Raw genomic sequence first — 72,089 nt, 5'->3', positions numbered from 1 at the left:
TTTCTCTCAACATATGATACTTAATAGAAATGTGCTTAGTCTTCAAATGCAACACTAGATTCTTAGACATATTTACTGTGCTTGTGTTGTCACAATGTATAACAATAGGTTCACTAATTTCTATCATTATATCCTTCAGCATCTGCTTCATCCAAATAATTTGATTGCAACTATTTGTTGTTGCAACATACTTTTCTTTTGCTATACTTTGAGATGTAAAATCTTGCTTCCTGCTTAACGAAGAAACCAATCTTCCTCCAAGAAAGAACGCTCCTCCAATGGTGCTCTTTTTATCATTCATACTGCATGCCCAATCTACACCAGTATAAGCACTTAGAGTAAAATCATTAGATCTATCATACCATAATCCAAATTCTGAATTTCCTTTTAGATATCTAAATATCCTTTTTTACTGTTGCATAGTGTGCTTCTCTACAATCATCTTGGAATCTTGCAACAATTCAAGTTGCATCTTCTATATCCAGCCTTATGTGAGTCAGATATTGCAAACCTCCAATCATAGATCCTTACTTCTACTCAATAGTAGGTGTCTCATCCTTTGTAGATAACTTGTGTCTAGTTACCATAGGTGTTCAAATAGGTTTACATGTTTCCAAACCAAATCTTTTCAATAAGTCTTTTAAGTACTTAGTCTAAGAAATAAATATTCCTTCTTTATTATGTACTATCTATAATCCTAGGAAATATTTCATTTCTCGTATAATACTCATTTCAATTATTTCTTCATTTCTTCTACAAACTTCTTTCTTTCTTCATCATTACCTCCAAATATAATGTCATCAACAAATATTACCAAAATCATCAAACCATTATTAGTTTCTTTCCAATATAGATTGCTATCTGCTATACCTTTTCTATATCCAAGCTTTGTCAAGTGTTTCTCTAACCTTGCATACTAGGTTATGGGTGTTTGCTTCAATCCATACAATGATTTCCTCAATCTGCATACTATGTCCTTGTCATCTATCAAAGGATATCCTTCAGGCTGCTCAATATATACCTCTTCTTCAAGTTGTCCATTTAGAAATGTTGACTTCACATCCATCTAATATACTTTGAATTTCTTATGTGCTGCATAGACTAAAAATAGTCTTACTACTTCTATTATAGCCACTAGAGCATAAGTCTCCTCATAGTATATTCCATCTTGCTATAAGTAACCTTTACATACCAATCTTTCTTTATTTCTTACAACTTATCCTTGTTCATTCATCATGTTCTTGAATACCCATTTGGTTCCTATCACATTCTTGTTTGTTGATCTAGGGACCAATTCCCATGTTCCATTCTTTTCTATTTGATCCAATCCCTCTTTCATATCTTGTTTCCAATAGTCATCTTTACATGCTTCATCTGCATTTTTAGTTCAACTTGAGATATCAAACATAGTTCTTCATTCAATTTGCTTCTTGTCATCACACCTTTGTCTTTGCTTCCAATGATCTGTTCAAATGGGTGATTCTTTATCATGTTCTTTCCTAAAGTAGGAGTTACTATTTCAACTCTTAGTTCTACTGAAGGTTCTAAGCTTTTTCCCTAACTTGGCTCTTGTTCATTCTGCAAATCATTTTTAGTCTCAAGAAATGTCTCATCATTCCTTGGCTTACTAACAACATCATCATCTAAATTGTAATCAACTATTTTCTCTTTTATTCTAAACTTCACATCAATTCTTATATTTGTACTTTCCATGATAGTCTTAGTTCTCTAATTATAACATCTATAAGCCTTGCTTTTCAATGAATAACCAACAAACATATCTTCATCACTTCTACCATTGAACTTGCCAATATCATCATCTCTCTTTATGTAACAATTACTTCCAAATATTCTAAAATACTTAACTATAGGTGAGTGACAAAACCATAGTTCGTAAGGTGTCTTTTTTGTGTCCTTCTTGACTTGTAATCTATTCATAGTGTAGATTATTGTATTCATAGCTTCTCTCCAAAATATCTTGGGTACATCATTCTCTAATGGCATAGCTCTTGCAGCTTCTATAGCAAACTTATTCCTTCTCTTTGCAATGTCATTTTGTTCAAGGGTTCTCAAAACTAATAGTTGTCTTTTAATTCCATTTTCTTCACATAACATGTTAAACTACTTTGAAGTAAATTCTCCTCCTCTATCTAATCTTAAACATTTAATCTTAATTCAGATTCATTCTCAAATCTATTCTTGAATATCTTGAACTTGTCAAATGCTGCATATTTGTCTTTAAGGCATGTAACCCACATCATTCTAGAAAAATTATCGACTAGAATCATAAAATACCTTTCACCATATAATCCTCTAGTCTGTTGGCTCTTGATTTAATAGTTTTGGAAATAACCAAGAAACAAAACCAATACATCTAAGGTTAGCTAATTCCTATGATGGATGCACTTGACTAAAGTCTTGGGCCAACTATAAGGATAAATCCTTCTTCTTCTTGAGGCTCTGTTAGACCTAGGCCTGTGGACCTCAGACTCTTTATATGGTACTAGTGTAAAGGCATACAACTGAATCTAGAAAATAGATAAAATCTATTAATCTTCTATGTTCATGAAAGCATTCATGGATGAAATAGCTGATAATAGAGCACATGAAACTAATAAACCAAGTGAGGGAAAACTCTTTTAGTTCTTAAACATAAAAGGAAAGATATTCGATTAAGATTTATATCTCAACATTATCTAGGTATGCAACAATAGAGAACATGTATCCTTCAAGTTGACCAGTCCCTTATCCATTTGGGCATCAACTAAACCTTAGCATGTAGATGGATACCTAAAGTATACTCATATATTTAGGCATATGATCTATCTATTTGACTTGCAAATAAACATCAGTCTTCACTAAAACTCTCATGCTTATAATGAAATCCTTCTGGTGTAACCTGCAATCCTATTAGCATAAACAAGCATTTACTTGGATCTTTGTTCCAACATTAAATATGTTTTGATATACAACCTTAATCGATTGCAAATGAGTCCAAGCTCTTCATTCTCAAACACAGAACATTACAGATAACAGAAGAAGGAGATGAGAATCAGAATGAAACTAAGAAAGGTGAAACTCTTGTATTAATTTCCTTGAAAACAATACATTATTTGCATATCAAAACTCACCAAATACACAACGAATGACTATGTAATGTGAAATGCCTCAAAAGGAATACAATATGTTGTTCATAACAGGAGAACACTGAGAAAATTGGTATCACAACTGTGAGAAAACTTAGGAAATTGGAACCAAACTGGTCTCACAAACCTCCTAAAATCTCCAAAGAATGGAACCCTTACAATAAGCAGAAAAGGAAGATATATAGGAGAGAAGATCTTTTAGGATCTAGAAGGTGAATTTGACATGTGTCCCCTTTGAAATAATCTTCAATCTGAAGTTGCTAAAACTAAACTTCCTCATCTACTTGCAATCGAAATCATAAATGAAACACAAAAAGATCTGATATCTCTCTCTAAAGAAATTAGCAAAATATCTCACAGAGAAATATTGGGAATTCTTCATAAATAGTACTGAAGCTAAAAATTGATGCATGCATGTCACTTCTATCTTTGCCGGGCAATTCAATTATACTATTGCCAAAAACATAAATACCTCCAACTACATTTAAAAATAGTCAAATCATCCTTCAATTTGCTGGAGAAGTCAAATTTGATGAAATTATAGCTATGTCCGATTGCAATTTCATCAGCAACATTAAATTTGCACAATTCACTGTGAAGCCCCTGAAATCAAAAAACCTCTTGTATCTACTACTAGCTGAGACCTGCACAAAATCTGACTACAAAAATGGAAAATTTTCTGTTTTCCAATTTTGACAGTATATTACACTACTTATTTTTAATAAAAATCATGCCCTTGAGACCAAATTGAAAAATAGGCTCCCATGCCATGAACAGAACAATTAAAAAGTTCATATAGTATAAACTATATAAAACTTTAAGATAATTCAAATCTTTCAATTTTATAATCTAAGCATTCAAATTAGTTTGGGATTCTGATTTTAAAATCATTTTTACTTTTCCCCTTTTCTCTATACATACACATGTCGCTCTTTGATTTGCTGAAAGGGGTCCCCTTTATATTTCATTTGAAATGTATGATATTTTGGATATATTATAGGTCCACGATATTATGATGAAATCATAACATTGCAGACCATTCACTTAGAATTCCTGATCATATGCAAATCCATACATTTGAAATCATCCCTCATTTTAATATATGATTTAATATTTTAATCATTTTAAACCCCTTGTCGTAGCATCTCTTTATTCAAATTTGACCTTGTTAATCTTAGCATTTTGTGACATTGCCACACCACAAATTGACCCCTTTGATCATACGACAAGGGTAAGACTTGTAGCATTGAAGAGGCTTGGAATTTCTTTCCTAATCATACCACTGGTCACAATATCGAAAGACATCAAAAATTTTCCCCCGATCATATGATACAGTCATAGGATTGAGGACCTTTTTATTTCCATTTACGATAACTCGACACCATCGTAACATAAGATGACCACAAACTACACCCCCTAACTACACAAAAATGTTGTAAGTTCGGGGCTCCACAAAACCCACCTCTCGATCATGCAAGTGGGTGGTCAAACCACATTGACCCTGCAACAAGCTATGGGCAAGCATTTCCACACATTGAGTGGCTTCCACAAGCCTTACGTGTCTTTGAAAAAACTATGCATTTGAGTTGCCAAGCTTATAAGAATAGCAAATTACCTCCACATACTCAATGTGGGATAAAGGATAAAAAGAGAAGCCCTTCCTCTGCGTCAAGCCATATTTTGCGTGCCTCCCCATGGGTGCCCTGCCCTGCCAACTCCATTTTTCTCCATCTCAAAAATGTGGAGACTCCTACAAATGCGTGAACCCTCTGCCAAGCACATGGAGGATCTTGTTCTACTCCCACATTGCCGAGAGCCTCCATTCCTTAACGTGCTTCCTTATTTCAAAGCATGAGGCTGCTTTTGTGACCTCTACCTTATATGCCATGAATGCTCTTCTCCCTCTACATGGATGACTCCTACCTGGTGATGCCTATGTTCTCTACCTTTCTCTTGTACCACTTTCCTCACTTAGAATTGAAACTCTCCTCTTCCACTTATGTAGAATTCCCTTGCCATTGCTATAATTTTGTCATTTTGTTTAGCATCCAGCCAAGCTCAAACTGTCATGAGCATGGGCCTTACTTGTGTGCAGTGAGATGGGAAATTTTTTATTATATGAACTTTAATATGCAAGTTACCATGCCTTGCCTTCACACACACACACACACACACACACACACACACATTTTATTATAAACTTTTAAGAATTTTAAAGTTGTGTGAAGAGGGCAACTTTAGGGCAAAACAAAATAAGGAATTCATTATGCTTCGACTTGGAAGAAAACCCAAGATCATCATTCTCCACATTCTAGAATGAACATTTATTCTTGATCATCCAAACTTGATTCTAAAACATGTATTCATAAGGTTTGTACTTTCATGCTTCCTAGTGTTGGATATTAAAATGTTTCCTTTTCACATAGTCAGCTTCACTATTGCTCATAATACACCTGATCCTCAATCAGTTTGATGGAATCAGTCGGACACCAAAGTGGGTCTGGCTAAAAAAAAAAATTGTTTTTGAAAAAATGATATGGCAAAGCGATCCATTGACCCTCCCAGATTGATTGAAAACAAACTCGATCACAAATTGATCATTAAAAAACTCCTTTGCTCTTTGCAAATTGTGATCTTCTGATGATAGGGCCTATCGACTGGCCTTAAAAATTGATTCAAACATCTGATCAAGCCCTAAAACTCTACACTTCTGTTCTCTTTGACACATTCAATAGGCTTGCCAAATCTCATTGCATGAAAACATCAGGGTCAAAAGATATCGACCTCTGAACATGCCTACTTAAAATCACCTATAAATGAACATGTCAAAACGCTGGAAGTTGCATTTGGTTTTAGCTTTGAAAACTAGGTAGATGGGCACTTGAGGTTCTGAAAACTAGAGCAACAGTACATTTTCATGAGGAGAATATGGTTCTTCAATTTGGGCTCATGAAGAATAACAGGATGCATTTGGAAAATGTCTGAAGTTGGCTACTTGGATTTGCAGGACTAGAAACATTAGTAAAATAGTATTTTTTGCAAATGAAATGACCTTGGAAAACTGTGCAGACAAATTTTTCAAGACTTGAAAACTAGCACGCTTGTACTATTTTCAGTATAAAACATAGGGGAATAAACCATTTGATCCCAAAAATCATGGATTCAAAGATATAACATCCTAAACAAGGCTCCCGATCAATCTGCACCTCTGATTACCAGTGAAACTTTAAAATTTGCAAATGGAATCACATTTGAAAACTAATCAAACAGATTCATCATAAGCTCAAATTTGGAGCTCAAATTTGAAGCGTAGAAAGTATCTAACCCCTTGAATATGATGCAAAAGGAATTTTCTTAATTGGTTCAACTGGTCAAAAGTTATAGTCTATCAAACAGGGCTACCCGAAATTATGAACAATATGCAAATTTGCAACAAGGGTAACTGACCAACTTTGAGGGGTTTGAAACCTAATCAAACAGATCCAAAATGACTTGAAACTTGGAACATAGGTTCTTTGATATCAATACTAAACATTCTTAAAGTGGTGGGTCATGAATCTTAACCAGCTAAGAGATATTCAAATGCAAACATGCCCTCCGATCACTATTTTACACAAGTAGAAAATGCAGGACTGGCACTAACTCAAAATGGGACTTCGCAGACTAGCTTGGAATGTCAATTTATCAATATGAAACACATGGATAGGCTGAAGGAAGGGTGTTAGAAACATAAAACACCACTTTGACATTAATTCAGTAGTTGGGTACATACGCATGAAAACCCTTCATAGGGGCTCAAAATTTGAAAAAGGAACTCAAAATATGAAGACAGTTTTCAAATTTTGAGCACCATCATAGTCTTTGTAGGACCATTGAGATCTGTGTGTACAATCTCCAACCTTTTTGTAGTGGTAAGCTTCTTTCTGGGAAAAGAAGTTCTATTATGTTTTGCCAAAACACACTCCTTGCAAATGTAGTAGGCATAGGGTTTACAATCTTCAGAAAATCTCTAACAAAAAACATTCTAATTTTCCTCACAATACTATCAAAGTTCATATGATAGAATCTCTTATGCCATAACCAACTGTTATCTACCTTTGCAATCAAACATGTCATTTTACTAGGATTCAACTGAAATACATTACCTCTAGATCTAGTTCTTGTTCCAATTACCTTTCCATCTTTATCTTTGATCATGCATGTCTTTTTCAGGAATTGCAACTAATAACCTTTGTTTTCTAATTGTCCAACACTCAAAATATTGTTCTTTAAACCATCAACAAAATATGCATCCTCAGTATTAGATTTACCATCAAGAGTTATAGACCCAATACCTTTTACTTGACATGTTGCATTGTTTCCAACTCTGATGATTCCTCCATCTATTAGAGCCAGGTTTCAACATTGGGAACTCTGGGTATTATGTGCACCATCACTTGAGCAATTAGTAAACTTGCAACTTATTTAAATGAAAAACTTATATTGACATCAAACTTCAAACCGAACTGTTGAACAAAAAACTTTGAAACAATACAAATTCTGAACATGGAACTAGAAAACTTATAAGACTTTCTAGATTATTGCTTTATGTCAATATGTTATGACCCTATGGTTATGATGGATTCTTAGATGTCATTTTTGTGTTTGGGTGTTGTAGGAGAGCTGACTTCTGGGTCTAGATCCATTGCTAGGGGTTGTAGCTCAGGACATGGTAGAAGTCGTGGGAGAGTTAGTCATCATATTCCTTCCTTGGTCCATTCAGGGGACCCTATTTAGGAAGAGGCTAGAGAGGATGATAGTGTTAAGCATCATGCTAAGATAGAAGGACCGGTCACTAGAGACTTGGTCAAGGAGATCCTAGCACGACTACCCTTGCAGGATAGAGCTCATCATTTAGAGCATGCAGATAGAGATAGGTCCATGAGTCCTAGAGGGAGGAGCCTAGAGAGCATAAGGTGGTCTAGCCAGTCCATCCAGATGAAGGACCTATTACGGGTCAAGATCAAACCTTTTAATGGAGAAGGTTCTGGATATGATGCTGAGAATTGGTTGATTGCTCTAGATAGATGTTTTTCCATGCAAGACTTTGACTCCAACGCCAAAGCAAGATATGCCATCACCCACTTAGAGCTCTTCGCAGCGAATTGGTGGAATATAGAGGAGAAGAAACTTGGGATAAATATGCAGACTGTCATATGGGAGTTGTTCCACAAACACTTCCGTGAGCGATTTCTGTCAGAGTAGTGGCAACTTCAGAGGATAGATAAGTTTCATGATTTGAGACAGGGTACCAAGACTGTGGTGGAGTATGAGCGTAAGTTCTTTGAGCTTATGTCTTATGCAGGAGTTAGCGATAGTTCACCATTGATGGTCCAACATTTCATTAGAGGACTTAATGCTAACATCATTGGGGGTGTTAAGGTTTTCCAACCTAAAACCCTTAAGGATGCTATATTGCGAGCTACTTTGGTTGAGATGAGTGTGACTTTGGGTCAAGGTGGCCTACCAGGTGTTCAGGCTAGAGGGTCACTTTATTCAGGAGTAGTGAGGAATAACCGGCCTCAAGGAGCTGGAAGTTCTAAAAATTCTCATAACTTCTCTAAGGGTAATCAGGAGAAGCTGGAAAGAAAGTTCTTCCATGGTAACAGTGGTGGTTCACAGTCAGGGAACTATCACAACTGGAAGCGTAGTATGTACAATAGGTTGGATCAAGTTCCTCGGGCTCTCAGTGAGGATGCTAGTGTTGGTAGTTTTGATCAATCGCGTGCACCTGGAGCTCAGGGAGGCTTTAGTGGAGATTGCTATTTTTGTGGACAATATGGTCATAGGGTGACCAATTGCCCCGATCATGGACCTTAGTTTTGAGTTTTCTGAGTTTAATTCATGTCTCTTAGTAATGGGCTTCCAAGAGTAATCCTAATTCTAGGGGGGGTGGATGTAGTGCCTGCCCCTAGTTCGCATTTCTGTTATCATTGTCAAATTCCTTAGGCTGATTTTATGCATTGATTAGTTTTAGAGATACTGGATTTGCAATATTATGATATTATTTCATGTCTTGAATTACAAATATGTCGGTTATTATTGCTTAGTTGATTTCATTCATGTGTTGTTAATGATGTCTTAATGATTCCTAATTAGCAAATGTGGTTTCTTTCATAAAAATGTTAACATGATGTCTTTAATGATGATTATGTTGTATTCATAGAGATGCATTATTATATGTACGCATTGATGTTAGACTTGTGATTTTTACGATACTTACCCCATACTTGCATGTGTATGGTGCGCATGTTTATTTTATCTTTCTGTTTGACGTGTTTGATGTGGTTAAGGGAGGGAGTCATAGTCACCTGCTAGTCGGGATCTACACGATGAACCACTGTCTACCATTGCCTATTTAGTTTAGATATATTATATACATGTACATGCTCGTCTTTTATGCAGGATGCAGGTTTCGGGCATCGACTTCCCTGAATTGCCAGGATGAGCATGCGCTGTTACAAATACTCAAATGGTGAGAATGGGAAGATAATGATCAGGTCTAGTCCTAGCCATAGCCTAAAATACTTGTCCTGCAAGGAGGACTCGTATCAGACTGTCTACCCTTTTTAAAACCCATGAGTATTTTGTGCGTATGTTGTTTTCTGAGTCTTTGATGAATTTTCTATTAATTAAGTCTAATTAAAAGATTAAATTAATGATTTGATTTAATGGAAAATTATTATGAATTTTCGAATATTTAATTATATTTAATTAATTAAGAAATTAATTAAATAAAAAGAATGGAATTCAAAGATAAAAGTTATAAGAGTAAATTTAGAACGTGATAATATTTATTTAATTTAATAATAATATATTTAGAGTTCATTTTTAAATAAGTGCTAAATATTATTGTTATTTAAGTTAATAAATATTTATCAAATTAAACATTCAGAAATAAATTAAGAAGTGAAAAGATTTTTAATATATGAAAAAGATTTAAATTCGCATGAATGAGTTTAAAATATAGAAATTAATTTAAAAGATAAAAACACGTGAACTTGAATAAAGATATTTTAATAATGTGCACATGAGATTTAAAAAAGTTAATAAATTAAATAAAGTGAAGTCAAGTGGAAAATCAAATAAAGTAATTTAATAATTCACTTAATGTGTATGAAAGGAATAATAAAATAATATTTTAACTAGAAAGCAAATTAAGTGTGCGTTAAAGAATTAATTAAATAAAATAATTATAATTTTAGAAGTGGTGGTGACAAAAACCCTAAAAGGTAATTAGTTCTATATTAGGGGTTTTCGAGTCATTATTGCACACACAGGTTTATGGAGAGCAACTCAGAGGGTTTGGAAAGAAAAGAATTTTATGTGGCTTGAAAGATTTTGCTTGCAGTAGGAATTTGCATCTAGTTGTCAGAGGTTAGCATCAGATCCAGGTAGGATCTCGTGGCTTGACTGTATAGTGGGTTTCACTCTTCAAGTTTCTGTTTGCTCCGTGTCTTTTACATGTGTTGTTTTTCTAGTATGCAATATTGTTCTTGTTTGAAAAATATCTATATATGGACCTAGTTGGATACTACACTAAGTTTACTTTAGAGGATTGTATCTTAATATGAATAACATTGAATAAGAAATCAATCAAATATGAGAATCTATTAGATATTGAAACAAACAATGAATGAGTTTAAAATATAGAAATTAATTTAAAAGATAAAAACATGTGAACTTGAATAAAGATATTTTAATAATGTGCACATGAGATTTAAAAAAGTTAATAAATTAAATAAAGCGAAGTCAAGTGGAAAATTAAATAAAGTAATTTAATATTTCACTTAACGTGCATGAAAGAAATAATAAAATGATATTTTAATTAGAAAGAAAATTAAGTGTGCTTTAAAGAATTAATTAAATAAAATAATTATAATTTTAGAAGTGGGGGTGACAAAAACCCTAAAAGGTAATTAGTTCTATATTAGGGGTTTTCGGGTCATTATTGCACACACAGGTTTATGCAGAGCAACTCGAAGGGTTTGGAAAGAAAAGAATTTTATGTGGCTTGAAAGATTTTGCTTGCGGTAGGAATTTGCATCTAGTTGCCAGAGCTTAGCATCAGATCAAAGTAGGATCTCGTGGCTTGACTGTATAGTGGGTTTCACTCTTCAAGTTTCTGTTTGCTCCGTGTCTTTTACATGTGTTGTTTTTCTAGTATGCAATATTGTTCTTGTTTGAAAAATATCTATATATGGACCTAGTTGGATACTACACTGAGTTTACTTTAGAGGATTGTATCTTAATATGAATAACATTGAATAAGAAATCAATCAAATATGAGAATCTATTAGATATTGAAATCAAGTTTAAGATTTTAAAGATAAATGTTCTTTTTTTTTTCAATAGATTTAAAGAACAAAAATTAGTTCAGGAAAAAGGGTTTGAAATAAAAGAAAATTTTTAAATTATAAATTTAAATGGTCGAACCTATTTTTTTCTATCAAATTAATATTGAAAATGTTATTAAAAGAAAATTATATATACTTTAAAAAAAAAAAAAATATTTCTATGTTAATATGTTTGAATTAATTTTATTAAATTATAATAAAATTTAAATTTAAATGTATTTACGTATTTTTAAAAAAAATGATGTTAAACTTTAGTAAACTTTAACATATTCAAATTTAAAATAATAATAGTAATATATTTAAAATATATTGAAGAATTTTTTTTTTTGTAAAAGTAAATGAATTATTAATTTTATAATTCATAAAATTTATATTAAAAGAGAGAGAGATAAATTTAATATATATATTACTTGACAAGGACATTTTATAAAGTTTTTAATAAAACAAAAAAGTTAAAAAATTAAAATTAAAATTAAAAAGTAATAATAAACTAACACTTACCTTTTTCCACTTACCTACCCCTGGCAGCATTCCCCATGCATCTGCAGGAATCAGAGTGTACTACGATGCACTTGGGGCGGCGTTATTATAATTTCCGCACGGTTTGGCTTTTAAAAGCTTGCAGCAACCTTTTTAAGGTTGACTGCAGGGCTATATAAAGCCAACAACTTTATTATATAAAATGCTCCTTTTTTTATAATTTTGTTTTTTTTAATTATTATAATTTTATTATTATCAAATTTCAATTAAATTAAATTATTAAATTTATATTATATTAATTTTAATTTATTAAAGGATTTTTAAATCGTTAAAATCATATTAAACAAAATTATAAATTATTAAATTTAAATTGTTAAGTTTAGATTATGTTAAATTTAAATTATTATTTGTTAATAATTTTATTGATAAATCTTATTAACATTTAATAATTTAATAATTAATTAACGATATTAATATAATTGCTATTTTATTTGAGATTGTTAAATAAATTATTTAAGAATATGTGAATTAATTTTTATTATTAATTAATGACATTGATTTTTTATAAAATCACAATTATTTTACTCAAAGATCAATAGGTATTGCTAATATAATTTTAGTAAATAGTTATACTAAATTGTTACTGGAAATTGATTTAAATCGATTAGGGGTAATTCTATACTTTATTCAAATAAATGATTGGGTTAAGTTATAAGGGCGATACTGAGAATCTTCTATACTTAAAACGTACATCAAAATGTAAACTGAAACTTTACCTTTGACTCTATTGTGTATTTTCAAATCAAATGCAAACTATGAAACTGTACTATTTGCTTGTACCATTTATGCTTTTGGATTTTGGGGTTGTTTAGATCTCGACCAGTCTAGGACGTACACTAGAGGTTTTATGGAGTTTCTTGATACTATTTTGTGGCTGGATGTAATGATGTGTTTTGTGAATCTTTTATGATGTTTATTTGTTCTGGATGTTGTAATGGGCTTATGTTTTAAGCTGGAAGTTACATTTATGAGATATGCTTTGTGGCACAATAATGTTTACTTGGGTTGGGAGAACCATCTTATTTTCAGTTTGCCTATTAAGGAACCGAGTTTGATCTTTATGGGTGTTGTGGTATGGGACACAACTGTGGATTTATGTGTTTAGGAGAGGTTGTCTAGGTACATGACTTTGGGAGAGGCTTGCATAGGGATCCAGGACCCAAAGTGGTCAATGCCAGGGTAACCTAATGCAAGTTATGTAATAACGTGATAATCTAGTAATTAAAACTTTCGAGGGAAAACACACTAGAAAAGATAAGTTAGAGATATTTGACCCAACCATGCCTTGAGTGCTTGTATAGACTAAGGATGGAATGGGATGAGTACCTCATCTTCTTGAGAGGGCTTTTTGGTTTCCACATGTGTGATGTTGATGGTCCGAGGTTCAGAGTAACCAGTCCAGGGTAACTCAATGCTTGAGGGTCCAGGGTCTATTAAGAGATTAGTCCAGGGTAACTCAAGCAGCCATGTGATGACACTCCCTAGTATGTAGCCTAAGTCTCCTCTGTAGATTTTTTTACCTCTGGTGGTGTACTTATTGATTGTGTCTATTGTGGTTATTACTTTCATTGGTGATTATTGGTGATTCATGGATGATGTACTCTTGATATGTGGTTTTTGACTTGAGGTGATTATCTTTTGTTGACTTTACCTTAGGATCTTGGCATTTAGTTTATACTTGGTTCGTGTATGATGTTTGGTCATGTGGAGTTGGTATTGGATTGAGTGTTCTTACTTTTGGATTATTTTATCTTCTTGAGTAGCATGTGTTACCTTTGAGGTAGTTGGCTAGTAGGTATTCCATGCCTAGGAATGTTTTATGTTTGATTGCCATATGTGGATCGTTCATTATCTTCCCTGCACGGTGGGAGTGGAAGCCTGACTAGGTAACCACGTGGTCAGGAGGTAGTGTCTTCTTACCATTTGGGTTCCCCTTCACATTGCTAGTTGTTGGATGTTCGTTCCAGAAGATGCACCTTTATCATTCTTATTTCTTATCTCAGAGACTTCTTTTCAAATGATGTATATATGTTATCATGTATTATGATGTATTGTATCTATTCTCACATACCTTGTGACATGTGCAGTGGATGTTATTAATTGGATATACTTTCATTGTATTATTTATACTTATGCATTTGCTTATGCGATTATGTATCTGTTATTCCTTTATGATCTTGAGACATTGTACTTGGAACTTAAACTAATTAATTTAAAATTATTAAATGTGACTCAACATAAAGGAATCCTTGAGGAATTGAAACTGTATTTGTAATTGCAAATGTGTATTTGATGTGTATGTTCTTATTGCTTCCGCATTAATGTTATCTTGATGTTGTTTAAACTTTGAAAAAAAAAAAATAGTTCAGTAAACATTGTAACATATTAGGTTTATTTCTCTTGGGTTCCTGAGCGGGGCGTTACACCATCCTGACTTTTGAAGTCAAAAAACTTGTTCATGTCACCAATCATATGATGTGAACAACCACTATCAATTATCCAATTATATTTCTTCTCAACCTATGATACCAAAGCTACTTTCTCTAGAGTTTCTTCTTTAATTGTCACAAATCCAATTTCATCATCATTAGCACTTAGTGCTTGTTCATCAAAATCATAATCTTTATTTACATACAAACAATCTTCATCTTTTCTAGGCTTATGATTTCCCTTATACTTTTTCTCCCTTTTAGGACACTTAAATGCATAATAACCATATTCATCACAAGTCCAACATGTAAAGATTTTCTTACTTCCTTTTTCTCTTCTTACTAGTGTACACTTGAAAGTGTCCCACTCTAAACCATTCTATCCAAACGATTCCATGAGTTGGAATGCTTGGATGCTGGCTTAGAGCTCCCTATCCATGGAGTGCAAGAGAGTGTATTTCATGTTCAAAGGCTCTCAGATGAGCCTTAGAGATACTCTTCTTGCTAGTAAACCATGCAATAGGAGGTTCCAAAGACAAGATGCAAGAATGCAAATGTCCCAAGGATTTCCTCAAGAATGCAATGCAACTAAAGATTAAACTAGAATGAATATGAAAAATGCAGCTATTCTAAGTATGGATGAGAGTGTTACAATCCAAATATTAAGCTATGTGAGATAGATTATTGCAAAATAAAAGCTAAACTCTCATGCAACATGAATCTAAGCTAAAATGCTATAGTATGAGAGAATGTAGACAAGAAATAGAAGTTCTCCACAAAGCTCCAAAGAAACCTGTTAGAAAACCTGCAACATAACAATATTCAAAATGAGGATCCCATTTGAGGGGGAAAGCTCTCTCCCTTTTAAAGATGTATGGACAGTGGAGATCAAGATGAAGATGGTGGATGATCAACGGTGGAATTCAAAAAGAGGAGTGATCCATGTGCACACACAAGTCAACCAATAGAATATAAGTTGACTTGTCATATAAGACAAAAGTCTCACAAGCCTTTTCTTTTAATTGTAAAATAGAAAAAGGACTTTATGTGTGCACTTTAAGTGGGTTAGAAGAATGGGGTGTTTTATTTAATTAAAAGGGGACATGTTCTTTTAATCAAATAATGAACTTAGGATAGCATAGTCAAACTATAGGTTATAATCAAATAAATTGATTACTAGCAATTTGGTCTAGGTAAATGATTAAATTAATTTAGCCAAAATGTTGAAAAGGGGGCTAATAGTCTAGATGACCATTTTTAGGTGATTACATTTGCCTCTCTTTGACTAATGTGTGATCGATCTGGGAACACATTATGTCGAAGAAAATAGAAAGCCAAGTAGGCGGTGATGGATATAGATATCTAATTTTGAAGAATGAAATGCAGAAATAGATAGCAAGTCCTAAATGTACAACTTGATAGTGGTAGTACTGAACACTAGGAAAAGATGATGTCAAAATTCAAGAAGAATACTAACACTTAGCAAAGTAGATAGATCGAGAACAAGTGAAAAGATCAAACAAATGCTCCTAAGAAATAGATAGTTGTAGCAATCAGTGATAGAGCATTTTTGCCCCCTCGGGATCGAAATTGAAATGAGGTAAGAGGAAGCAAAAAGTAGCTAGACATGAGAAAATCAAGATATAGCAATGTCTGATATGATAGATAAATGATTAGAACCCAAGAATGACTATAAGAAACTGATAAAATGCCCCAGTTTGACTAGAGTTGACCTTGAAGGATATAGCATAAAAATTAGGTTGAAATGAGTAGAAAAGTGATTTTAGACATGAAATAGTGAAGATATGAATATGGAAATGATTAAGACATGAAGAAATGAAGATGTCCCAGTGATGATTCGAAGATTAGACCTCAAAAGGTCAGCTAACTGCTTGGAAGAAAGTAGAATTTTAAAATACAATTTTGACCATTAAGATGAACTTAGATTTTGATTTCAATCCCAAAAATGGATCCAGGACGTTGAAATTAGCTAGGGGTGCAATTTTTGCGCAATTCTGAGGAGTTTTAAAAATTAGGTCAAAATGAGGTTGGAGGCTATAAAAGGGGTCCAAGTGTCATTTTCACTATTCATTTGTCTTTTTTTGATTTGAGAGATTTTGTGTGGTCCACATAGCATCATGGCTCAGGTGAACATTCCTCTTCATCGACACCATTTTAAGCGCAGCCGGTTGCACAACCGGCCAGAGCGATATGGGGTGCCGGTAAGTGACTATCTTTTTGTTGCTTTTTCGAGCTTTTTGTGAGTTTTTCGCACATTTTTAAATTTTTTGAAAAAAAGTTGCGTGATACCTTTTAAAGTATCGCACGGCTTGAGAAATATTATTGCGCGACACTTTTTTTTGAAAAAAGTGTCGCATCGCTCAGGAAAATGTGTCAAGCAAGCCACACCCAAATGTCGCACGATGTGGTGCAAAATGTCGCATGACATAAAAATGTCACACTCTTATTTAAAAAAGTGTCGCGTGACACTGTTTCAAAAAAGTGTCGCACTCTCTTTGTAAAAAGTGTCGTACAGATAGTTTTGTTGTTTTTCTAAATGCTTTTTTTCGTCATGTGACTATTACTGATGATTGCTTGTTTTACCTAGACAGGAGGTATTCCCGGCATTACAGATTAGAGCTCCTAGGGTGGTTGGTTTGCGCATTGTGCAACATTTGAGCGATGAGGAGTAGACTGCGCTAGTGGCTATGGGCTTGCACTGGGTTGTACGGATGCCCCATATTCGGGTAAACCATAGTTTGTTGTTTGCGTTGGCAGAGAGGTGGCATAGCGAGCATAACACCTTTCACTTACTGACTGGCGAGGCATCGATTACCTTGGAGGACGTATATCACATTCTACAAGTGCCATGCCATGGCGAGCTGGTAAGTTACTTGGTTAGTAGTTTGTTGATTTAGCCATTTCAATGTTGGATGCTAGGTGTACTGATGTTAAGTTTTCATGATGGCATAGGTGTACTATGATACGACCCCGATAGAGTGGCGAGCGCGAGTGTAGGAGCTTTTCCAGGATGTGACCATTCTAGATCATCACTTGAGTTGGGAGAGATTGATGACTGAGTATGGATATGATTATCCTTTGCCCAGCTTGTTATGTTCTTTGGTAGCCCAAGCCCTGGTGATAGACCAAGGCCAGAAGGGCTTTCCACTAGGATGGGGTCGGTTGGTATATGATCTGATCTCTCGACCACATAGGATGGCATGGGGGCCTGCGATATTGGTAGAGATGTACCACAAGCTTCATGAGATAGTATATCACGAGGGTGGATCATGGGCATGCAGAGCAGTGTTAGCACAGATCTGGGCTTGGGAGCACATCGCTGTGATCTGACCACGGGTGCAACAACGAGAGCCCAGCCAATCGTACATTTTTTTCTATAGAGGTTTCATCCCACAGAGGCATAGTGGAGATGTGACCTATTACCAACACATGTTTGATGAGCTAACAACATTCACATGACGACCATACCAGGAGTGTCAGTGGTGGTTAGATTCATGGGAGTTAGATTACATGCGGTATAGAAAACTGCTGGTGGGTCAGAGCACAGACATTGTGGAGCGATTTGTGATCAGTCGCGTATGGCGACAGTTTGTAGAGTGACAGGTGGTGTTAGTGGAGACTACTACCTATGCCTGGATGTGCATAGATGAGAGATTGGGATGGTTGCCAATGTTGGACTATCATACAGCAGTTCAGGATACCGCAGCACTAGTGGCGACTCCTTGGGATTATCGCCCAGATGTGGTAGATGCAGGGGTTGATCCGAGGTATCTTTATGAGATGTAGAGACACCCGTTCCCCCAATTCACACATCCAGATGCAGCACCTGCAGGAGTGGGAGGTGGAGGTGGCAGCGGAGGAGGAGGAGGCAGAGGAGGGGGGAGGCAGATGGAGGGGGAGAGTTCCCAAGCAGGGTGGAGGAAGATGCATGCACAGGTGAGGCAGGCGGTAGAGAAGTCCTTAGAGTCTGATGGTGATGATGGTGGAGAGGAGGAGGTGCCTTGAGGCGGCAGCGAGCGGTGAGGGTAGAGGCACCTGCAGAGCAGCCAGCAGGAGGAGAGGAGTAAGGTGCGAGGATTTGTGCCTTGGAGGCAAAGATGCAGGCACTTTGGGTGACTATTGTAGTACGAGATTAGTAGCTGATGGACGAGCGAGCACGAGCAGATGAGCTGTGCTGAGAGCGGGATGCTGTGAGATGAGAGGCAGCGCATCATGGTGCTCGAGCTGCATACTTTTATGCTGCCTATAGGAGCGTGGTACCACCAGGATAGGGTCTTCCTAATTATTCAGAGCAAGTGAGCAGATCAGAAGGTGCAGTGCAGGCACCAGATAGGAGACAGGCTCCTCCACTAGGGCCAGCACCAACCGCAGAGGGTGGCAGTCAGACATGACATTGTGTTTTGATTTGTACCTTATGTATTTTTGAGACATATATCCAGATTTTGGATCTCACATTTGTATATGTACCATGACACATTTGATATATATATGAGATACTAGGTTTATCGATATTCTTGTGTACTTGTCTCAAAATGTATGTTTCATCTTTCATGTGATGTTTTAGTTTTTTGTTTTCAGCTCATGTATCTGTATATGCTTATGGGTATTGTTTTTGATCTCTCATATGGGTGGTATAGATTTAAATGTTTTTGTGAAAATGTGACACTTGGATAGATTGTATGTGATGATTTTTTTGATTAACTCCTTGTGATGACAGGTTAGCAAAAAAAATTGTAGCGAAAGATTAAGAAGGTGAAAAGACAAGTAGAAGTGAAAGATAAAAGCAACTAATTGATATGTCCATGAAAAAGATGAAGAAAGAGCTCTCCCCATATGCAAGAATGCAAGACTAAGCTAGAAAATGAACCTAAAATGCAAGCTAATATGCAAAGTGGTTTACCAGCAAGAAGTGCATAACATTTAGACTCTTAATTTCATCATTGAGCATTTATTAGGGACATCATGAGATCATACAACCATCACTAGTATAACTATGAGGATATGAATATGATCGATATTAGATAGGTATTTGGAAATCCAGTCTAAGCATCAGAGACATGTAAGTCAAGATAACTACGCGATTAGATTTCCTAAGTTTAATTTAGCAAGATTACACATGTATCAAGGCATTAGCACTAGGATAAACCCTGAGTGTGGTCTTGCAAAAAAGTCAAGGATGATACATTTGTAATTCAACATGTTGAATAGGACCAGCATAAATGCTTACAACACTATAGAAAAACAAAAGTGTACCCACAAGCAGAAATCAAGAAAATATGTCCCATGCCCCCAGTATTCTAGTCAATGACATCCTTGAAAGACTATTAGGGAGGGAACACATGGAAAAGAAATCATCATAGACAACACACAAAGTAGATAAAGATCAGCATAGCTTAGTTGTTTAAGTGTTAAAGTGCGTGTGTGTAAGTCACTTGCCCATTTCTTCAAAACTTGATTCTGATAGTGAGAAATATTGCGACATCGGAGACCGTAGGTAAACTATCTAAAAAGTGTTGAAAAACACTTGATGTCAAGGTGGGGGAAGTGTTGAGAAACACTATTTTGTGAGTTGTCAAAGAAACCCTAATGCACAAGAATACCTCAATAGGCTAAGCAGTTGTGCCCCCCAAGATGAGGACAAGAAACAATTCCAAGCTAGGAAATGTGTAGCAAAATGGGTGATTGAAACTAATAGACATAGGTGCAAGGGTCTCAAGTAGCACCTGTTTCCAATTTTTCACCACTTGACAGATTTTTTCAAGACTTTTTAAATTTTTTTGTATTTTTGTATTTTCAATTTTTTTGGTGATACATCAAAGTGCCTATTGCTAGGTTTTCACTAAGAAGATCTTTTTTTAAGGATATTTTCTGATTTTTAGAATTTTTTTCAGGATCATATATGATTTTTTTTGAAAATTTTTAGAAGGTTTTAGATATCACTAGTTCTCAAGCAAGATCACATCATTTTCTCCCAATGTCTAGCAAGGTATAGAATATGATGGAGCAACAAGCCAGTGGATAAGCAAAGATGGATGAAAAAAGAGCATGAAGCAAGTGAAAGTGATCCTCAGGGACTGACTCCTCAAGAGTACCCAAGCTAGGGAAAGAGGTGAAATAGTCATATGAAGCATATTTTGGATAAGCAATGGAAGTAATGAGAAAGATAGCATGTAGGATAAGCAATGAAGCCAACAAGTGAGATAGCATGAAGTGTGTAGTCCAAAAGAGTAGCCATGTAAAGAGACCTATGAGAACCATGTTTCATTTATTATGATCAAGACCAAGGGGTCAACTAGATAGGATAGTGATGGGATAGAGAAATAAGAATAAAGCTCAAGATAGAGGCTATGAGTGAATGGGAGAGCATAGTAGAAAATTTGGTGGATAAGATAGCCAATATGCAAAGATAGCTCAACATTGTCAAGATCAAAGAGAGAAGAGGGGATAGATGGATGATGAAAGAATTATGCATGATACCTGTTTGCCAGGTTTTCATCATGGTACTTACCCAAGGTGCCACAAGAAGTAGTTTTCACCATAGGATAAATTTATTTCTCTTTACTTTTGCTACCAAGGTGCCACAAGAAGTGGTTTTCACCAAGGCACATTTTTTTTTTTTTTTTGAATTTTTAGAAAGAGCTGAAGCTATTTGAATGTAGATAATGCTCCTATAGAAAAGATAAGTCATGATAAGCCAAGACTATAGAAAGGTATGCTCAAAGGTGTTGATAGGGTGATGAAAGAGAAATGGTAGTAGGAAGAGTATATGGAAAATAATAGTTCATGTATAGAAAGTTAGTGTAAGCTTTAGAGGATTTAATGAGGGTAGTTGAAATATTGGACAAGATCAACATTGACACACACCTTGAAGGGTATTGGAATGATGGAGGAATCATGGATGAAGTAGCTTGAGGTTTAGATGTATGAGGTGGTAGAAGAGATTTGGAAAAAAGTGGAGTGAAAGGCTTTGGAATAATTTTAGGAAGATTTTTGGAAGAAGATGGAATGGAAGCCTTTGGAAGCTTGAATGTTAACTTTGAAGTATTTTCAATATTCAAGTCTTTTGAAAGAGACTTGGGAATCCATATAGCTTTAGATTTTCCTTCAGATACTTCAAAACACATTTCTTCAATAATGGGTTTAGGAACCCACATTTGCTTTGATTTAGCTCTCTTAATAGTTGACCTTTGCAGTCTCTTTTGTGAATTCTCCTTCTTAGCATTCACATGTCAATTAGATGGGACATAGTGATCTTTATTTTTCAATGGATTCTTATGTTTATTCTCACTTCCAAAGGACTTGGGATTTGTGGATGAATAATGCTGATATGACTAGTTTAGATGGATAGATGGGTGAAAAGTCATCAAGGATGAGTGTCTTTGTTGATCTTGAGGTAATATAGGAGAGCTAGGGGATGAGCTATGAGTGAATGTAGGAGATGGAGGAACATAAGGCCCCAATATGGATGGGAGGTTTGAATGCTTTAGCTTAGATGGATAAGGACCAAGGATAGATTTAGAAGACGCAAAGGGATAGTGGGAAGGGATATCAACATCTTTAGAATGAGCAACATGGTCAAAGCCATCAATAGACTCATGAGTACCTTTGATAGGAACAACATTTTTAATAGTAGCACTTGAAGCTTGAGAACAATTTTGAAGTGGATATGGAGAATTAGAACATGAGCGGATGCTTTGATCTTGACAAGTAGCCTTGGATAGCATATGAAGAGAACTTTTCTCATAATTTTCAGTAAGCTCAAGGGAGATAATGGAAGTGGTATCTTCATCATACTTGGAGTGTGGACAAGATATAGGATATGGAGAAGGAAAATATTGAAAGAGATGAAAGGGTGCTTGATCTTGATCTTTCTTGAAATTTATAGCTTTTTCTTTTTGAGAGTCCTCTTGACATGGAGCCACTTCCAAGGACAAGGGATAGTGAAGAGTGAATGGAGTAGTGTTTAGATTAGGCATAGTACTGCATGAAGGTTGAGGATGTTTAGGATTAGTAGCATGGAAAAGGTTTGCAACCAAGTGAAGGTTAGCTTGAGTTTCTTTTAGAGGTAGCCCTTGAGGATACACATAGTCAATGTGAAAAGCATTAGATTCCTTTTTTGATAGAGGCATGTTGGAAAGCTTTGAAGTGTTGGGAGATGCATGAGTGTTGGAAAAAGTGGAAGATGTAATGGAGACACTACTAGACATAGGTTCATTAATGTAATCTTGCTCATGAAAAGTATGCTCATCACATGAATCATTAGAGGTATCAATAATTCCATTATCAATAAGATCTTGGATTTTATGTTTTAGCTCAATGCAATCCAAAGTACTATGCTCATTATGTTGATGATAAGCACAATAGATATCCAAGAATGGGTTTCCATATGAGCTAGACTTAGGTAACATGATGATCTTATTGCCAAGAAGTTTTTGCAAAGTGTCATCATAAGAATCTTCCAAGGGAGCAAAAGTTCTATTAGAAGCATGTCTAGAGTCCTTTTGTTGTTTCTCAAGTGAATGGTATGCATCCATATCTTCATCATTAGCTTGGTCAAAGATAGGTCCATCATGAAATTTTAGCATAGGCTCAAAGGAGGTATCACTTTTTTTCTCTCTAAGGAGGTCTTTAGATCTAGAAGATGAAGACATTTGATGTCTTGAAGTAGAGCATGTAGACCTAGAAGAAGAGGATGACCTCAAAGAATGTGACTCACATGCATGTAAAGACCTTAAGGAAGATTCATGGAATGATGAAATCTTCTCCTCTAACCTTTTCTCAAGTTTAGACTTCATTTTTGTCATGCGCTTAGATAGATGAAGGTAAGAAAGATCATTTGTCTCTTCTAGTTCTTTGTATTGCACATATAGATCTTGAAACTCTTTAGTGACATGGAGGATATCATGATCATCTAGATTCGGTTGAAGTTTGGTAGCACAAGGTTTAGATCTCATAGTTTTAGATGCAAAGACAAGCATAAAAGAGCCTAGAGGATAACTTGATGTTGAAACTATAGGAGGTAGAGTGTTCACTTGCCAAGATAGTAGAGAGAGATTAAAGCAAGTTTTCAAACAATATGTCCAAGAAACTTACGACATGAATGACTCAAGTCAATAGCTAGGCAAGATGCCCAAATAGCCAAATAAATAGAGCAAGCAAGGTGACAAGTGAACAAATTTCCCAACGCAAGAGTGTAGTCAAGAAATCAAGGTAACCATTTTAGCAAAAGGATAACTAGCAAGCATGCATAGACCATGAAGATAGAAAGACCAAGAGCACCAAGACCAAAGAGTCACTTTAAGCATGTTCAAGAACTAGAGACATAGAAAATAAAAATCAAATGATGAGACTTCCCTTAGCAAGCAACACAAGAAAATATTTGCATTTGATGTTTTGACTTGGTTGACAAAGTTTGACAATAGTTGATAGCATAGCAAGTTTGATGTTCAAAAAAAATTTCTTTCCAAGCAAGATAGTAACACATGGAGTAGTCTTCAAACAATCAAGCAAGGGACAAAGCAACCTTGCATGAGACAAGCATATCTGAGGTCTCAAAAGAATTCCCTAGAATTATCATCATGTGTATGTTCAAAATATTTTCACAGGTATATCACATTCGAAAACACATCAAGCAATATCTACCTAAAGGACATAGTTCATTACTCAACAACTTGGCCCACTCTTGATGCTCCTTTGGCTCACACCAAGTGGTTACCCACAAGAGATATTGGCTTTGTCATGGAAATTCCATAAGCATAACCAAGGGAACACAGATGGTGAGTGTAAAATCTTGGGGTGATCCAGGTAGTCCACTAGGATCGATCCTTGCACCAAGAAGTTGAGCAGTTAAAAAAAGGTAGTTACTAACTTAGGGTGTTTAGATAGGGCTTCCATTCATAGTGTTCCTCTTGCTCCCAATTACGGGACACCTCACCTTGCGATGAGTAATCGATCTTGCGACCACAAGAGTACCTTAAGCATTCTTGCCTAGTGATCTCCCTATGGTTGAAATCCCATAAACGATCACACTAGGCAAAGACAAACACTATGTCTACCAAATTTTTGTGTCCTTGATAGCCTTGAGTTTATAGTGGGTTGGAAGAGCTAGGTAGTCAGCTTGTCCCCACTTGGGTCATTCCTCTCAGGTTGTTTGAGAGCAGGCCCTCTAAAGGATTCTAACTACACAAAGTGGATCAACTTTTGGAAGTCAAGATTTCTGGTTCACCACAAGGGTGAAGAGCATACTCTCCTATTCCAATTGTTTTCTTCCAAACATGCCAAGAAGATTTAGTTACCCCTTGCTTTTGAAACCAAATGGCAAGTCAAGATTTTTGATTCACCACAAGGGTGAAGAGCATACTCTCCTATTACCAAAAGGCTCCAATCACAAGTTTTAATGTGCCTAAAAATTAAAAAATAGTATATGCCGCACATGTAAAAATAAAGAGCAAGCAAAATTAGGTTTTTATGCATTGGCCGGCCCTGCAAATAAAGTTAGTAGCCCTTGTGCATTTGAAGCTTTGACATGCGTTCTTTTTATGAAATGTTTCAATTTTTTTTATAAGGATGGCAACCTATAATCAAAACTTGTTAACACCACAAGTTAGTATGAAATAACATAAAAAACTAAAATAAAAAGTGGTTAGTTGCCTCAAATATCCAAGTTATCTTCCAATCAAGTGTATGCAAAGAAAGGGCAAACTAATCACAAATGCTCTCATTTTAACTCTTTGCTTTTGATCTAGTCAACAAGATTATACTTTTTTCCTATTATTTTGGATCCAAAAACAAAAATGAAAAGAAGAGACCCCTACTAAAAATTAGAGAGCTTTCCAAAAATGCAAGAAATTAAAAAAAATCTCTTCATTTGCTCCCTAGAGATCGATTTTGTCAAAACAGGCAAAATTTATCAAATCGAGTTTTTGGTCCTTAATACGACCTCAAAATTCAAAAAAAAAAGAAAGAAACCCCATTAGAATTTACAACCCTTTTTGGAAATGTAAGTTTTTCTGAAAAAGACGTTGATGTGCGACCAAAAATGACTTTTTATGAAAAAAAAGAAAATATCATAACTTCCACAAATCATGTCAAAATGCTCTAAAAATCGGGCTGAAACCTTTTGGATACATACCCAACCTACAAACAAAATTTTAGAATCAAAATCCAAGCGGTTTAAAAGATATGATCAAATCTTTAAACCAACTAAATTTTTGGCCTTCAAACCAATCTACTTATGGGTTGGCCTTAAAATCAAAGTGATAATCATACAAAAGCACTTAATTAAATCCAATATGCTGCTGTAAAAAAACCAAAGATGAAAAAAAAAAAAATAGAGCTAGAAACTTGATTCAAGCCCCACGGTGGGCGCCAAAAATGTACACTCGAAAGTGTCCCACTCTAAACCATTCTATCCAAATGATTCCATGAGTTGGAATGCTTGGATGCCGGCTTAGAGCTCCCTATCCATGGAGTGAAAGAGAGTGTATTTCATGTTCAAAGGCTCTCAGATGAACCTTAGAGATACTCTTCTTGCTAGTAAACCATGCAATGGGAGGTTCCAAAGACAAGATGCAAGAATGCAAATGTCCCAAGGATTTCTTCAAGAATGCAATGCAACTAAAGATTAAACTAGAATGAATATGAAAAGTACAGCTATTCTAAGTATGGATGAGAGTGTTACAATCCAAATATTAAGCTATGTGAGATATATTATTGCAAAATAAAAGCTAAACTCTCATGCAACATGAATCTAAGCTAAAATGCTATGGTATGAGAGAATGTAGACAAGAAATAGAAGTTCTCCACAAAGCTCCAAAGAAACCTGTTAGAAAACCTGCATCATAACAATATTTAAAATGAGGATCTCATTTGAGGGGGAAATCTCTCTCCCTTTTAAAGATGTATGGACAGTGGAGATCAAGATGAAGATGGTGGATGATCAACGATGGAATTAAAAAAGAGGAGTGATCCATGTGCACACACAAGTCAACCAATAGAATATAAGTTGAATTGTCATATAGGAAAAAAGTCTCACAAGCCTTTTCTTTTAATTGTAAAATAGAAAAAGGACTTTATGTGTGCACTTTAAATGGGTTAGAAGAATGGGGTGTTTTATTTAATTAAAAGGGGACATGTTCTTTTAATCAAATAATGAACTTAGGATAGCATAGTCAAACTATAGGTTATAATCAAATAAATTAATTACTAGCAATTTGGTCTAGGTAAATGATTAAATTAATTTAGCCAAAATGTTGAAAAGGGGGCTCATAGTCTAGATGACCATTTTTAGGTGATTAAAAATAGAAGGGCTACTACTTCATCAATCTTTTTTGTCTTCTTCAGATCTACTACTACTAGAAAAATCCCCTCTAGCACTTGTGCTTCTTGATAAGTTAGGTTGAATACTTAAGACACTGAAAGTTGTCTCTATTCTAGTCAATTCTCTAGACTGTTTAAGTTCATTCTCAACTACTTCAAGTCTTCCAAGCAATATCTCCTTTATGAAATCTTTGGTGCATGATATCAACAACTGTATCATTTGAATTACTAACTTGAATTGTGGTCTTAGAGTCTTCAATATCTTCCATATAACTTCATCATCATCTTTGGTTCCTCCTTGTGCTTTAATACCTATAGTAATTTCTGATATCCTACCTATATATGTTCTTATAGATTCATTTTCCACCATCTTAGCATCTTGAAATGCACAAATCCAATTTTGTAGCCTCAACTCCTTAGAGTTTTCATCACCTTAAAAACTATTTTCCAAAGCTTTCCAAATCAAATATGATGTAGCAAGTATTTTTACCTGATTGTACTCAATTTCAAAAAATGCCATTAATAGTGCTTCTCTAGCTCTCATGTCACACATGAAAAGATCTCTCTCTACCTTGATGCAAGTTTCCAAATCCTTTTCTTCAATGATTATCTTCACTATTTTTGTTAAGATCCAATATCCTAGGCCTGTACATAACAAATGTATCTTCATCTTTTCTTTTCAGCTGTCATAGTTTGTTCCAACAAACTTTGGACTATCTTTCCTGAACATGTTCACCATGGATCTCCCATAGCTGTTAAACTTTTTCTTCAAGAACTTGAGGCTCTAATACCAATTGTTAGAAACAATAGTCCACCAAGATAACTAAGAGTGGGGGGGCGAGGGGGAGTGAATCAATTATCCAACAATTAAAACCTTTATCTTATTTAAATAGATTTAACCATTCAATCAAAGTAAATAGCAACCATACAAAGATGCACATAAACAATTACACTAGATATGTTGATTAGGGAAACCCTTGATCAGAGTGATGCAAACAAGATGATGTACTAATATAAATATTCCTTGTTAGAGGATGGACCCTATTAGCAGTGTATTACAACATATAGAACAATGAGTCCCTATTAGGAGACTTTGAATCCCTATTAGGAGATTCCAACCCTATTAGGAGTTGTGGTACAATGTGTGCAAGAAGAGCCCACTGCCCAAGCATGCAATTTCAACTACAAGAAGAGCTTACTACTGAAACAAGTAATTTACTATTATTTGTCTTCCTTGCTTTTTGTTTCCTCTATCTTGTCAACCAAACTAGTCACTATCAGACCTTGTAGACTAGGTCACAAACCTCAAATCCAAATATCAAACCTTGGATTACTTTGCAAAATGTCGACAATGAAGTTTCCTTCACTTTCGTGTTGCTCTGCTCAACTTTGCATTCCACACTCTTTGCTACCTTTCGAACATTCACATTTTTCATATATCCATACCATGATAAAGGAAATTTTCCTTCCTTTATACCAAGTCCATAAAAAAATTCCTTGAGTCAATTGTTAGTCCTTCTCAATTAATTATTATAGGACCACATTAAGAACACGTTACACATAGCAATAACACAAATCTTTTGTCTTAAAATTTGAATAACTTTTATGTACACATAATATTATGATGAGTGAGCTTAGCCACATCATCCTCAACATGTCTTCTCCATGTCCTTAACCTCTATCCCCAAGATATAAACTCTACTAAAAGCTATAACAAGTTTACCAGAACATGCCTCTATAAACTCTATCTTAGAAAAAACATCACCAAAACTTACATAACTTGTTCTAGACTTATCCTTTTTGCTTCTGATGTTAACTACATATGCCAAATACTCAGAGGTATCTCCCATAACCTTGGGTGGTTATCATTCTTAACTAGCCATCTGACTAGCTTGATCTTTATGTTATTCTTCTATCAAATACCACAAAAGACATCAAACATGCTATGTTGACATCAATGGAAAACTCAATCAGGAATGTACTATATCATTATTAAATGAATCTTCCAACAACCATGCCTTTACCCAAATTGTCATTGGCTCATCTAAGATGAAAAACCTCTTTTCCAAGTTAGAATAAACATCTAGGATGCCAGCCCTAATTGAACAAGTAATTATTTTGTAAATAAAATAATTATTTCCTTCAATTTTGTTGTCCTGCTTCATTAAAACATGATTATCTCTTTTTCATATAGTCTGTAGTGACTTCCAAGGTTATACACATCATCACCAACATGTATATTATCTCCATGTAACTTCACTAGTCATAATATGATGTCAATAATATTTTATAAACAAAACAATACACTATTGTAAACCAAATTCTATACTTAGACAATTTTCTTACTATCAAACACTAAGTATCTTTATTTATGAGGTTTCTTGTCAGCATGTACATCATGTTTTTCCATAAATGACAATAATTACTTATCACTATTAGCCAATTGTCAACAATTGGATGGTAGTTCTTGTAGAATAATAGGCATATTCAAAGATCTAGAAGTGACCCTACATGCATGTCCTAGCTACACCATGTTGCAAGATATCTTAATCATTGATCTCCCTACCTACTCTATCATTTTCTTGTCCATAGATTTCATTTCCAAGATTAATGGTGGATGTATTGCTACTTAATGGTACTAGACCTTTTCCAAAGATAGGAATGGCATAAAGACTTTCATCATGGTAGAGGCATTCAATGCCAAGCATGTGGAGCCTTACAAGATTGACCCTTCAAACATGAATTATACTATCTTTGATAGGGAGGGGGCCACTTTAATCCATCTAGGCACATGAATAGTACTAAACTAGGGGTTTATGCTATACATGAGTAGGATGTTGTCATCCCAAATCTAACCCAAGTTGAAAATGAAGAGGTCCTACCTAAGTCAACACCAACTGAATCCTTTGAACATCAAGAATAGATAGAGCAACTAGGGAGATCATGGTTCTCTCAAGGATTTGATGATGATAATTCTATCTTCAAGGACATAAGAATGATCCTATTTATAAGGATGAAGCACATGAGTGCTAGGGTGATAGGAAAATCATGGTTCTCTCAAGGGTTTGATGATGATGTTTTTGTCTTTAAGAACATAAAATTAGATCTTATTTATCAAGGTGAAGAACATGAGTGCAAGGGTGAGCCACCTTTTGTATCAGATTCAAGTAGACTATGGTATTGCAATTAGCCACTTAATGGTAGAAGGATGATGTTTGAATTATTTTTCTTTGTAAATAATGTGCACATTAGAGTAGGTTTTTTTTTTTAGTTTTTTCTATTTTCCAAGAAGTGCATAAGTATGGGTTATTTCTCTTGAGATAGCAGTTTTGTAGTTTTGTAGTTGCAGAAGGAACAAAGGCACAATTATGATTTTACAGTGTGTAGGTTTCATGTTTTTTATGATTTTGTAGCCTAATGGATGCTTAAGGTCACTGGTCATATGCTTAGCAGGCTATAATCCCCTCTAAGTTGCCAAAATTGTTAGTCATTTTTGCCCTCACACCAAAATTTTGAGTTTTTCCTATCAACATGGCCAATGGTCATATTTGAATTCAAATATTCAAATAATTCAAATATTATAAAGGATATATTTAAACTTTGGCACATTCTCTATATCTCTAAGTCTAACCATACCCTTCATGTTTTCATGTTATATCCTTCACAAGATCTAAGTCATGACTGTGCAACTATGCCTTCATCACCTGGTCATTGGAAGTTAATTTTTACTAATGATTAGGGATGTCACACAGAAAAAGCCTTTGTTCACTAGGTCGCAAGGTTATAGGCTTAACTCATAGCTTGGATGGTGATATTACAAAGTGCTTGTTCACTCATTCACAAGGTTAATTCATGGGTTAGTATATCAAATGAAAAGTTTTGAAGGCCCTTTATTCACATAGTCATTACGAGTAAAGGCTAACCCATGGTTGAATAAGCAAAGTTGTGAATACCTTTAGGTAGTCAATTAGAGTTAAGGCATTGACTGGGTGATAAAGGGTAAGTGTTTAGTTGTTGCAGGGTCACAACTTGAATTCAGTAACAAGAAAAGGGAGCATTTCATATATATGATCTTGACCATTGAATAGATGAAAATATATGGCTGGCGTATTCATGATTTTCAAAGATGTATGTGTAGACACCCAAAAATTGGCAAAGACGTAAATCACACAATTCTGATCAATCAATTCCAAATTAAAGAGCAAATCAGAAGAAACACAATAGACTTTCAAATCAAAAATCACATCAGGTCATTAATCACCTATCAAATTGACAAGACCTAAATCAACTTTAAAAGAGGAAGAAAATAATTCAAATTCATAACATGAAATTCAAAAAGGGAGGAAGAAAAAGACAAAGTGTTGAAAATAAATCATTTATTAAATCAATAAAATCATGTATCCTCACAAGATTGAAAATCTCCCTTTCACCATTTAAAAGAATTTGAAAAATCCTCATATTATCCTCAAAATCAAGTCTGTTGGACTCTTCCTCCTGGCCTCTTATGAGATATTTTCAATTTCCATTTCACTCCTAGTCAAAGGTGAAAATCCTAATTCTTACTCCAATCCCTTTCCAAATCCTATAAATAGGAGGGAAATGTAAGAGGCAAGGGACCCAAGATTTTATGCATCTACACTATAGGCATATTTAGACTTGAATCATTTTAGCATTTCCATTGTAGCAAGTTCATAGAATTTTAGCATCATTTATTGCATATTAGTTCATGACATGATCATTTCAAGAGCATTTCTAGGAGTTGTATTTCACCTATAATCTGCATTTTAGTCATAGATCTTGCATGTTTTCATTGTAGATCTACTTTTTTAGCATAATCCAATTCTAGAGCTGTCACTAAGATGCTAGTCTGAGAGCTATTTTAGCAGTTGTAGTTAGGGAAACATGAGACACTTGTAGAGATTACATTCTGATGATGATATCTTAGGTCTAGTATAGTTTGTCATCAGTCCATTTGCATTCTACACTAGAGTTTCATGAATACGTGTTCACACTATGTATAGTATGAACTTTAATGAATACAGGAGAATACCAAGTTTCCATGTAGAGTCATGGGTCCAATTTCATTGTATGGGCCACAAAAGAAGAAGAATGTATCAAAGGTGAATGGGTGTTAGTTTCTGATTGATCAAGGTTCAAAATCATGCGAGGTATCTCAATTTCATCATGATAGTTAGATTTTAGCAAATCAATAGCTGTTGTATTCCTGCTTTCTTGAGTTACATGAAGTTTAGCTAATGTGAGATTATGCTAGTTAGACACATGTCCATGTGGGCCAAGTTTTGAGGATTTCCTTGGTCACACAGTCACAAAGGATCAAGGGTTGACAATGATTAAGGCTATGATATAGTGAATATCTTTATTTGCTAGGTTGTAGGGTTAAATCATTAATATATGGTCAAGGTAGTTAAGCTACAAAAACTCATCAATCACACAGTCATGGGGTTGAGAATGAAAGATAAAAGTTAAGATGTGACTAGGTAATAGTGGTTAATATGATGTCTTCATAAGGTCACAAGGAGTCAAGGTCTTACCATGGTTTAGGCTACGAGGTTGTAAATGCCTTCATCACATGATCATAATGACTTAAGAGAAATCCCAGGTTAAGGTGGTGACTGAGCAAAGGTAGTTTGGATCATGTTGTTGTCTAGTCACAATAGTGAAGGGAAAAGGTTGAAGGTGAGTTATGAAGTAGTAATAGCGGTTTGGTCACAATTTCATAGGAGTAAATAGTTAATGAAGGTAAAGAGGTTTGAAGTCGTAATAACAGGAAATCAAGGTCAAACATAAAATAGATAGGTAGAAAAATGTTATAATATGATTGGTCCATGTGGCGAAGCCTAAGGATTGACTCAAGTTGACTGCTAATTTTTTGACTTAGCATGCTAATGGCGAGAAACAAATAGTTTTTAATGGTAAATTTGATCTTCTTGATCATTTACTAGTTGTTCTGGATGCATCCCATTCCTAATGAATGAAAAGGGGCACTCCATCATTGTCTAGTTATCCATTTTTATAGATCACAAATTAATATCCACCATTTCTATCTTCTTGAGGCTATTTTTGGTGAAATATATTATTTTTTAGTGTCTAGATGTGTACCAAGATCAGATCTTTTTCATATTTGTAGTGATTGTTCTCTGCAACATTAAATTTAGTTGTTTTTCTTTACCTTATGGTAGAATCCATACTCTCGGATTGAGGCGAATTGAGTGAGTTCATGATGTTTGGTCTTGTTGCATCATTGGGATTTGTGTAGAATCCATACTCTTGAATTGAGGCTGGTTGAGTGATTTTATGATGTATGGTTTTATTGGCTTTGGGATTCGTGTAGAATCCATCCTTCCTCTATTGCTTTCAATTGGGTGTTATCTTTTGCATTGTGTTCTCATCTTGTCCTTGAGTTTTGATCTGCGTGATGGTGGTGTGCAAAACATGAGTATGTGCAAGTACATTTATTGGGTGACTTGCGAGGCCCAATCTTTCATGGATTTGTTGAGAGTTATGATCATTGGGGTTGGGTTGGAAGTATGCATGCCCATAGGCACTTCTTGTAGGATGAGCATGGGTAGGGTAGGGTAGCATATGGAGGGGCTTCTATCTTGCAACCTAGTGACTATTCCCTGGATGGTAGAGGAAATTTTATATAAGTGATAATTAAATTAAAAAATTGGATGGTAATAAATACAAGATAATAAAATGTGTGAGTTGTGTGCCTTTTGTCATGAAGAGTTGTTGCCCTAGGTTGTGCACCTTCTGTTGAGAAGAGTAGCTACCTTTACTAGCTTGGGATTTTGGATGCCAAATGACTCTCCATGATGTCAGCCCATACTTAGTAGCCTATTGAGCATCTGACCAAGACTTGTACTCCTTGCATTGTCTTAGGTTCTTGGTTCCAGCCATCATACTGTCTAGTGTAAGTGTTAACCTTGGATGTTGTGCTTTATGTGTGGTTATGGTTGGATCATTATCTCCATCACCATAGTGGGTGTGGACCTATGGGTTCCACATGGTTGGGAGGTGTAGCTACCTTCAGCACTGCTAGGGACTGGTGTATAGAGACAATCTTTTTTCCTGGTGTGACCGTTGCTAGATGTTTTCACTTGGTACTTCGGGTTCTGGAGTATGCTTTCTTGTGATTTATGCTTTCATTGGAATACTTGGATATCATGTTTAGATGATGTTAGTTTACTTGACACATTCCCATATTATGATGTTTAGCATATGATTAGATGATGTGAATTGTTGTAGTATCATATCTATTGCTTATTGATGTTTAGCATGTGATAGGTGATGTTATCTACTGTAGGATTATCTTATGCTTTTCTACTAGCATGTTAGATTTCTTATGCTTATATTGTTGCATGTTTTAGTAGTGATGTGCCTATTATGACAATACTGACAATTTGGTTGGTGACTTAGGATGTTACGCGCAGGGGATGGCTAGGATCCATGATGGTCTTATGATGCTATTGATGATTGGGAGGAATCGTGTACTTAATTTGTTTGTTTTGTAATTGTGATATAATCTCTGTACATTGAAATGTTGCTTATGTTCACTGTGATGTTGGTTTTAGTACATTCTTTCCTATTGTAGTTTTAAATGGATAGATGTATCTCTTTCTTGATCTTGGCATCTTGTTGATTATGCACTCAAGTGTTTGCTCCTCGATCTATGTGGATCTGGTACTCCTCGGTGTGGAGGTTCTGAACTCAAATTTTCTCTATTTTTTCCTTTTGTGTTTTCCTTAAGTTTTTTTGTGTTTTTATGGGTGACATTTTATCAGCATGGTGTGACATAAAAATGTATCACACGCCCATAGAAACTATGTCGTATGATTCTAGAAAGTATTGCATGCTTCCTGGAGAAATATTGTGTGATACTGGAAAGTATCACACCTCCTTTGGAGAAATGTCATACAATACCCTGAAAGTATCACACAAAATCTAAAAGTGTCACCCTCCTTCTTTAGAAATGTCACACGATACTTTTTAGTGTTGTAATAAAGTATCACACAGTTTTGTAAAAACTTGCACGGGTCGGCAGTGGGAACTTTTGATCTAGACTTTTTGAGAGTTGTTTTGGATACCCTTTTTGATGATCTTCAAACCTATGTTGTGGATTTTAGGATTTGGGTTGTTTTCTTTCAATTCCTTTTTGAATATTTCTGTTGTAGTCCTTTGAGGTTTAAACTATATCATTTAAGTATAAGTTGACATATATTTAATTCCATAAGTTGACCTATGTCAACTTGTGGAATTAAATATACATCAACTTATACTTCATATATTTTTTAATATATGCAACAAATCTTTTGAGATAGGTTTCAGACCTCTCAAAGATAAGATAAAGATTCTAGGAAATTTTAGGGCTTCAAAAATCCAGACTTAGCCAATTTTTAGGACTTCAAGATTTCAAGCTTAGCCAAATTTCAGCATTCTATATTTTACCCCAACTTGGTGTTTTTTTGTTGAGTGGTCATTTCTTGAGCCCTCATCTTGTATGTGGTGGTTGTTGGATTTTGTTCACGTGTGTTAGTTTGGTAGTGGTGTTCGGAGATCTGTTGGTTGTCAAGATTGTGGTGAAGTCTTCCATTGAAATCTTTGTGATCCCTGTATGATGTTGTCATGTGCATTCATACTTGTAAAAAAAAAAATATCTTGGCTTGTTTTGAATCCTTGTTCCAAGGATCTCTAGGCAGGGCATTACATATGGTATCAGAGCCCATGTTCAAACATTGGGATCTCTGTGTTTATGTTGCCCATATGGTTGATGTTGTCTTGGTTGAGTGCAAGTGTCTTTGTGAGAACTTGTGATCTTTTTTGCTTCAGTATCTACTTGGGATGGATTTTCTTTACCAGTAGATGTGACTAGAGTAGTATGTGGAGAAGGAAGTGAGTTTTCCTAGTTTGGTAAGCAGAATCGATGTGCCTTGTTTGGTTGGTTGCTTGTGTGACTCTTTTTTGATGGAACCACTGATTGGTGTCAATGTGTTGGCCTTGTGTGCCTCTTCTATTTTCTCCTTATGGAGTTAGGTGCATTGTTCCTTGTTTTCTCCTTATTGTAAGTAATATAGGAATCTTATTTTGATTCTTTATTTTGTTGTTATAATAATGAAATGGTTCTTTTCATTGAAAATAAGTGTTATGGTGAATCATTGCAAAGAAATAGGCTTTCATTATATCCTTGGGTTAATGACTTAAGTCCACAATGTGATTGCTTCTTAAGCTTATGTAAAACTGTATTAATTTGATGGATATCTAAATGTTTCATAGCATGGAAATTATTGTTGTCTATGTATGCATGAGATTACTAATGGGATATTGCTTTATGTGGGTGAGTTTGTTCTCTAACGATGCTAGGATGATGTATTCCTTAGCATTGTGTGGTGATTTATCTCTCTTGTGTGACTATACTCAGTCATCACCTATAATGTGATTTGTTTGATGCCTTATTTTATTTGGCTAGAGGTACTTTCCTCATGTTGTTGGGCTAGCATTGGTTTTTAGTATTTTCCTCTCTTGGAGTAGTCATCAAATTTTATCTATCTCTCTCTTTGTGATAGTTGTCACATTTGACTTATTGTTGAAATGAGCTCTTTTGGTACTTACTCTTGGAATTGATAATTCCCCCATTTGGGCTTTTTGTTCTATTTTTTGATGACTATTCTTGGATGTGTTTTACTACTATCCAATTGTGTGTTGTGACTCTATCATGTTAATCTTGAACCTCTGTTAGTATGTACAAGGGATAATATCACAAAGAACATGCTAATGTGCATGTAGTAAATGTAAAGTTAAAGTAATTAAATGGTTTAAATGGTGATTAAACTTAATGTTAATTCTTGAAAGGTATGTACTTGTTTTATGGTGACTCTTGGACCCTTGCTTGAAAATCTTTTAGTTCATTATGCATTAGTGCTTATGTTATGTTTAATTAATGAAATTATGGGAGATAAGTAATTATGGTTTCAATGTGTGAACTACCTTTCGTTCCATGTCTTATGTTGTTTGGGAATGTGTACTCTTGTGTGGATTTGGACATTTTGTTTGTCACTTGTCTTGGTGGCCAAGACTATTATTTTTGCCCTTGTGGTTTTGTTTTGAGTGGTGACTTAGATGATAGGTCTTAGGTCTCTCTTAGCTTCTTCTTGTTGTTGTCCTTGTCAATATCTTTTTGACGCTTTTTGAATGGAGTCAATTCGAGTCTATATGTGAAGCTATGGCTTTTGGATTTGCTGATAGATGTTTCGAGTACCTTTTTGAGTAGAGGCCAATTCAATCATGACATATCATATTTATGACCATTGGAGAAGTTTAACTCTTCATGTTATTCATAATGGAAAAGTTATCTTGTCTTCATAATCTACTAGGTACTTGTTGGAGTTCGTGCTTGGGTTTGTGTGTTTCCTATTGCTTTAATCCACCCTTGTGAGGTGAAGTGTGGTTTGTGAGCATTCCTTGCTCAAGGATATGTTGCCTTGTCATTTGGGAGTGACTTAGTTCTTTGATGAGTCTAGATTCTCCTTTTTCAATGTTGTCTTTGGCGCATCTCCGTATTCTTTCTCTCTTGAGAGAGTAGGCTAGTGTGGTTATGCCACTAGCTCAGTTAGTGTTTTCTATTGAGTATGTTGATGGTTGGTGGAATTGTGAGTTCCCTAATCCATCTTGGGCTGATTTTGTTTAGAGTTTGAGAGTTACTCCCTTTCAGTCCTAATACTCTATAGTATCCCTCTCCCTAAGCTTATATCTTCATGTGGATTGTCTTAGTCAAGTTTTCTCATTAACCATTGACTTGAGGCTAGAGATTGAGTTTAGCGATAGATTGGGTGTAGTTTTCTTAGCATGGTGCTAGAGGGACATGGTATTTTTGGACACATGTTACCATCTTATCAGTTGGTATGCAAACATTACATGATTGTGTCCACTAATGAAAGTCTTCAAACCTTGTGAGAGGGTGTTATCTTGTCTGGTAGGGTTATGTTACCCTAGTTCCTAGTGGTAGTTGAGCTTTTGTACCTTGGAGAGGCATTGAGCTAATACACTTGGTGATGAGTAGTCTTTAGGAATGCGTAATGTTGTTGGTAAACTTTCATCCACTTTGTTCAAAGGGTGAGTTCACATGGATACCAAAATGATCATGTGTGACATGATAGTATTCTTGGGAAATTGGGATGGTTTTTCCTCATGATTCTAACTCTTGTTGGAAGTGTGTTTTGTTTTGACCTTGATTTGTGGTCATGTAGTTGGTGCATCTCCTAGTTGGGAACCTATTGATGAGGTAGAGTGGGTTTTTCCTTACCTTGTATTCTTGACTTTATGGCTAGATGGATTTTTTATTTTTATTTTCCTAGTGAATAGAAGGTTCCTTATTGGAGGACCTCATGTCTGTGTGACACCTATTCTCTTGTGGTTAACCTAGTTGGGGGTTGACGTGATGATTTAAAAATGTTGGAGTGATTTGGGATTGACTTGTAGAGAGTTCTTGAGTCATTCCTATTGCTCACTTTAAATTTTTTTCTTGGTGTGTTTGGTCTTTATTCTTGGATTGCAAGCTTCTAGGAGTAAGCCTAGTCTTTGGGGGGGATGATGTAGTGCCTCTCCCATTTGACTTCTATGAGTGATCCTTATGGATGCAACCTTGCTGATCTTGTTGTGATGGGATCATGATTCTGACCCTGAGTGGTCTACACCATCAAGGTGTTTGGATTTATGTTTCTATATCAATTGCTTTGATTATGCTTTTGACTGATCTATGAGATTATGATGTGATTTTTGGTTCACTGAGTTTGTGCTAGTGGTTACCAAGATCGATGTGGTATCATGAGGTTGTTCCGTGATTACCTTGAGATGTGTGCAGAGATTGCACTGTGTACTTTTTACCATGCTACACTAGACTAGGTTCTTTTAGCAGTGATTAGTCATGTTTATGACTGTGTTTGCTTATGTGTTTTTAGTGCTTGTTTTTAATTCTTTAAACAATCATTATTTAATTCTTAAGTAATTGGAAATGAATTATTCATGTTGGATTATTTGGTTATGTGCTATGGGCATTTACCTTGTGATATTTTGATTTGAGAGTTATGTGTTACTTTGTGATGATTTACATTTGAGAAGACCCGAGGGTTAGATGTTATATCTTGATTTCAGTATCATAGATATTAGAATTCTATGTTGTTTAGTTAATAATATTGCATGATGATGCCATTTTGAGATGACAGTGTGTTTTATGATAATATCTGGTTATCTGGTACTTGGACATACCTCTGATTATGTAAGGTGATGGATTTAATGCTATGGTTATTTACTTCATTCCTGCATTGTTATGCTTTATGCGAATGTGAGTGATGTAAATAGATTATTTTAATATAATTAAATAAATGGTTAAATTAGGTGATTTAATGTGTTTATTATTTTGGCTATATTATTATATGCAATTGCACTTGATCATGTTGTTTAGTGTGCAGGATTTATATCCCTAGTAGTGGCACATGGAGTAAGTGATTCAACCATTTATATTTTACCAATGTCGTCCTTATATGGTCGATGTATCCTTAATTAAATGTTTAAATTAAAAATTTTGGTGATTATTAAATTTGAACTCATTTACATTATTTGATTAGACTAGTAAGCATGTATGTGCATTTAGAGGTTCGCATTGTCATGAAAGTTATTAACAAATTTATGTATTTTTGGGTTTTTGGGCTTTTTAATTGATTTATTTTAATTTCTAGCAGCTTTGTCATAGATGGATTCCTATTTATAGGAATAGCCTATTTTTCTTTAGGTCGATTTGGGGTTTAACTAGGTTGGCTAGTTATTTTCCCTAATCTATTATTCACTCGAAAAGTGAATAAGTATCCAAAAAGGAATTTAATTCCTCACTTCTCACTTTTGAATTAGAAAGTTGGAGAGTAAAACCCAAAATCTTCTTCATGAGGATTTACTGTTTTGTTTGTTGTGGGAGCTACGGGCGTGGGATCGTCACAAGGTTGGGCTCATTGGATCCAGCTCGGGGAAACCTTGGATTGCCACAATTTTTGGCCACTTCTACGGGAATTTTATTTTTTGGTTTAAATTTTCATTTTTCCGTTTTGGCTATGAGGTAGGGCTTTCCCATTCTATTCTTTTAGCTCCATTTTTGCTTCTATTTTTGGTAGTCTTTTGTTTAGAGGTTGAGAACTAGTGTTCCCCTCTATTTTTGTATGTTAGTTCTACCCAGTTGGGCGAGTATGAACATTTCTCTATTTTTTGGGATGAGGGTTTGGGGTTTTACGCCATTATGTTGGCCATTTTTGCATACAGTGTTTGAATGTGATTTTTTTGGATTTTTGGAGTTTTTGTGCCCAAAGGCCAAATGGGTTTTAATTTTACAATTTTTCCAAAATTTGGGGTTTTTACCTCATTTTGTGTGCCAACTTGTTTTCTCGAGTTTTCTTGACATAATGTGGGTCGTGGACCTTGCTAATCCCTTTGGATATCAGTCAGACCACTATTGCACTTTTATGTTGCATTGGGATGCATGTTGCATCCATACTCTTGATGTTGTGTTTGGCTGAGTGATTTTATACCTAGTGTTATTGTTTCTTTTAGACCTTTGCTTTTGTTTCATGCTTGCTAAGATTTGTGTAGAATCCATACTCTTGGATTGAGGCTGATTAAGTAAGTTCATGATGTTTGGTCTTGTTGCATCATTGGGATTCATATAAAATCCATACTCTCGGATTGAGGCTGGTTGAGTGATTTTATGATGTATGATTTTATTGGCTTTGGGATTTGTGTAGAATCCATCCTTCCTCTATTGCTTTTAGTTGGGTGTTATCTTTTGCATTGTGTTCTCATCATGTCCTTGAGTTTTGATCTTTGTGATGGTGGTACGCTACACATGAGTACATGTGCATACATTTTTTGAGTGACTTGCGAGACCCAAACTTTTGTGGATTCACCGAGAATTATGATCATTGGGGTTGGGTTGGGAGTATTAATGCCCACGGGCACTTGTCGTAGGATGAGCCTGGGTAGGGTAGGGTAACATATGGAGGGGCTTCTATCCTACAACTTGGTGACTATTCCTTGGTTGGTAGAGGAATTTTTATATAAGTGATAGTTAAATTACAGTGTTGGGTGGTAATAAATACAAGATAATAAAATGTGTGGGTTGTGCACCTTCCATCGTGAAGAGTTGCTACCCTAGGTTTGTGTCTTCTATTGAGAAGAGTAGCTGCCTATACTAGCTCAGGATTTTTGATGCCAAGCAACTCTCCATGATGTCAGCCCTTACTTAGTAGCCTATTGAGTGTCTGACCAGGACCTGTACTCCTTGCATTGTCTAAGGTTCTTGGTTGCAGCCATCATACTATCTAGCATGAGTGTTAGCCTTGGATGTTGTGCTTTATGTGTGGTTGTGGTTGGATCATTATCTCCATCAGCACAATAGGTGTGGACCTATGAGTTTCACATGGATGAGAGGCATAGCTACCTTCACCACTACTAGGGATCAATGTACAGATATGGTCTTTTGTCCTAGTGCAACTGTTGTTGGATACTTTCACTTTGTACTTCGGGTTTCAGAGTATGCTTTCTTGTGATTTATGCTTTCATTAGAATGCTTGGATATCATGTTTAGATGATGTTTTTTTACTTGATGCATTCCCATATTATGATGTTTAGCATATGATTAGATGATGTGAATTTTTTTAGTAGCATATCTATTGCTTATTGATGTTTAGCATGTGATAGGTGATGTTATCTACTGTAGGATTATCTTATGATTTTCTACTAGCATGTTAAATTCCTTATGCTTATATTGTTGCATGTTTTAGTAGTAATGTCCCTATTATGATAGTATTGACAATTTGGTCAATGACTTGGGACGTCACACACAGGGGATGGCTAGGATCCATGATGGTCTTATGATGCTATTGACATTTGGGAGGAACTGCATACTTAATTTGGTTGTTTTGTAATTGTGATATTATCTCTGTACATTGTGATGTTGTTTATGTTCAATGTGATGTTGCTTTTAGTACATTCTTTCCTGCTGTAGTTTTAGATGGATAGATGTATCTCCTTCTTGATCTTGGCATCTTTTTGATTATGCATTCGAGTGTTCGGTCCTCAAACTATGTGGATTCAATACTCTCTAGTGTAGAGGTTCTAAACTCAAATTTTCTCTATTTTTCCCCTTTTGTGTTTTCCTTAAGTGTTTTTGTCTTTCTATGGGTGACATTTTATCAACATGGTGTGACATAAAAATGTATTGCACGCCCATAGAAACTATGTCATACGATTCTAAAAAGTATCGCATGCCTCTTGGAGAAATGTTGTGCGATACTGGAAAGTATTCGACCTCCTTTGGTGAAATGTTGTAAAATAACCTAAAAGTATCGCACACCCTTGAGAAAATTATCGCTCAAACTCTAAAAGAGTCAGCCTCCTTTTTTAGAAATGTCGCACGATACTTTTTAGTGTTGTAATAAAGTATCACACAAGTTTTTTAAAAACCTATGCAGGCTGGCAGTGGGCACTTTTCAATTTGATCTGAACATTTTGAGAGTTGTTTTGGATACCCTTTTTAGTGTTCTTCGACCCTATGTTGTGGCTTTTAGGATTCAGGTTGTTTTATTTCAATTCCTTTTTGCATGTTTCTATTGTAGTCCTTTGGGGTTTAAAATATATCATTTAAGTATAATTTCTTATACTTAAGATATATTTTAATATATGCGACAAATTTTTTGAGATAGGTTTTAGACCTCTCAGAGATAAGATAAAGATTCTAGGAAATTTTAGGGCTTCAAAAATCTAGACTTAGCCAATTTTTAGGGCTTTAGGATTTTAGGCTTAGCCAAATTTCAGGATTCTGCATTTTACCCTAGCTTGGTGTTTTGTTGATGAGTGGTCATTTCTTGAGCCCTGATCTTGTATGTGGTGGTTGTTGCCTTTTTTTTGCATGTGTCAGTTTGGTAGTGGCATTTGGAGATCTGTTGGTTGTTGAGATTGTGGTGAAGTCTTCTATTGCGATCTTTATGATCCTTGTATGATGTTGTCATGTGCATTCATACTTGTAAAAAAAAAAAAATTCTTGGCTTGTATTGAATCCTTGTTCTAGGAATCTCTAGGCGGCATTACATGGCTTCCTATGAAAAAAAAAACTATAGAAATGGAAAGTTCATTCTCTCCTAGTTCTGGCAATATATAATATTGCTATATTTCATCACTAGAAACACCCAGAGACCCATTTTGAAAAATATGCCCCTATTGTGGCTCTATAACTAAATTTCATCCAAAGTATTTAAAATTAACTAAAGTTTATAAATTTATATTATAAATTATTTTGATCTAAAAAAATTGTATGTCAGAACTAGAAAAATAATAAAATATTATTTTTTCCAAACTCAAAAATTTCCCTCCTTTGATGCATTTCAAATTAACTAAGTTTGACTCTCTCTGTCACATGGCAACATGCCATTGGTTGGCATTTTCCACATCATCATCCACCTGGGTGTCATGTGGCACCCTCCAATTAGTTGATACATCACCACCACGTGTCAACTTCTTACTTATTGTTTATATCACTCTATCATCATTGTGTCATCCACTGACTAGACCACTATGTCACCCCTGATTGGGGCCCACTTCCACATGGTAGATAGGTACATTACCACATTACAATTAGTAGGCTACTAACTTTTCATGCGGGGATGAGCCTTCGTGACACATTTCCCCTATGTTATGTTGGTGCAATAGAGTCTGCACCAAGCTGGGACATTCTACAACTTGTCATGTGTTGATTTGTCATTCCTTTGCCATGTCATTTCCACTTGTCAAATGTTTGTTAGTTAGTAGGTGTCCATGTCTTAGTATTTTCATTCAAAATTACATTGACTCTTCTTTAACTTGCAATTGACCATGGGCCCCATGTGGGCACTTAAAGACATTTTAATTGGTGAGTGTTGGAGTATATAAAAGGTAGAATGCTTCTCCACCTAGTGGATGTGGGACTAAAATACTTCCCATTTCTTTCCTTTGTCGCGTTCTTCTACACCAAGCCTTTGCAACAGCATAAAATGCTCTAGCTCTTTGCTGATTTTCCCATGATCATCGACATTCTAGCTACTCTTCCCACTTTGATGGTGTCTAACACATGCTTTGCATAGCTACTTCCAAGTCATGGACTTAACTTCTCTTACAACACATACCTATTTTAAAACTTGCATTGGATATTCCCATTCTACCAATATGACCCACCCCTTCACTTGATATATATTGTGGTTCAATCACTCTCTGTGATCCTAGCCCCCATAAGCCTTGTATCACACATAGCAGTAACACAACATAGATGGAGATTCAACATCACCATGCTCCACCTGTGCCAACCTTTGTAATATATTGAAGCTCATCTTGGGTGACCTCATTGAGATTCTACATTATCTATGTATTCACAATCTTGTTGTGCACATTTTTGAGTAGATTTGTCACCTCAATGGCCTCTCATCTTTTATCTTCTCTCGAGAAGCTTGATTTGACATTGATCAAGCTGAGTAATATCATCATGCAAATTTTTCTTGGACAGAAGCTCAACACAAGAAAAATGCCTCCAGAAATGAAAAGCAACAAGATTTATAATTTTTGTTAGAGATGCCACTATGAATGGAGTAAGAGTTTCCTTTGCATGGTGTCTTTGCTCCCATTATGTTGTGTTCTATAGTTAGCTTCATTCTTCCTCTTATGCACCATCTTCATATGAGAAATCAAATGCTCATTCACGTCCCCCTTCAGTAAGCAAGTATAACAAAGTAATTACTTGCACACTTAACTCTACAAAATAATGATTAACAATTTAACCTTCTATATATATATATAGTGGTTTCTTCACAAGGTAAAGGTAGAGAGCAACATCTAGTAGTAGCAGCACATGCTAGTTTGGGAAAATAATATCTGTAGGTTCTCTATGCACTTGTCAAGGAATTTGATCTGTCTCTTCAAAAAACAAGAGATGTCTCTTTATCGTGGAGCCTCCTACTTCACCAATTGCCTCCCTTCTATGATAATTTCCTTCCCAAAACTACTTCACAATTGACCAAGCATCTCCTCTACTAATTTGACATTTAATAAACTCAATAAATTATACACTTTCCTATTTAGGATGGAGGCCCTCAAATTGATGCAATTAGAATGGATATGTGTTTATAGCCAACATCAATGGGTTCACTCATTTTAAAAAGGGAGAATCTCAATTCCTCCACCCATTTCCCCAATTTATGGGTGGCTTACTATTTGTAGGAATGAGGATCATATAGCATGTGAGAAATAATAACAAACCAATCCTTGCACTTATAAACCTATCACCATAATCAAACATTCACTTTAATTTTGCAAGTGTTTTTCATGTGTATTTTAGAATAAATAACCTGATTGAGAATTCCCTCTTGAGATCTTCTTCTTTCATAGTATGCCTTCAGTCTACTAGTGAAGCTCTTAATTCTTGACTTGATTAAACCAGCTTTGGCACCTTTTGGTCTCCAATTATGAGATATTCACTAGGGAGCATTATAACTTTTTAGGTTATCCTAATCACCTATGTTGGAAATTTTTTATCCCCGGTGACTTGTTCATCTAATGAATTTAGTTGGGCCCCCAAAGTGGGTCCAGCTAAAATGATTTTTGGATTCAAACATTTGAACTATCAAATTAATTTTTTAGTCACCATACACTAATTTGAAACAAATTTGTAACTGATTTTACATCTTTTTACAAATTTTCATCTCTATGCCAAGAGGTCCTTTGACCGGCTTTAAAAACTGACAAAAACAACTGATCGGGCTTTGAAATCAACAATATTAATTCTCTATTCCACATTCTTGCACCATGTCAAATCTCATCTCATGAAAAATTCTCAATCAAAAGACATTGACTGTCAAAGTTACCTTCTTAGAACTACCTGCAAGAAAAAAGTCAAAAAACCATAAAACACATTCAAATTTGGCTTTGAAAATAGGGCAAATTGACACTTGGGGAGACAAAAACTAGGGTGTTGGTTCACTATCATGAGGAATATAAATCTATGATTAGAGCTCATGATGAATAGCAAGACAAGAATGTCGAGCGGTCAAAATGGGCTACTCAAATTTGCAAAACTGGGATCACTGACAAAAAAGAGTTTTTTGCAAACAGAATGGACCTGGGAAAGTGTGGAGATGGATTCTTCAAAAATGGAAAACTGACACACTTAAAATAATTTTTAGAGTAGAAAAAAATGGTACAATCCATTTGATCTCACCTATCATAGATTCAGATTTATGACATCCCGAACAAGGGTACCGATAAATCTGCAATTATTGACACTAGTAAAACTTTGCAAATTGCTTTTGGAATCACATTCAAAAACTTATCAAATAGATTCTTCATAAGCTCAAAATTGAAACATAACATGTCTTTGACCTCTAGAATACAATGCAAAAGTAATTCTCTCATTTTAGTCAACTAGGTCAAAGTTATAACAAGTGAAATAAGGCCTCCCAAAATTATGAACAATTAGCATCAGCATGACAACAATTAATGACCAAATTTGAGGGACTCAAAACCTAGTCAAAACATATCCAAAAAACTTAAACTCTAAAACATAGGTTCTTTGGTAGGGATACTAAACACTCCCAAAGCAGAGAGTCATGAAACATTACCAGATGAAAGATATTCAATTGCAAACTACGCCTCCTATCGTTGTTTGAAGCAAAAATGCAGATTTGGACATTGCTAAAAACAGAACTTCAAAGAATGACTCGAAATGGAAATTTGTCTTCATTGGATGCATAAATATATTGAATGCAAGGTGTTAGAAACATTAAACACCTCTTAGGCCTCAAATGGAGAGTCGGGTACACATGCATCAAAAGAACTTATAGGGCTTGATTTTTTTTAAGTGGTACTCAAAATCGGGGCTTCAATTTTGAGTCCCAACAAGACCCCAAGCAGATTGATGATCTTAGTGATATTTTGGAAGAATGGATCTCAAAGAAGATGAGAGAAAACTTCAAATTTGAGATTTCATTGATGAAGAGTGACATGATTGTTTAAATCATGAGTGCTTTAGGCGGTGTACCTAGGCATATGGGTACTAAAAGTAGTTATCAGGAAGTTGTCAAAGACTTTGTAGTTGTTGGATTGAGTGGTGAGGATAGAATTAATTTTTTGGAGAGACCTATTGGAATTAGGGTTGGTTAGTTTTCTCGACCTAGATCTCAATTGAAGTTGAAGCATAAGATGGAGGTTTCTAATTTCTTAGGTACTTTGAATCCTAGACTTGATTGATTGAATTGGTGAATTAGAAGACTACTTTAAGCTTTATGATACTAAGGATTCACTAAGAGTGAGGTTGGCACAAACTAAGTTGAAGGGAAATGTTGCCCTTTGGTGGAAGGAACTACAAAGAGATAGAGAGGAGGAAGGGGAAATGAAGATCTCTAGATGGAGATTGATGGTGACTAAACTGAAAGCTAAGATCATTCATGTTGATTATGAACTTGAGTTGTTTAAGAGGTTGTAGAATTTGAATAGAAGGATATGACTATGAAGGATCATATTGAGGAAATCTACAAGTTGACTATTCAGCACGGGCATAGAGAATTGTCAAAGGAGAAGGTAGCTTGGTACATTACTTGTCTAAGATTCAATATTCAGAATGAGATTGGTGTGTTGAATATTTCTTCGATGGAGGATGCTTATCAATATGCTTTGAGAGTAGAAGAGAAGCTAAAGAGGAAACATCAAGGTAATCCTCAAGGAAAGATGAAACAAGATGGCTCGATACAAGCTAAACTGAGTACAGAAGGTGAACCAAAACCTATTGATTCAAAAAGGAGGACAAGTGGAGGTGTTTTTAGAGGTAATTGTTTCAAATGTGGCAAAAAAGGCATAGATATTTTGAATGTATGATTGGTAGGATAGCTACTAATATGAATGAGGTTGAAGTCTAGGATAGTTAGATGAGCAAGGAGAGAATTTGTTGGCTCAGTGAGTAGTGGTGGGTCAGAGAACACCATATTCTTGTTAGGGAACTAGTTTGTTTAGGACTTTTTGTAAGTCTTGTGGTAAAATGTACAAGGTGATTGTGGATGGTGGTAGAAATAATAACCTTGTTGTTGAGGAGATGGTTCAAAAACTTAGTTTGAAGAGAGTGATACATCCTTGTCCTTATAGGATTGGCTAGTTGCAAAGTGAGCATTCTTTGGAAGTGAGGGAGCAATACCTAATTGATTTCTAAATTGGGTACTATAAGGATCAAGTATTGTGTGATATTATGAACATGAATAGTTGTCATGTGTTTCTTGGTAGACATTGGCAATATGATTGTAGGGTTGTGCATGATTGTGTTAGGAATGTGTTTATTGTTGATAAAGGTGGCAAGAAGTTTTCCTTGATTTCTTTGTAGAATAAAGAGCTCGATAGGAAGAACCTGAGTATTGACAGCCAAGTTGAGTTGACAGATTCTGAGAAGGTTGGAGATTATCATGGAAAGAAAACTTGTAGAACACCTATGATGAATGTGAAAAAATTAGAACAAGGGAAAGAGTGTGCAAATTGAAGAATTGGAGGATATGTATGTGAGGAACCCATTTGGGATTTATGTGTTGAATCCCAAGAGATGTTCTTCTAGCTTCTAGAACATCTTTTTGAACCTGGGGTTTCTAATGCAGGAGCATCCTAGGCTTTCTTGCAATCTAGCATGTTGGGGTATTTGGATTTGGAGTTGTGGACTTGTTCACCAAAGGAGTGGTGCTTAGTCATTGTTGAAAGTAGTGTTAGCGAAGGTGCTCAGTAAATAAAGGCGATTGGTCGTTGAAGATCTCAATAGATACTATTGATTAGCACTCACTATTGTGCTTGACATGTGTTGGTTACTCATCATGTATTGGGTGCTCAACATGTATTGGTGCTTAGCATGTACTGGTTACTCGGCAATGCTTCAGAGTTTTCTATCACTCAATAGTGTGTTGGTGCTTACTAGAGTTATAAGTGTATTTAGCATGTGATCATAACATGGATTGATCTAGGAGTTTCTATAGACCTATGTTTAGTCTTGGTCATCTCTTCTATGTGTATTTAATCTTGGTTATAAACTTGGGGCTTGTTCAATGTATTTTTGTGTAGTTATCACGTGTTAACTTTGGGTTAATGTGAGGGTTAACATTTTTGTGTTTAATGTTTGTTGTGAGCCAACTTGTGGCTTAAATATGCATTTAATGCAAGGGGTTTTATTTAATTTGTAATTTCTTAACCAAATTGTGGCTTAGTTGGGTATAAGTAAGGGGTCTTGTGGAGTATTTTGTGATAGATTTATCCATTTGGAAAAGGAGATGAAGTGGAGGAGTGAACTTTGAAGAGCTAGAAGTTGTGGCCTGAAAAACAAGGAGATTGCTTGGTGGGATTGTGAGCACAAGTTGAGATCTTCCTTGGATGTTTCTACCAAAGTGAAAATCTAGACTAGCTGGGATTAGTGTTGTGAATTAGATCTTGTGGGGTCTCACAGAACTATTATTGTATTTTTTGTTGTATTTGGCCCCAACCAAGAAGGCCTTACAGCTGGTGATTTTGCATGTAAATAGTTATTTTATAAATAAAGAGTTGTGATTTGGTATCAAATCTTCATTTATGTTGCATTATTATTGAATTTTCTATTGTGTGGTTATTTTTGGGGGCTAGGACATCTCCTTTTGGGATTTTCATGCCTTGCATTATGTCAATCTACCTAGTGACTGGAACATTTCACTTGTCTTAAATGTGGTAGATTTGGTAAAGTTTAAGGGGCCTTTAATTGAAATAGATGTGAAGAAATAGGAGGTTGGAAAAGATGTTGAATCTAATGTCTTATCTGCCAAGATAGAACTAGAAGTAGAGAAAGTATTGGATTCAAGGGTCAAGAAGACTACTAGACACAAGGTGTACATGGAACACCTCATCAAATGGGAAGCTAAGCCAGAGGAATAGGCAACATGGGTTGCTGCTATAAACTTCATAAATTTGAGAATTTCTGATGACATCTTTCCTATAGGAGTTGCATGATTTACTTTTTTTGGGATCATGGTGCAAGAGCACCTATGTAAGGCTACATGGTGACCTAGTGTTCTTAATCAAATTTTTGCTTGTAGTTTCCTTAGCCAAGACACTAGTGTAACAAAGGGGGCTAGTGATTCATAAAGGATGATTTAGTCATTAGGAGGTCTAAGTAGGTCCTTAGAAGTATTCAATATTATGGCTTTATTCAATGTTGCTAGGTCTTGTGTAATTGTTGTCATCATTGTTAAAAGTGAGATTTGTGCATCTAGAGGGCTAAATTGGACAAAGGAGAGTGAGAATGATGATTTCATGTCTTGAGGGTCATATTTAGGTATTTGTTATAGTTTTGTGAGGCTTTTACCAAGTTGATGATAGTTATGCAAAACCTTGTCAAGTTGCATGACAACTTTGTAAAAATTGCAAAACTTGTCATGACAACTTTGCGAAAATTGCAAAAGTTGTCATGACAACTTTGCGAAAATTGCAAAAGTTGTCATGACAAATTTGCGAAAATTGCAAAAGTTGTCATGACAACTTTGCAAAAATTGCAAAAGTTGTCATGACAACTTTTATTGCAAAGAGTGAAGCTTTGAGAATTATGTGGAATAATCACATCAAAGTGGTTGGAAAATGTGTTTTGGTCCTATTTAAGGCCTCCCTTGACCTATAATACAAGTTAATTAGTATTTTGATGAAAGTTTGGTTAATGAACAAGCATATTTCTATGTTGTTTTACCACAGTCATAGTTGTTTTATTCATTAGGACACTTAATGGATTGAACTCCATATTGTAGCTTGTTTTTAAGTTAGTATATGTAGTCACTTAATTCTATGTGTGATTAGATAGGTTGTTGATTCCAATTCATTTCACTTTTGTAAATATTTTGGTTTTTGCCTTGTTGTTAGTCTGAACCAAATAGTTTTGGAAGATAGAGTAATAACTCACCTTTCCACCATGGAATCTATACAGTACCTTGGAATGTGTGAGGGTGACTCCTTGTAATAAAGGCATTCAAGATCTTGGGACCTAGAAAGAAGGTTTTGCCTTTTATAGTGATGTTGTAAGCAAGCTAAGTGTGCATGGTTAGGGATCACATCACTTGAAATAATAGTTGATGGGGTTGAATGCATTGATTGCTTCAATACAAGTAGATGGAGAGAAGGATATGAAGGTGAAGAAGTACTTTTCCCAAGGATAAGTCCTAATGATATTTTTTTCTTAGGGTTTTGATAAAACCCTTGTGAGTGTTGTTAGCACATTGGTAAAACCCTTAATTTTAGGCTTTAAAATAGCATTTCATTGTATAGATGGGTTGGAGAAGTTAGACCAAGTGAATCTCAAAGGTCTTCAAAAAGGGTACTAGGATATGAAGTTTATTTGCAACCTTGTTAATCATTTTTCCAAGTTGTGGGCCAAAAGGTGAGTTTCGAGGCTTATTTCCTTATAGCCCTATTAGGCCTAGTTTGGAGTAATTTCTTGAAATTAATAGATATTTCTATGAATTTTTGGTGGATGATCATTGGAATAGATCAAATTCCCTAGGGAAAAACCTATCTCTCCATTTTTACTAATTTTTTATCATCTTTGATCATTTGGTGTGGATAAGCCAAGAAGGAATCCATGAAGCATGCTAGCAGTTGAGTTGATTGCATCATTGGTGTGGGAAATTTGAAGAGAATGAGTGGAAATAGAATCCCTTAGGGGTTTGGGTTAGTGGAAGAACAATAATACGCTATAGAAGAGGCATAGAAAAGACCCTAGGAGAAAGTAGGGTTGAAGAGAAATACTTGTCCTTACATCATAATTAGTACCCTTTAGGGCAATACATTCAACTAATCTCAATACAAAAATCTTTGATAAAAAAAGTATAGAAAAGAAGGGCTATTTATTTCTACAAACCTAATTGTTGCATATGCCCTATAAAAATCTTTTTTCTAAGCTCTGACTTAGATTACATACACATCACTTGAAAACTTTAAAAAATCCTTTATGAATCAATAAACTTAACTGCTAAGGAACTGGTGTCCTTCTTGGAATTTTCACCACTAAATCATTAAAAGGATAAAGAGATTAGATTTCTAATCAAGAATAAATATTGGCCTACTGATAAGCTTCAACTTCTTAAGTTGCTCAATCTTTTGGAAGCTCTTGAATAGTCAATGAGCTGCTTCAAAAAGATAAGTTAGATTTGGGGAAAATCTGATTTGCAGAATCAATAATTCCAACCCTCCATCTTTGTCTTGAGCCATAAAATTAAACTAGATCATGCTTGATCCAAAACAACAACGCCTAAAGCCTTTCTTAATCGCTGAAAATTTCCAATCCTTAAAGGCTTGGTGAAGTATCTAGTAGTTGCTACTATGAGCTACAAAAATCCATATGTATTTTATCATTTTCAACCTATTCACAAATAAAATGATATTTAATTTCTATATATTTACTTCTACCATGTAACACTAGACTTTTTTTTAAAGAAATTAAAGAAATATTATCACAAAATATGGTGGTTTCTTCCACTTATTCTTCCTTCAAATCAGCTAAGATTATTTTCAGCCAAACCACTTGACATGTTGCCAAACTATGGGTTACTTCTTAGAAGACCAAGAAATTATTCCAAAATCCATGTGAAAAACATAACCAAAAGTATTTTTTCTATCATCTAGACTTTCATCCCAATCACTATCTGTATAGCCAACTATCCTAGAATCACTTTCAGTTATATATAAAATACTATATCCTTTGGTTCCTTTCATGCACATTTGGATTCTCTTACCCACTTTCCAATGAGTATCCTTTGTAATTTCCATAAACTTGGATCCAACAAAACTTTTGATCATATTTGGATCAACATTGTTGTTGCAATCTTCATTACTCAACTTAAGACCTACTATAGTTGGTGTTGGGGCTTCCTTGTTTTTCAACATTCTAAACCTTTCTAATATCTAATGTGCATACTTCTCTTGAGAAATAAAAATTCCATCACCCTTTTACTTAACTTCTATGCCTAGAAAGTATCTCAAGATTCCTAAGTTTGTCAATTCAAACTCATGCTTCATACCTTATTTGAAATAAGAAATAAGGTAATTATCATCCCCAACAAAAATCAGATCATCAACATATAAGATAACAATAAAAATCTTATCATATGTTTCCTTAATGTAAAGACTAGGCTCACCATTACTTTTGATGAAACTGTTGCTCAACAAATATAAGTCAATCTAGTTGTACCACACTCTTGGCACTTGCTTTAGCCCATAAAGAGTTTTCTTAAGCCTATACACTTTATCTTCTTCACCAAAAACTTTATAACCAAATGGCTGATCTACATAAACTTGTTCTTTCAACACACCATTAAGGAAGGCATATTTCACATCCATTTGTATTACCTTCCACTTGTGTTAGGCTGCAACTGCTATGACAACACACATAGTTTCCATCCTTGCAAAAAGTGCATATGTCTCATCATAGACTCTATGAAACTATTGTTTGTATCCTTTGACCACCAAACATGCTTTATGCTTATCTATTTTTCCATCAACATTATACTTGGTTTTATAAACCCATTTCACACCAATAACTTGTTTGTTAGGAGGAAAATTAGTTAGCTCCCAAGTTTCATTTCTTGCTATTGTATCTATCTCATCATCCATGGTCTCACACCATTTCTCTTCTTTCCCATCTTCTTCAAAGTAAACTGGATGACTATGAGAAAATAATCCAAAATCAATAGTTTCATCAAAATCAATAGACCTTTCATCTTGGTATATCTCCTTGAGACTTTCAGTCTTTCTTGGTAGAAGGGAGATGAGAGTAGGATATGAACTCTCACTACTACTATTGTGTTGTGTAGGTTGAATCTAGAGTTGTTTGGAACTATCATAAATTATCTATGTGTTATTTTGAAGTTGTCTAGACCTATCTAGAGCTGACTATCTTGTTGTCTCTAGTTGCTTTCCTTTCAACCTATTTCAGTCAAAAGAAATCCAAAGTTGTCCAAGTCTTTTATTTTTGTTGTTACTTCATCTTGCTGATCATCTAGCTCATCATCTTCATCAATAATAGGCATTTTACTTGAAGTGTTAGATGGTGCATCCACCAAGACATTCCATGACTCATTCTATAAAAACTCAACATATCTTGAAATAATAATCTTCTTGGTGAGAGGGTTATATAATCTATATGCTTTAGATTATGAACTATAACCTGTGAAAATACACTTCTCACCTTTATCATCAAACTTTTGTCTTTACTCCTTTGGTATGTCTACATATTCTACACACCCAAACACTCTCAAGTGTTCAACTCTCCATTTATGCCTTGCCCATTCCTTAAGACGTATCTTATCATAGATAGCTTTTGTAGGACATCTATTTATTAACTAAACTATTGTTGCTACAAATTCTCCCCAATATTTTGTTAGGAGACCTTTTCCTTTCAACATACTTTTTTCTATCTCAACGATAGTTCTATTCTTTATTTCAACCACTTCATTTGTTTGTGGAGTATAACTAGATGTTAGCTCTTTCCTTATATCATTTTTCCTAAATAATTTCACAAAAATATTGGAGGTATGCTCTCCTCCTTAGGACTTTAATGCAATGTCCACTTTGTTTTTCAGCATGGGCTTTAAACTTTAAAAATTTATTAAAAGCTTCATATTTATTTTTCAAAAAATACACCCATGTTCTATGACTAAAATCATCAATAAAGGTCATAAAATAAGTACTCCCTCTGATGGAATTAACTTTCATAGAGCCTACTAAATTAGTATGCACCAAGTCTAATAATGCTCTAACCCTTGTGGAATTACCAAATTTAAAGGGCAATCTATGTTGCTAACCCAAAATGCAAATCTCACACTAGACTCTCCAACACTTGGAAAGCCATCCACCATTATTTTCTTTGATAACAAATTCAAACTAGCATAGCCAAGATGTCCATACCTTAGATGTAATAGCTTAGAAGTGTCTTTGATCATGCTTTTAAAAGATGATTGCTTGTGTACTACTATACACACTTGCTTGGGAGGTGTAGCAATAGATTGAGAGCTGAAACATGTCTCAGTCTGCAATGGAAATAGCTAGTTCTTTGTCATTTGAACTACTCCAACAACTTTCTTGCTCCCATCTTTCTCATGAATGACACACTAGTCATTTTCTAACAACACTTTGTGTTCATTTTGAATGAGTTATCCAACACTCATTAGATTGTGCTTTATACCGAGGGGAAAATAAATATTATGAATTTTTTTCTTCTCACCTTGCTTGGTGCAGATTATAATAAATCCTTTTTATGCCATAGGAATAGTTTTGTTAGTTCCCATCATAATTTCATACTTATAGTATTTATCAATGAAAGAAAACATACTTCCATTACCACTCATGTGGTTACTATAGCCTCTATCCAAATACCAAACTTTAGGGCTGCCTTCCTTGCCAATATTACACATGATGAAGGTTGTATTGTTTTTTCTTTCTCCAACATTTTCATCAACAACATTAACATGTTGTGGCTGGTCACTCTATTTCTTCTAGCATTCATTTTCATAATGCCCAAACTTGTGGCAATAATGGCATTCAACATTGCTCTTATTAGAGTTGATATTTCTTCTTCCTCCTCAGGGGCTATTCTCAAAACTAATTATTGAGCTTTCTCCTCTAATATCCATTTGTTCAGAGCTACCACATTCTCTTCATCTAGAACCACATCTAGAGTTATTTCTTCCTCTCCCCCTACCTCTTGCATTGGATTGAACTCTAACAGTGAGCTCTTATGAAGAATTTTCTGATCTATTAATAGAGTACTCATGAGTATGGAAATATCCCATCAACTCATCAACAATAAACTTAGACAATTCTTTTGAATCTTTAATAGCAATCACAAGCATATCAAACTTTTGAGGTAAACTCTTCAAGACCTTCTCCACAGTTTTTTGTTCTTAAATCTCTTCTCAATTAGCTTTCAAATGGTTTATCAAAGTGGAGACTCTAGTGCTAAAATCTAAATTAGATTCATTCTCTTTCATAAGAAGATATTCAAACTCTCTTCAAAGCATTTACAACTTCACACATGAAATTGATAAGTTCCTTTGAATGTAGTCTCGAGAATATCCCAAGCTTTTTTGGAATAACTAGTTTCTTATATTCTCAGCAATAATACCTCTATTAAGTCTGCTTAAATCATGCTCATTACTTTAGAATCTTTCCTTCTTGTCTCTCTCAACTAAGACTTTTGATTTTTTGTGAGGGTAGTGAACTGAGTAAGGTCTGTGGTATCTGTGAAACCACTTATCAGAAGATCCCACAAATCATTAGCTATCATGATGGTCTTCATTTTTCTTACCCAAACATGATAGTTCTTACCATTAAAGGAAAATGATTTTTTTCACACCTTTCTCTCATCTCCAACCATGTCTCCTGCATAATAACTTCAAACACTCAATGAACACAAATGCCCAAACTCACTCAGATTAAGGGCTTTATAGCTCTAATACCATGCTAATATTATAGAAGAAAAATAGAACAACATGTATCAAAATAATAGTTCCAAAATCAAATTAAGTTTTCACCCAAACTGGGTAGAGTGGTGGAGCACAAGATGGTTGCTCTATTTCCAACCACACAGCAGAAAAAGTTCAAATGAAGACAATAAAATAGTGTTGGAATATGCAAGAGATTCTTTCTTTCTAGTCAATAATTGTATTCAATAACTGAAACTAAACAAAATATAACTAATAAACATCTACTTCTAGTACTCTATTATTGTTACAATTCAAAATCTACAGTACTATAGGGTTGTATACCAAATTGTACTTGCCTGGAGCAATTATTGCTCTATAGGGCAATACATTCAACTAAATTCAATAGTAAAATATCTGATAAAAAAGAGTCTACAAAAGAAGGGTTATTTATTGTTGTAAATCTAACTATTGTATAGGCCTATAACAAGCTCTTACTTAGATTACATACACATCACTTAAAAACTAAAAAACATTCCTTCCTTTTATAAATCAGCAAACTTAATTGCTAAGTAACCGATGTCCTGCTTGGAAACTTCACTACTAAATCATTGGAAGGAGAAAGAGATTAGATTTCTAAGAAAGAATGAATATTTTCCTATTGACAGACTTAAGCTCATCAAGCTACTAGAAGCTCCTGAATAGTCAATGAGTTGCTTGGAAAAGATAAGACGAATCTGGGACAAATCTGATTTATAGAATCATGAATTCCAATAGGTCTTGGCTAATAGAAGGGGATTTGCATACTACTATTGTGTTTTCTCAGTGTTTCAAACTCATAATTATCTCATGTTAAAGTCTTATTACTTGTTGTAAAACTCACTATAGAGATGTTCTTTTTGGGGTTTTTCCTATGTAAAAGAAATGCCTTCATCTTCTTAAGAGACTAAGTACTATTATTTCTAGAAGCTCTAACATTTAGTTAGCCACCAAAACTTGAAACCACTACTCTTATTATCCACCCTAGGCATCATGTATGTGCAATTACAAAGCTCATATACATAGGTTTGAAATCCATATGTTAGAGTAATAAAGTATTTTATTATTAATTAAATCATATTGATTTAGTTATTAAGTTTCTTATTATCTTTAGTTTACTTAAGATAAACTTTAGACATATAATAATTAATTCTTTTAGTAATAATTATCATGCAACCTAGGTTAGTTACTTGTCAGGATTTTGATCTCCTTTATAGAAACGATCTCTCTTTGTACATTCATTCACTTTTGATAATACCAATCTCTCTTTTTTCTCATCAAGAATGTCTCATCTATGGATTTGGGAATTCCAACCTCCATAGATTTTACTTCTCTCTTTCTGTGACAAGTGTTTGCATGCAAATGATTCTTGGGAGTTGTTGGGTTAATCTTTCATCAACTTCCACATGGTATCAGAGCACCATATCTTCATACCCCTATTCTATTCTTGATAGTGTTTGGCATTCATTTTCAAATCTGTGGCTTTCAAAGCTTTTTTGTATTGGATCTAGGGGGTCACCATTTTTTAGTGCACTTTGAGCCCAAATAGACCTCGTCATTGAGCTCAAAGAGCTTGAAAACTCTTATTTCCACATAAATTAAATACAGTTTGGACACTGTTGAAATCTAAGGTAAAAAAAAATTCTTCTAGGCAGACTATAGTACCCCAACGTACTTAACCTTTTAATGGGCACCCTTCAATTGTGCACATGTAAACTTTGAAGAATGGGATTTCTTTTAGGGGGGGCACACATTTTAATGAAGGGGTGGTCATTTGCATGTGATACAAGAGCATCCTAGGGTTGTTAGTAATCCTGCATGTTGGAGGAATTTTGGCTAGGAGTTGTGGACTCAGTCACCAAAGGAGTGATGCTCGATCGTTATCAGATGTAGTGTTGGCTGAGGTGCTTAGTCATTGAAGGGCTTGGTTAATCAAGGGGCTCAACATCTACTATTGCTTTGCACTCACTGTAGTGTTTGTCATGTGTTGGTTTCTTAGCACCTATGGAACTCGACAATATGTGTTTGAGTGCGGCATCACTTGTGGTCTTGCTAACACTTGATAGTGTGGCTTGTGGGATGGAGTTCTTGTAGATTTTCTTGATCAATTTGGTGCATTTAATGCATGTATTGTGTGATCATGATGTTGATTGATTTGGGAGTTTGTGTGAACCTATTTGGGTTTTAGTTGTCTCTCCCATGTGCATTCTATTTGTGTTGTAATCCTTCTAAGGCATTTTGGTAAACTTATGGCTCAACATGTATTTAATGTAAGGTTTTAGTTAACTTGTATCTTAGTGCGATCCCACAATAGTGGGTGCCATTTTTGAGGCACGAACAAATTTAGAAATTGAAACAATTTTCCAATTTCTAATTTTTTATTGTTCACGTGAACATTCCCAGCATATAGGTTTGTGTGAACATATCTTAATGGAAAAGGATATGTTCACATGAACATAAGTATTTTAAAGGTTCACGCTAACATTCTAAATTTATGATTTTGGCTTTTAATCCACTATTTTTAATTTTTACTTTCATTTTTTTTGGCATGGTAAAAATGTTTTGAACTTTGGAGTGAACGTGTCAGAGTGTTGATCGAGCTACGTCATTTTCCTCCATTTTTTGTTGTTGCGTTATTTCAGGTATGTTTATGTGTGATTATTTGAATGTTTTTTTTATGTATTTTAAGTTTTCAAAGAATATTTTATTGTTTATTAATGTTAGTTAATTATATTAATTTTTCATTTATAATTTTTTTGTTGGTTAAGTTTATATTAGTAGTATTAGAAAAATATTAGAAAATACATTAGAAAATATTAGAAAAACACTAGAAAATATTTTGAAAAAATTAGTCTAGAATATTAGAAAATATTAGTATAACATTAGGAAATAAATTTAGAAAAATATTAGTATAACATTAAGAAACAAATTTAGAAAAATATTAATGTTATTAGATAAATATTAGGAGAAATATTAGAAAAAAATTAGAAAATATTAAAAAACATTAGTCTAGAATATTAGAAAATATTTTTTAAAATGAGTCTAGAATATTAGAAATTATTAGAAAAACATTAGAAAATATTAAATAACATTAATCTAGAAAATTAGAAAAATATTAATATAACATTACGAAACAAATTTAGAAAAATATTATTGTGATTAAAAAAATATTAGAAAAAAAGTATTAGAGAATATTAGAAAAAATAATAGAAAATATTATGAGTTCTCTGACCTTCCTATTTTTCTTTAGTGGGAGTTCCAAGTGGGGTATGATGAGTGCCTAAAATCCAAGTATTTCTCTTCTCATAGTGTCTTGATCTTTCCCCAAGTCTAGCCATAAAATCATAAAATGATTTATCTTCTAATAATGAACTTGGAATGAGCAAGGTTCCTTAATTAACTTAGCAACATTATTCTTCGAATCCTTTTCAATATGTTTCAACTTTTTAAAAATATCCTATATGAAATGCAATACACGACATAATTGTTGGAGTATCTTGATGATCTTCTCATGATTTTTTTCTAAATTGGTAGCAATGGAAAACACAAAATAATAATAAAAAGTCTAACCATAACCCTAACCATGACTCTATATATAACCCTAGTTTTGTAACCCTAACCCTAAGCCAAATCCTAACTCTATCTCTAGCTCTAACTCAAATGCAACCCCTAACCCTAACCCTAACCCTAATCATAACTCTATAGCTAACCCTAACCCTAGCTCTAGCTCAAACTCTAACTCAAACCCTAACTCTAATTGTAACCCTAATCCTAATGCTAATCCTAAGTATAATTCTAACACTAATCCTAACTCTAATTATAACTCAAACTCAAACCCTAACTCTAACTCTAGCTTGAACCTTAACTAGCTCTAACTCAAACTCAAACCCTAATTATAACTCTAATTGTAACCCTAACCCTAATGCTAACCAAAACTTTAACTATACCCCTATTGTTAACCCTAGAACTGTAATGCTAATTCTTACCCTAACCCTAAGATGGAAACCCTAACTCTAACTCTAGCTCTAACCCTAACCCTAATGCTAACCCAAACTTTAACTATAGCACCATTGTAAACCCTAGAACTCTAACTCTAACCTTGGCTCTAACTTTAACCCTAACTCTAGCTCTAATTCTAATTCAAACTCAAACTCTAACCCTAACTTTAACTCTATTTCTAACCCAAACCCTAATCCTAACTCTATCTCTAACCTTAACCCTAATTCTAGCAATAATTTTAACTCTAACTTGAACCCTAACTCTAATTGTAATCCTAACCCTAATGCTAACCCAAACTTTAACAATACCCCTATTGTTAATCCTAGAACTCTAATTCTAATTCTTTACTGTAACCCTAAGCTAGAAACCCTAACTCTAACTCTAGCTCTAACCCTAACCCTAATGTTAACCCAAACTTTAACTATACCCCTATTGTTAAACCTAGAACTCTAATTTTAATTCTTAACCCTAATGCTAATCCAGACTTTAACTATACCCCTATTGTTAACCCTAGAACTCTAATTCTAATTCTTAACCCTAACTCTAATTCTAACTCTAGTCCTAACTCTAATTTTAGCCGTAACTCTAGCTCTAGTTTTAATTCTAACTAAAACCAAAACCCTAACTCTAACCTTAATTACAATCATAACCCTAATTCTAACCCTAACTCTAACCCTAACCCTAACTCTAACTCTAACTCTAACTCTAACTCAAACCCTAAGTCTAATTTTAACCCTAACTCTAGAAATCTAACTCTAATTTTAACCCTAACCCTAGTCTTAATTATAGATCTCTAACTATAATTGTAACCATAATCCTAACTCTATCTCTAACCCTAACCCTAACCCTAACCCTAACTCTAATTATACCCCTAACCCTAACCTTATATATAATTCTAGTTATGTAACCCTAATTCTGATCTCAATTATAACTCTAACTCTAACTCTAGCTCAAACCCTAACAAGTTCTAACTCTAACTTGAACCCTAATTATAACTCTAATTGTAACCCTAACCCTAATGCTAACCCAAACTTTAACTATACCCCTATTGTTAACAAGCTAGAAATCTAATTCTAATTCTTAACCCTAACCTTGAGTCAAACCCTCACCCTAACTCTAACCTTAATCTAACTATAACTCAAACTCAAACCTTAACTCTAATCCTAATCCTAGCCCTAACCCTAAGCTTTGTTTCTCATGTATGATATATATGTGTAGATTAGATGATGTACAATTTGTATCTTTTAAATATAAATATGTGTACTAGACTACATGTATGTATATGTGTATTACAATATATATTAGCTCGATCATTATAGATATGACTTTAAATGATCAGCTTGGTCATCAACCTAAGGGTGATGAGGCTCTTATTATGACTCCTACTAGTGTGGCTCATGTTGTGGCTCGTGGCATTGTAGCTCGTGGTGTAGTTTTTGGTGCAGCATCATGATGTAGATTGTGGTGGGACTCATGTTGTAGCTCATAGTGGGGTTCGTGATGGTGCTTGTGTTGCAGCTCATGGTGTAGGTCATATTGCAGCTCCTGGTGCAGGTCCTGGTTTGGCTTTTAGTGCAGGTTCTGGTGTAGCTCCTCCTACGACACCTCCATGTATTGATATTGGTGCACTATTCTCACTTGCAAAGTAGGAGGTTCCTAGATTAGAGAAGTCTATACTCTCCCCTGATAATGGTTTGTATAGAGACATCTATGTGCCTATATATAGGATCTAACTACTAGATTTAGAGAACATCATTCTTTTACCTCTTATGTATTAGATACCATATATACGGTGCTTAGAGCTAAGATTTTGGGAGATGCATCTTTTGAGGATTTCAAGAGGGTGGCCCCAAAATATGTCATCAAACAAGATATGTTTCCATCATATGAGGGTACCCAAGGCAGGGTGAGGGGCTATTAAGTAACATGTTGCATAGATCTTATTGTTACTGGTATAATCTATCCTCATTTCTTAGTTGCGCATGGTCATTATCCTAATAACAATTAGATTCCTCTTTATTTTGCACAATAGTTTTACACTAAGTTCCACATGGGGCTCAACATCAACTACTTAGATATTCCATATTATTGTAGATAGGGGCATGGTCAAATCATAGATCATGACTAGTATCTCAGTGTAGAGTGTCTACCACCTCCAAATGTCAAGAGCATTGGGAAAATACTTCCTCTAGTGACTCCAACACTAACTCCTATTTCTAATAGAGTTTTGATTACTTCCTACTAGCCCATTCCCCCCCCTCCATTTATTTTCTTGATACCATCATAAAAATTGGATCATGGATCGCTTTCATGGCAGTAAAATTGCTCAACTAGTCAAAATCATCTAACCCATATCTCTTTGTGCCATTTATTTTACAAATTTTCTTCAAGAGTTATGACCTCATGATCAAGGATTTTTTCATTGAATCATAAGCTTTCCTTTTATTTTCTTTGATGTTATGAAGTATAGTGTATTGGGTCATCATAATGTTAATTGTCCAGTCTCTCAATCTCATGATCTCCCTTGTATCTTAACATCCGAGGTTGTTTCTTGAAGGTTGCAATCTTATAAAAGGTTCTCCTATCATATGGTCATAGATGTCTTTTGTTGATGGCAAGTGAAGTTTTGAAGCTACGATGTTATGATCTTATGATTGGCACTTGATCGTAAGATTTTCAACTGAAATGGACAAGTTCACAATGTTACGAAGCCCTGTTATCATAGGATCATAGGGAAGCATGTTGATGATTTGTGAAAGATGATGATTTCGTAGTGTAGGGTTGTTGTGACATCGTAAGGTTGACTATTCATAAGGGTAAATTTTCAAGTCCTCAATGTTATGACAGGGGTAGGATCATAAGATTTCAAGGTTAATTCCTTAGGCCTCCAAAGCTAGAATAAAGGGTGTTTGTGAGTTCACGATGTTGTATCATCATGACTAGATCATTAGATTGTAAGGGTTAGAAGGGAGCATTTTAGTGTTTGATATTGAATTTCAAATCTCATAGCATCAATGGCTAGCATATGTGCTCTTTCTAGAGATGCACAAGCTTTAACCAAAGTAAGGAAATGACAATCCACCATGTGGAAGGATGTGTCAAAACCATAGGGGACCCCTATATGTATCTTTGCAAATGGTTATTGATCTTATCAAGTGAATTATTTTCCTTTCAATTGATATATTCTTTAAAAAAATATTCAAGAGTTTTAAGTTGTGGAGTCAACAGTGGTCAAACCTTGGTTGTCATAGCATCATAAGTTTAATTTTAGAGGTGAAGTGTTGATGTTACGACAAGGAGGTGATCATAAGATCATGAGGGCCAGTCTCCTAGCTAGAGATGCTACAATAAGGAGATTATCATAATATCATGTGGTTGTAGCATCGTAAGGCCAAGTGATCATAGGTGCAGAGAAAGGTGGTCCCAATATTATGACAAACTATGATCATGAGATTGTAAGGTTATTTTAACTACATCATAGCATCATAAGGAAAAAATAAAGGTCCCACAACCCTATGCCAAGGGGTTGTCATATGGTTGAGACATTGTGGGATCATAAGGAAGGAGGAAGTGTTGATGTCATGATAGAAGGGTGATCAAGAGATCATAAAGATTTGAATGTCTATTGTTAGTGCTATTCCAAGGTGTTTTCATGTTTTTGTGTGATCATGAGATTGAGAGGTAAGAGAAATGGACCCATGATCAGACAAAGTTATGGTGTATCATGAGATCATAAAGGTAAAATTTGATGCTTCCAAGACTATGACAAGGGTCTAGTTTTGATTGATTATAAGGATTAAGTCTCTAGTTGAAGATGATATGAAAAGGGTTGACTTTATTGATGATCAAAAGATCATAGGTCCTTGGGTTAACTAAAAGGTTTTCACTTGTCCAACCTGGAAAATAAAAGGGTCTTTGACCAATAAAATTATAAGGACAGTACAGAGAGGAAGTTGGATTTTGTTGACTTGCTAATTTTCTGACTTGACATGCTGAGAATGAAGAAGAGCAGCTCTTAAATGGAAAATTGGACCTTCTCAATCATCTACAAGTTACTTTCAGTGTTCCCCATGTCTAATTAATGCAAAGGACTCCCCTCTCACCATTCTGGCTATCTTTCTTACCTAATCAGATGATCATGACTACCATTTCTATCTTCTCAAGGTTCTGTGGGTGAAGAAAGTATGATTTTTTTTTGCATCTAGACATGTAATAAGATCAAATCTTTACCAAATTTATAGTGATTGTTCTCTATGACTTCAATGTAGTTGTTGAGCTTTCCCTTGGGGTAGAAGCTATTTTAGTTACCTTTTTTCTAATTATATAGCATTGTATTTTATGCTCTGCTACTATAATTTCCTTTTATATATGAAGGAATGTGATTCTCTACTATGCCTTATTCTCCCATCAATATTTGTGTAAAATATTCTTGCCTATGTTGATGTTTTATTTTCATTCTTCAATCTGCATGATAGTGTCTACTATTTCCCTTTGAATGTTATAGAGTGAAGTCCCTTCCTTATAGCATCCATCTAGTTTTTGATCTCAGTGTGTTTTTTTGAGTTAATAGAAAGGCGAGTCAATGTATTTTGAGGTTATGTTAATGAATAGTGCAGTGTTAGGAAAAAATAAGGTTGAACATACTATTTTTGGTGTATCACCCCCTTTAGATTAGATTACATAATTTTTTTTCATGCATTCCTTCTCCCTTTTCCTCTCAAGAAGAAGATTGGTGCACCTTGATAATAAGGAAGTCAGCCTTCTCTAAAGACTCAATCTTGTTGTTTGAATCACACAACTTGGAGATTGTTTCCATGTTACACCAGGTTGCCTTTAGGTAAAAACTTGATTTTGTGACAACACTTCCATGAGGGGAGCAATTGAAAATATTGGACACATCGCATATGCGGCTGCCAGAATCACATCTAACTCTCTTGGTCGATATATTCACACTCAACGGAGTCATCCAGGTCAAGTATCTTCAAAGGCATCAAGTAAAACTTTAGGAACCTCCCCTGATGAGGCATATAGATTTATTGGAATACCATTATCAGGTGATGTTCATGCTCTTTCTAGATAGCACACACATATAGATCTAGTGCTATATTCTTTGGATGACCTATTGCAGAGTATAAGTTACATTTCTGATACATAGGGGATACCAATTCACTCAATGATGAATACCATTAGACTATATCAGGGCCCCACAATTCTATAAGCATAGACCACACTAGTGACAATCGCCACATAGCATAGCTCATAGCATTCTATACCAAGCTCACAATACTCTATAGATGGCTTAGGCATATGAGTTGGAGATGTCAAGATCATAGCTAAGGGCCTTGATGATTTTGGTGAGCGGTTATGAGGGCTATTTGAGATTGATACTAGTCATAGCATGGGATTTTCATTGTTCATGGACATGTTATTCTAGCTCGACACTAATTCTACATCATTTCCCAGCTAGTTACACATGCCACTTCACCCATCATTACTAATAGGTGGAGTTGCAAACTCTAGGGTTGGCTCGGGTGCTTCAGGAGATTGTGGTGTTGAAGGTTCTTTAGTAGGTGTTGGAGCTTGAGGAGATGTTGTTTGTGTATTAGTATGATATTTTGACATTGGTACTAGAGGTACATCGACAAATGATATGATGGAGTCTAATTATCATCATCTAGCTCTTAAGATCCAAGTACATATATAATATTTTTAAATTTAAATATACAAAATTTAAAAATGGTTCAAATAGATACTAAAAATATATAATATATAAATTAAATTAAATAAATTATATAGGCACAGGTTGTCAAGTGCATTATTACATCTAGTGTTGGGTTAGGGAATGCACGTTAGAGAGAGGATTCTATTGACACACCCAGTAGTACTTAGTTACAAGTTTTAAACAATTTGTAAATTTATATATGTTTCAAACTATATGCACTCGTATTCATTTACACATGTATATATATGTTTAGATAGATCTAATGTATATATTTTTGCAAGGCTTAGTTGTTGCACCTTGGCCATAGGATGTATGGGAGACGCGTTCATAGGGTCATTCTATTCATATGCATCTTGTGGGTCCCTCCAATTGTACTAGATATATGTATATTTTGATGCATTTATAAATTGGAGACTTTGTATACATATTTACATGTTCTAGAGGCTTACATGCATGTATTTTAGTACCTAGATGACATGTATTTCACTATTTATATTTTACGTATACATGTTTATTTGAGACTTACATGCATTTGTTGTTCACACAATTTACATATATGCATTTTAGTATAGATATTAGATCTAGATGTTCATTCTTGAGACGTACATGTATATTTTGTATTTTATTAGATTGTAAATATTTATGTAACCTTACATTTTAATCTTTATAAAATGTAAGTTAATTATTTAAATGCATGTTTAAAAGAAATATGTATAATAATTAATTAAATTTATGTTTCAAACATAAGTACTTAAAAGAGACATAATAATATTATTCACAACATTACGATATGTTTATAAATAATGTTACATATAAATAATATTTCATAATAAGTACTTATAAAGATAACAAAAACAACAACATGTTTAAAAGAAACACATATAATAATTAATTAACTTTATGTTTCAAATATAAGTACTTAAAAGAGAAAGATATAATAATCTTGTTCACAACATAATGATATGTTTATGAATAATTTTTCTTATAAATAATTTTTCATAATAGGTACTTATAAATATTACGACAACAACAACATGTTTAAAAGAAACATATATAATAATTAATTAAATTTATGTTTCAAACATAACTACTTAAAAGAGGCATATATAATAATCTTTATAACATATATGTTAATTTTGTAAATGCATGTTCAAAAGAAACATGTATAGTAATTAATTAAATTTATGTTTCAAACACTTAAAATATAATAATTAATAAAATTTATGTTTCAATCGTAAGTACTTAAAAGAGACATATATAATAATCTTTATAACATGTATGTTAACTTTGTAAATGCATGTTTCAAAGAAACATATGTAATAATTAATTAAAATTATGTAATTATTTCTAACAAATTATTGTACATAATAAAGAAATTTGTATACTTGCCGAACATATAAATCAATTGTACATACAATAAACATATATTTTATCAATTTGAAATTTATTTTGAATTTCAAAAATAATTTTTAAAATTTTTGATACCATGGTCCTCATGTATATCTAGGATAATAATTAACAAAAATAAAATGTCTACATTTAAAGGTCCTAAAATTTTATTTAAATTAAATTAGACCATCTCAAGGCCCAATTCAACCATGATGTACACTTTTAACAAATAATATCTTCTCATGGTCTTCACTATCTAGTCTCCACTTGTGACATACACACTTAAATTTGATTGGATGTAGACAAAGCCTGGTGGCAACAACCAAGTGATTATATTGTAAAACCTTGTTGTTAGGTTGATAGTCAACAAAGTGTATTCCATGTTGGACTATTTTGTCCTTCTTCAAATATGTTTCCTGTATCACAATAGAACCTACACCAAAAATTTAAATATTTAAAAATTTGATTGATATAAAGTTACCTATATATATATATTCATATATGTGCATGCACATATATGTATAATACCTCTGGGGAACAACATTTCATCACTTTCTTCAAGGTTGTATAACTTTTTCCTCTTTGTAGTACATAAATAATAATGAACACCTTCATGACTTTGACATAGTGCAAGGCAGGAGTAACCCCAAAGGGGATGTCCTAGCCCCTAGCTATACAACCATGTAGTGAAAACACAACAACAAGAAGCAATAAAACAAGATCTAATACCAAATCACAACTCTTTATTTATAAAATAACTATTACATGAAATGTGCCAAGCTGTAAGGCCTTTTGGATTATAGCCAAATACAATAGCAATTACAATAATAGTTCTACAAGATCCCTTAAGATCCAAATCAAAACCCTAGCTAGTTCAGATCCACACTTTGGTAAAAACCTCCAAAGAAGATCTCAACTTGTGCTCACAAGCCCACCAAGCAATCTCCCTATTTTCCAAGAAGTAGCTACTAGCTCTTCTCCAATTCGCTCTTCCAAGCTCCTCCACCTCTCCACGATGGATCAATAATCACAATCCTATTGTAAACTGCCTCACATTCAGCACTTTATCCATAGACTCAGGAAAACTTGCTCTCCAACTACTTCCCACACTCACTCCTCTTCTAAGTGAATAATCATCACTAAAGTCTTCCCCCCAACCCCTACCTATACCAATCTATGCCACAAGTCGGTCTCATACAACAATTAAATTCACAAAATCGATGTCTTAGTAAATTTTTGATATCTCCTAGATCCAAATGAATTAGAACTTGTACTTTGAAGTATAGGTAGAAATCTAGACTCCCTTAAATTCTTAAAATTTTCATCCTCTAACTCATTGTGAAAAATTAGTTATAGATCCTAGAATAGACACCAAATTCCTAGACCATGCCGAGCAACAAAAGACCATGCCAAGCAACCAAAGACCATGCCGAACTCCAAGACCATCCCAAGCTCCATAGACCATGCCAATCTACATAGACCATGCAAAGCTCCAAAGACCATGCCAAGCTCCCTAGACCATGTCGAGCTCCAAGACCATGCTGAGCTCCAAGAAAATGATGAGCTCCATAGAACATGTTGAGCTCCAAGACCATTCCGAGCTCCATAGAACATGTCGAGCTCCCAAACCATGTTGAGCTTCATAGACCATGCCAAGCTCCCAATGCATATCAAGCACCAGTCTTTCCTCAATTGAGTACTAGTCCAACCACCTTCCAAAGCAACTACCGAGCCTCCTCCCATGAACTCCAAAGTAGTCACCAAGCAAACCCAAGATGTTCTTGCATCAGACTTCTAGGCTTAGCAATCACTATAAAGACATCTCTTGTAGAACAAGTATGTACATGTAAATTATATAAGATAGTTTATTGATAATTAAATAACAAATTGAGATTAATTGGCAAGTTGAGATTAATTTTTATGATACTTACCCACTTTTACCAATCCAGAGATGTGACTATAATCATCAAGAATCAATGGAATATCATCAAAATTTTCATCATCTTTATCAAATATATTAGTAACATCAAGTGGTACTAAAATCCATGCACCTGTATAGCCACGTGTTTGATTGATGCATTCTTGACAGTCTTCATCAATGCAACTATCACAAAAATATGATTATTCTCTTGTCTTCAATGTCCAATTGCAATTATTTGTATCATGACCAAATGTTTAAGGAATGTGTCTTTTCTATCCTCTTGCAACCATGCATGTTTTTTCTATTAACACTTGAAAGTTCATTACAAAAATAGATAAATTAAATTTAAACTTCAACAAATCAAGATAAAACTTAAAAATGAAATTTTAAAACTTAATTGTATAAAATTTAAACAAATGTACACATTCATACGTATTATCTCCAAAAAGTCTCTATACATGGTACATGTTGACTCATTCTTGATGATGTTCCAACCTTGTCTAATTAAAAATGTGTCTTACACCATTCAAAAACATCATGTGCATTATTTATATGAACTCCCTTATAAGTCATTTGATACTTTCACAGGCCATGTTTGATGCAAGCTCCAACACCATCATGTTCACCTTTTCCATGCCCTCTCAAGGTAACTCCATATTTGTTTTATATTTTTTTTGATGAATAGTCCTTTTCAATTAATAAAATTTACTAAGTTTACAATTCACAAAAAAGGGTGCGGGGGATACAAGATCACCCCGCAAATGAGTTCACATGGCCGAAGCTGAAATTAACAACATGGCCTCAGCCAGAAACTATTGAGTATTCATCAAAATTTTTTTTTTAACAACCTCAGGCTGCCAAGGCAGTGCCAACAGAGGGAGGATCGTCTTTATCAGGAAATCCCCATGCATCAGTGGGATTGTCAGGCGAACTGGGAATAGTCCAGCCGTCATAGCATCAGCAAGATCTGGGGTAGTCGCAGTCTTTGCATCCTTCTTGTCTAGCCACAACTAGCCAAGGAAACTTTCCAGAGTGCGCCCGCCCAGGGGGAGGAGCCAGGGACTGGCCAAAAGCCTACCTAGGGGGAGGAGTCGGGGACTAGCCAGAACCACCATGCGGTGGGGAAGTAGAGTGGCACCTCCAACTGCCATGTCCACCACTGGGAGAGTGGTGGAAAGGACCCTAAGAGTGTGATGTGTGTGAATGGCAACCAAAGGACTGGCATCAGGAATAGTGATCGTGAGACAAAGAGGCATTGGCCAAGGCATCCAGAGGCACTCTAGCAATGGTGCATGCAACATTGCCACAATGATTTAACAATTCCTGTAAGTGCACAACTTCTAGGGAAACTTTATTAGCTTGCACCTATATCTACATAATGACATTGTTACAAATGCATGCCTTAGTGTACATTGCAATGTTAACATCCAAAAAATTGTGAGTGAATAAAACTACATTCCTGATGGGGACACAACCCAAGAACAGAATGGACACAATAGAAAAGGGAAATTATATTAACTGAGAAAATAAGCTAGTATAAATAGTACAGAGAAAATAAACTTCAAAACATGCCCTAAGGGCTTACAATAGCATAAATTTGGAGACAATTTCTCCTTTCAGTACCTCCTCTCAAACTCCACTCCGAACTGCCTTTTACAATGCCAGAAATCTCCTTAAATAGACCCCGAAGGGTTAAGGACTAGGAGTACATTCTAGAAAGTGCTAGTAGGCATCCACCGACCAAATAGAAGGTTCCAGAAGCTACGTTAGAAGTCGGTGCAAATCTAGAAGAATCCAAAAATGGTAACCGAACTTTTGGGAGGCATAACTTTTGAATCGTAGCTCCGATTGATGAACCATTTACATTTTTGAAAACCTCTCGAAGCGCTCTATAGCCCTATGGACAAGCTTCACTCGTCCCCCATTTTTTAGCCCTTTTTGAGGTCATTTAATGCCCCTAACCTGACTGTGAAGCATTCTTAGGAGGTCTCCAAAACTTTAAAAACTGCAATAACTTTCAAACCATGGGGCCTTTTGACCTGATTCTTTTTCTAGAATGCTCTAAATCACAATTACATTCATCTGGCCAATTCACACCTTCTAGGTCACCAAAATGATGGCCAAATTGCATGCTCCTATTTTTTTTGAGATTTTTTAGCACAATGATAGTTGAACTGTGAGAGTTGGAACGTTTATTTGACCCAAATGGGTATCCAAAAATGAAAAGACATGAAACAGAAACTAAGTCTAAGTACATTTTTTTTGGGTGACATAGGATTTCCCTTATACCTCTGGATGCTCCTGCATCAATTCCTATCTTTCCACAGAGAAAACAAAATTTCCATCTTGAAGGTATGCCAAATCTAGGAGAACTTCTGAGGAATTATGGGGGAATCACCCAGCAGGATCATGTGCCATGAAAAAGGTTCAGGCCTGAAAGGCTTGAAAAAATCTTGAATCCAGTGCCAATAATTCTGAGCATGCTTGCAAAACCAAAAAAAATGCAAAAAGGACTCAGGTTGACTGTAGAAGGGGCATCTGGGATCAGAAACCCCAATGTGCTTGAGCCAAGGCCCTAGGGGAAGACCTTGGAAGGCAAGGCACCAAGCAAAGTGGGCAATCTTAGGTTCGGTAATGGCAT

This window comes from Cupressus sempervirens, chromosome 3 (assembly GCF_028749045.1).
Source record: "Cupressus sempervirens isolate cs-2001-9-10 chromosome 3, ASM2874904v1, whole genome shotgun sequence".
NCBI lineage: Eukaryota > Viridiplantae > Streptophyta > Pinopsida > Cupressales > Cupressaceae > Cupressus > Cupressus sempervirens.
The sequence above is the reverse complement of the archived record's forward strand: the minus strand, read 5'-3'. Positions refer to the sequence as shown.